General features: G+C 47.0%; 1 protein-coding gene and 1 long non-coding RNA gene across 2 annotated transcripts; both read left to right on the top strand.

Annotated features, from left to right (window-relative positions):
- The first annotated feature begins 1,759 nt into the window (after positions 1-1,759).
- Positions 1,760-35,195, top strand: LOC144169748 (putative sodium-dependent multivitamin transporter). Its single transcript, XM_077699075.1, has 12 exons — positions 1,760-1,903; positions 3,878-4,303; positions 7,159-7,224; positions 10,200-10,319; positions 17,265-17,419; positions 18,452-18,592; positions 19,099-19,228; positions 22,823-23,030; positions 29,090-29,244; positions 31,616-31,872; positions 32,754-32,970; positions 34,640-35,195. Exons 2-12 carry the CDS (start codon positions 3,953-3,955, stop codon positions 34,664-34,666), a joined length of 1,827 nt encoding a protein of 608 aa, XP_077555201.1. The 5' UTR covers positions 1,760-1,903; positions 3,878-3,952; the 3' UTR covers positions 34,667-35,195.
- A 14,363-nt stretch (positions 35,196-49,558) lies between these two features.
- LOC144169750 (uncharacterized) lies at positions 49,559-51,013 on the top strand. Its single transcript, XR_013322512.1, has 2 exons — positions 49,559-49,579; positions 50,630-51,013. It is a non-coding gene; the product is annotated as an uncharacterized LOC144169750 (long non-coding RNA).
- Positions 51,014-57,101: the final 6,088 nt, after the last annotated feature.

Below are 57,101 nucleotides of genomic sequence, written 5' to 3' on the forward strand. Positions count from 1 at the left end.
TACAATCGTGGGGTGCTTTATAAACAGATGGAACGCAAATGGTAACCTGGGCTAACAGGGTTTAAAGGTAGCACAGAGACAGTGAGCTATTAGTCTGCAGAAGTGACAATTAGAAGATTAGAATGCTGGAGGAGGAAGATCAGCGAAAGGAATACAGCTTATAGGACAGCTGCCACCTGAAACGGGCAAAATTTAATTTGGCCCAGCCACCAATAGCAGCGTTAGAACTAAACCGGAAGTACAACATAGTAGCATAGTTATATGAGATTCTTTGGTGAAATGACACACGTCACCACCTTGTTACAAAAAAGGTAGCATTAACAATCAATAACTCAAACAAGGCGAACGAAACATGCCACTACGTCATCCCCAAAACAAGATGGCGGCGCACACAACACCGTCGTACAATTCAACACCAATGCTTTCGCATATCACTACATCATAGGGAGTGCTTATGTGTGTTGGAATTTTCCCTACTAAATTTAGCTCTCTTTTGGCTCTGCCGCCTATTACATTAAGATGTGCCGCAACGAACAATTCATAAAAATTCACCAATTACATATCATAGTAAGAACGAACTCCAAAAGTAAGAGCGAACTATGGTGAGCAATCTTTCCTGTACCAGTCAACTGAAATATTAAATAAATTGGGAGAAAAATTAAGCTTCGACGCCAGTGAACCCACGTTTAAAAAACAGGTTAAAGAAATGTTACACAAGCAAAACCCTTGCAATACTGATATATAATTAAGTGTTTGAAGTATATGTCTATATGTTCCCCAAAAGGTAGAAATTTTTAAAAACAATTACAAACTAAAATACATTATTCCGTAATTGTGACGTAGTAGTGTAATTGATGAAATCTGATGCGTACGAATTACTGAGCTTGTGTGTACACTGTGATCCTTATGTGAATTTTAGACCTACGCTTGTATAATACATAGGAAACGTAGTAATCGCTTTGCTTTGTGCTATTTTTCTATTACGATTGTGCTATTATGCTTAAGTTTGTGAACAGCCCTGTTATTACGTACACTGTAAATCGGGTGGCTGAGGCCTCTGGCAGGCCACGTCCGCCTTTAGTCTCAGCCTCCCCTTGGTTTTGCCAAGAAATAAAAATAAAAAAATCAAATCAAAAAGAATTTGTTTTAGCTAGTTGAAGCGGAAACAGCTAGTGCAGCATGTTCGAGTACCCCACTGAAGTGTTGCAGAACATGTCAATCATGTATGGAGCCAGATGCGTTGTAGTGAGAATGAATGAATGAATATGCTTTATTATGAAGGAGTCCTGAAGCCCTTTGGGGGGAAGGAAAGAAGTAGGGAGGGGATGAAGGGGATACCACTAAAGTTCATTGTGGGATCATAGGTCCTTTCGTGGGCGCCCGCAAACAAAAACGTTGTAGTGAGATAAAAAAAAAATCCCTTCCTGTTAGGCTATGTGTCTGAGTTGTGCGCCCGCCTTAACTCGTTTTCAACAAAGTATGATTGAAATTTCAGGAATGTCTTTAAAATGTCGTCTCTGATTTACATTAGCAATACGTAGCAAACAGGAAAAAGACCTTTATTATAGTTCCCATATTAATACAAACGTCGAGAATACACGAGGAGATGTACTCCAGAGGGCAATCCGCATTCCACTGAGACAAGATAATAGTGCCGTAGACCTACAGTTTTATCAGCATTCCAAAGCGCCTCATGGAGTATCGCAACAATAGAGTGACTCGTTCTCCCGAAACTGGCGGCTGATTTTGAAGATATAGATTGTTTATTCGGGTTCACGCTATCTCCACTGAACAATGCGTCCCTTCTACATTCACGGACCGCGTGCATAGCTTCTAGCAATAAGTATCATAGCCAGCCGGCTACTTCAAGCTGCCCGCTCGTGTTTTATGCGGCTACACGGGGGTAAGGTCTTTTCTCCATTCCTGTTTGCGCATGTATTGTGTAATTGTCGCCCCCTGAAAATACCGCGTAGCCCTGCCGATCTAAACCAAAGCGCAGCCTGACCTGCTTCCCGAATTACATAGCTTCAGTCAGGCTGCTTCACGTCGTCCTGCGACCGCCTTTAAGCATTCCGTCATCCTAACGCTTGATGCTCAAAAATATACGCTTGAAATGTATATTGATAAAGTTGGAACACGAATTGCACCACCGTTTCCCCTATTTCGTTTGCTGTTTGCATTTCATACTATCAGGTGAAACGGCCTAGGCATGACTGAGTTTCATTAATCACATTTTTTGTAACGCCGGGTAATTAAAGATCGTAGCTGGTCAGTACAAAATGGTCAGCTGCAAGACGTTTTTGAACGCATCTATGGAAGAGCCGAAAGCAGTGCGAAGTGGGATCCTTCGCAAAGCTTTGTGGTAGAAAAATTTCCTAAACTATTTTCTGCATTTGTTTTACTTGGCGAGTGTATGATAATGTGCATTGCTTTCCTACTATCTGAAAATCGCGCTTAAAGCCTCGTGAACGCATGCACCGTAGAGCACCATGATTGCTATTGGGAAGAGGACAGCACGCAATACTTTAGACCGTCGTGCACTTCAAAATTCTGGTCGTAACAAAGCGTAATTTCCGCGTACAGATAACGTAGTGTGGCCTGGGGGACAGAGAAAGAGAAACCTTTATTTCAAAAGTCTTGTTAGGTGCGTTGGGTGGCCCGGTTACCATGACAGCTCGGTCCGCGAGAATTTAAGAACTTATCTTACCGTGCCACCAAAACAAGCTTCATGATTGAAATGAAGAACAGTTATCGCATTTAAAAACGTACATATATGACTTATTTGATCTCATAGCGGCATGATCTTCATTGTAACTGCGGCCGTAACTCTCATCAGTGTTGTAACATGCGCGAGAACGTAGTTGTGTTCAAGCAAAGATGAGGCAAAGGTGAGCATAAATTAGTGATGGCATATTCTGACAGTGCCCTCATGACTTGTCGGCACGTACGTATTTACCGAGCTGCATTTACACTGTACCCAAGGCAGTTGCACCGATACATTTAATTCTGGACGTAACGAACCTCTATGAAACGAATTCCTGGATTTAACGAACCTTTTAAAATGCCCATTGCCAGCCCCATTGAAGCCCAGTTGTTTGGGACCTCTATGCAACGAAGGCGTTGCGACGGTTAACCTTGATGTCACACTCTTCCTACACTGATCAGTCACTGCTTTTTTTTTCACTTTTTCTGAAACATTGGCCGGACAAATGCACTAATTTAAATATTTCACCGCACCACAAATTACCGTGGGTAGGTGCTAGGCCTGCCTGTTAGGATGTAGTCGGGCATTTCCACTGCTATCTGTGGTGTCGGTTCGTCGGTAATGAGTCCTGCTGCCAGAAAACGAAAAGTTCTGCCTTTTCAAGACAAGCTCGCAATTTTAAATGCCGTCTCCGCCGGCGAGAAATTAGAACGTCGCCGCCCGATGCAGTATCCCAGCTATCACCGCCTCACCGATTTTGAGTGCGGAAAAGAGCCTCAAGCTAATCAAATTCACGAGAAGGCACTCTTTCAGCATAATTTTGGTTCTTTAATACGTTAAGTCACAGAAAAGTGTCAAAAGGGAAAAGTGATACTTAAGTTATGTTTGTGAACCCCGGGGTTAACTGACCTTGCTTTTTTGGAGTGCCGTGTAGTGATTAAGCTTGTGTGAAAGCAGCTGGCGCAAATCACGCAGTTTTATTATGGAATAAAGCCTTGAAGGGTGAGTTCACCGTCACTGACGTCTATCATTTTAGTTTCGTTTCTGCTTCACTCACGCGATCCTTAACTCTAAACCTGCATGCAACGAAAAATTGGGAATTTTTGCCAACTTCGTTATATCCAGATTTAACATGTAGCTAAGAAAAGTTTTTACTTTCTCCCATTCACACAGGAATATTGGCTGCTTCAACTTACTAGGGCTGACGGTGCATGGTAGCAGTACCCGCCAGCGGCCGCCATTGACGAAATGGCGGATGAAAACAGCCACGCCAGGCTTGGCGCGGCAGACTATGCGGTGTTCGGTGTGACGCTGGTGGTGTCGGCACTCATCGGCATCTACTACCGCTTCACGGGTGACAGGCAAAGGACTTCCCGAGAATACCTGGTGGCCAACAAGAGCATGTCGCTGGTGCCCGTGGCGTTTTCGCTCATGGCCAGCTTCATGTCCGCGGTCACTCTCCTGGGCGTGCCGTCCGAGAACTACTACTATGGCACGCAGTTTGTGGTCATCAACATCTCGTATATCTTTGCCACACCCATCGCGGCTTACCTGTTCTTGCCGGTGTTCTACAATCTCGAGATCGTCAGCGTGTACGAGGTGGGTGCGGTTTCAGTTGGGACGTGTGGAGGCTTCTTTTAAAGCAACCACTGGCCGACTTTTTATCAACGGAGAAATGGCGAAGTACCAGATTATGTAGACGTTCAATAATTTTGAAGCCTAACATGAAGCGTACAATGAACGGTAAGGCGGAAAACCCAATTTTGTTTTTCAACCTAGCCCTCTGAATATCGGTACAGTTCGAAAGTTTCTTTCCATGCTCGCGGAACGTAGAATTCGTGTACAAGTTCTACGCTCTCAACTCGCTCTTTGTGTTCATCGCCGCCAAGAAACGTCGTCTTCGAGATTCGCCCTCATGAAATTCGTGAGAAAAAGATCGAAGAACCTGGAGGGGGGAGAGAGTGAGAGAGAGGGAGACAGAGTGTGTGTGAAAAAGAGAGAAAGAGGAAACTTTCTTATTAAACCGCCAACTGCGCAAGGGTTCCTGCGTTAGTGTTCACAGGTGGCGAGCATCAGTGTCCTTCGCTAGGTGGCACAGTTCTTGTAGGGGCGGGTCTGGCTCAGTTTTGGGAAGAGTTCTGGAGGGGAAATGACGACGTCGTGGTGGTCCACTTTGCACCTAGACTTTTTTGTACCCAGCACACAGCACCTTTTTCAACGTCGTATTCGTAGCCCGGTACGTTGTAATGAAACGGCAAAAATGGTTTTGGTCATTTTTATGCAGAAATGCATTATAGTCGGTGGTTGTCGTGCGTCCCTTGGCCGGCGTGCGCAGCGCGTCTGATGATGATTGTGGCATGATGCCCCTAGGGATTGGCCAACCAAACAATCCATCACGAGATAGCTTCGCGTTCAACCACCATCGTCATCTTCCGGTAGGGGAACCGCTGAAGAAGAAGAAGGAGAAGAAGACAAAGCTGCGAAGAGGAGGGCTGCGTGAGTTTGGCTACCGTTATCCTCCTCGGCCGGCGCATCTTCCCGATCTGAACCCGGTCGAAGAGCGGCGCAGCGCGTCTGATGATGATTGTGGCATGATGCCCCTAGGGATTGGCCAACCAAACAATCCATCACGAGATAGCTTCGCGTTCAACCACCATCGTCATCTTCCCGTAGGGGAACTGCTGAAGAAGAAGAAGTAGAAGAAGACAAAGCTGCGAAGAGGAGGGCTGCGTGAGTTTTGGCTACCGTTATCCTCCTCGGCCGGCGCATCTTCCCGATCTGAACCCGGTCGAAGAGCGGCTCATCGCGCCTCGACTCCCCTTCATGAGCATCAGGCGGCTGACTCGAGGCAACGGGCAGTTTGGAATCAAGGGACAGGCGGTGAACGTGCCCATCGACGTATCGAAGGTTGTGCGGTGCCTTCCTCGCATGGTACCCGAGGACTTTGCGTTCGACGTTCGCATTTCTGCATCCTCACAATCCCCCTCGGGGAGGTGCGGGGGAATTTTTTTTTTACTCTGATTTTGTTGGACGGCATCACGCAACTTAACCATCAGGGTGTAGAATAAGCTCGGGAGATCTTAGTTTGGGGTTGTAGGAGTTTATTGGACTGAACCTCTTCCTCGTTAGAAAAATTCTGCGTGGGATGCTCCCCAAGTGGGCCATCTGAAACTGCACCTGAATTATTGTACTTCCACACCATGCTTTCTTGCTGTCAAGGTCCTATCGGTAGATTAAGGTACCATTCCTAGTCCTCAGCTTTCCGTAATAACGAATCTCAGAATGTTTTTATTAGCAACACCTGTTAATAAAATTCTACCCTATTTATATTCATTCCACATGTCGAAACCTTAGCAACAAACGTGAACCAACTTAGACATACCAAACTGTTTCTGCAACATTTTTTTTGTAGGGACCCAGTACTAACGACCAGCTTTAAACCAACCTGAATTGAACAGTCCTCACATCTGTTGCACATAACCATGTCCTAAATGTTGCGGCAAATTCTTTTTCTGGGTTCACCTGAACTGGTCCACGACGAGGAAGTTGTCCTGGAATGACACCTGGCCTTAAAAAACCTGGCCACCGTTGGACAGTATGGTGTGACAGTATATTTACCTGTGAACCAGCATCGCCTTCCAACCTCGCGTCGAACGTTTGACAGAAGAGGGAATCTTGACGGCGCCCGTCACTCCAGCCATTTGCAGAGCGGCGCGAACAGATATCAGATAAGACAGCGACGTGACTCGTACATAGAGAAAGAATGAAATACTCAAGTACTACTGCAACAGCATTGATTCAGTATTACACTCACGCTTAGAAATTATTGAACGCCCTTCATGTACCCGTGTGAGAACACCGGTTTTTCCGAATTCGGGCTATGAAGACCAGTGGTATAGACTTTTAACAGGAGCATTCATATTTGCACATACGTAGTACACACTCTCTGTGCATTCACTGCCCATCATCACTTTGAGGGGACGCGCTATTCCTAAAGACAGCGTCTCTGGCAGCCGCAGTGCATAGCCAAAAGCATTGAAACAACTTTGCTTGAATTTAAGCCATTATTTTTTTTAATTCGCTCAAAACTCGTTACAAAGTAGCTGCAGTTTTTCGCAGCAAACGCATATGACATGTATTTTACCAAATTTTAAGTGAGGGGATAGCGGAGGAAAACTTGGACCCACAGTTGTCACGGAAGCATGCATAAATCTATGGAAGTATGGCATAAGCATTCGTTCCTTAAACTGAAAAAATTTGATACAGTAATGAAACTTATATGGCGACTATTGTATAACAAAGTAACTATGCTTTGATAGATAATTTGTTGCGCCAGATTTTGTAATGACATCCATTCAATAATAAGTTTCGGGAAAGTTGTTTTTGATCCGCCTGATATTTTATTTGTTGTATTCCTGCAGAAATTATTCTTTTATTCTTCCCCTGTTTTCCAGTACCTGGAAGGAAGATTCGGAAAAGCAACTCGCTTGGCGGTGTCAGCCACATTCATTATACAAATGGTAAGCTGATCTGATCATCAAACCTTGTTCCGTCTTATCGGTTAAAAAAGGGCGAGGACGCAGGAGCGCATCCATGACCGACTGGCTGATAATTCTTGCCTTTTGTTGCAACAGACACAGAAACTCACAGTCACGGGAACCTCCGGGTTGAAATCCAGCATCCCTATCGCAGAATGACTTTCAGAGCAGTTTTGCTGTTATGAAATTAACCTTGCTTTATCTCGGATCGTGTGACCATTAAATTAGGTATCCTGCACTTTTTCTATGCTTTTATGGTTAACTTTACGATTATATTACGGTACAGAAGCAAGATTACGGACTATATTTACAGTAATGGTGAATAAAGCAAGCAATATACACCATCTTTGTCATGTCTGTCACATATCGAATCCATCTGCGCAACGCTTCGCGCACCTGTGGCTTCCTTCGTCGCAACCTCAAATCCACATCTGGTGATATTCAACAAAACTAGCATATATAACGTTCGTTCCACCGAGGCTAGAATATGCCTTATCAGTTTGTAACCCCTCACAATCATATCTAACCCCGCAATTTAGAATTCATTCAGAACCTTGCCCCCCGTATTATACCATCACATTACTAACCCACAGGCAGTGTTACATTACTCAGTCCATCAACATCCCCACCATCGATACTCGCCGCATTATCGCTCGTTTGTGACTTCTGCACCCTTTTTACTACCTGACTTCTGCACATTCTGCACAAATATGACTTCTGCACATTTTTACTTCAAGACATGCTTTATTAACGCTATTACCAAGAGTTTCTGCCCATCTGATTTGCAGTGAAGAAATCGCTAGAATCAAGTGGCGCACATTACCAACGAACCCTTCTTTCTTTCTTCATGCAATAGCCATACAGAATACATTACGCAATGACGCAGCCTTGTGCACTAACCGCAAAATATTTCGAAGAAAACTAAATACTCAATTATCAGCCTTCACGTAATACTCCCTCCGAATTTATTTTGCCAATTACCCCCTGTTATATTATTTTCGGTACATCATGTTTGCAAGTTTTGCTATTCCTAGCTGATGTTGGTGTCCGTTGTGCACACTTTTATTTTTTGTCCTATGGTGTTGAAATTCCCACTGTGTGTATTTTTGTACCTTGGAGCATACCCCGCTTCATGTAATGCCCACGGGACTTTAAGAAGCGAATAAATAAAATGAAATGAGGACACATGTGGTTGCGGAAACGTTCGTTGTCATACTCAAAACCAGTCCCGGCGAAACCATAACCGTCTTTCCTGTCTTCAATTTCATTTACCGTTTGTTGATATCACCCCTTATTAGGAAAGATTGGTGCAGTAAGGCTTAACCCCGGCACGTCACCAATGTGCTTATTGTACTGTATTGTAAAAGACTGGTGAGGCGTTGTCTCAACGGTTACGTCTTACAGTTGGCGCAGCACAAACAACAGAGTATCCGGACGGAAGTCTGATAGAGAGTACCACATGACGCGCGGGTGACAAAAACATTAAAAACATTGTTACGGGGCGGCTGGACAAAAGAGACGAGCGAAAGTTGATGGTGAAGCGTGCCACAGGACGATGTGATATATTTACAAGCTGCCGCTACAAGTCGACCGATATCGTTTAATTTATGTCTAAACGCAATATTTGCGAGTTCGATATGGTGTCTCAATCTAATCCTTATCTGGGGGGGGGAGGCCAGAGTTCACTAATATTATTTGAGAAGGGGGATAGCTTTGCCAGGATACAGCATTTCAATTTTGTGCCCAGCTTCGAGTCACCACACTACGAGCGAAATTGTGATCGAAGCAAGATGCACCTGACAGAAAATCCCTTCTCTCGGGACTAGTAGTCGGTGTTGGATTTTGGTCTGTTGCTAGAAATAGAGGGCACTAATGGTGCACAAAGCCTTTGATGTGTAGGTCGGATTCCATGTTTGAATCTAGGCCTTGTTTTTTAATCCAGAGCGATGGATTTCCCAAATGTGTGTGAAAGAGGAACGCTTTCACTTGGATTCTTGAAAAGACGAGACTACGGCACACTAATAATTTTTTTTAACTCGCAATGGCGGCATAGAAGCTGCTGGCAAGCGGGGATAATAACCGAAGCTGTGCGTGAGCTAGACGGTGCGATGGTAACTTTTGCGAGATTGTGCTTACGGATATGTGTCTGGACCAGGTCCACCTGCGTGCGGTTACTTAAATTTGTCGGGGTTTCTAGTAAGCATTGAAGTGTTTGTTGCAGCAGAGCAATTTGAGAAATGAAGTGTTAACTTTGTTGTTTACTTTCGCATCCTTCAATTTTATATGTGACAACCCTGTGCAATTTTGTCACTAAATCTCTATTTTGTACATGCGCGCCCAGTACATAATTAAGAGTTCAACATACACTGGCAGCTGAGAGCATCTAAACAACTCTAAACAACCACTACCAGTCAGACGTTTGTTGGTATAAAACAAAATTATTTGGTTTTTAAGTGTTTGCTTAAGTCAAGCAGGGATTTCTGAGTGTGTATATGTAGTGGGGAAGGAGTTTTAGGCCACAATTCATTAGGCCACAAACTAAACCTTTGCTGTCAACGTCCCTCCGGGCGTTGGCAAACATTTGGCGCACCTTTCGCTACTTATCTTCCATATTCCTATCCAGCTCGAGGCTAAAGAATGCATTTTCCAAACTTGTTGTGTAGTGCTGGCCCATCGCTGGTTTTCAAAAGCATGGCAGATGGTATTTAAATGATGTTGCAGCTTCTCTACCAGCGGAAAATTTGATTAGCAAGAGTTATTTGTGCCCTATTCCAGAGCTAAATTTTATTTAAGTACCAGATTTAAAAAAAAAATGCGTGCTTTACGAAAATTGTAAATTGCTCAAGTAGACATTTTCTCAAATCGCGGCAGTGCAAATGAGGTGCATCAGCGCCACGAGAGGCACCTTCAGTGTCTGACGCATGCTTTCACGGAACTTCTCTGCTGCCCGTGCGTAGGTGCTGTACATGGCAGTTGTGCTGTATGCCCCAGCCGTGGCTTTAAGTGCCGTGACGGGCATATCGAAGTGGCTCTCCATCCTCTCCGTGGGACTGGTCTGCACATTTTACTGCACCATTGTGAGTACCTTCATAGTTAAGCCATCACCAGGAAAGAAAGACAAGACCAACAAGCAAACACACGTTAAATGAGCTTGTGAAGTGGTGTTTTAGTTGTGGTTTTCTACAATGTGGATTAGAGGCTCCGGGAATCAATAACAGAGAAGAACTTTTGCAAACAACTAATTGACCGCATTCTCAGAAACATTTCAAAATTCGGTGGTTTCAAATCGAAAGCCATAACTTAAGAGATGACGTCCCAAGGGAAATAATATTGACAATAATAATAATCAATCAATCAATCAATCAACCTTTATTTTTGGTGCCCAGGAACAACCCTAGGGTCTTGGTACTGGTACACCATATACAAGCATTCATAAAAACAAACTAAAATCAAGACAACACAACACAGAAAACCATATATATGAAAGAAACAATAAGGTAAAAATAGTTACAGAGATCCCAGAAAGCAAAACAGCAAAAAAAAAGGAAGTCTAGTGTAGAAGCCATGACACCCGGCCAGCAAAACGTTGAAGGCACGTGAAAAATTGAAAATACACAAGCAAATACTCAATGCACATGACGGAGATAGATTACACACATAAAACAAAGGTTTTGTAACAAAATGTTAGGAAGTTTCAAAATGGAAAAACGAAGTTCAGCGTTACAAGCACTGACACTTAAACCGACAGAAATTCAAGCAACACAAAATCAGGAAAAGTGAAAAACAAACAAGCAATAATAATAATAATAATAATAATAATAATAATAATAATAATAATAATAATAATCAATCAATCAATCAATCATTTATTTAACGTGCCCAGGAACAACCGAGAGGTCTTGATGCTGGCGCACAAAAAAAAAAGAAACAAAAAAACTAAGAATAACACAATAGAACAAGATGACTGTTCAGAAGAAAGCTATCAGAGATACAATGCGCACAGAAATATTAGGATGACAGGACAAAAGTAGATTAACACAGTATGAGAAATAGCTAATGATAATGACGAAAAATCAGATAATATACATACATACATACATAGATACATACAACAATGCGCCAGATAAACTAAAAGAGAAGGATAGAGCAAATTGCACATGTGCTGTTATCTTATAACGGTAGAAACCTTGGAGGAAAACGATGACTGTGACCCATCAAAAACATCAAGGTCAAGAAAATAAAAATTATAAAGACTTTGTATCCTGTTGACGGTTGAGTGCTGAGAGAGGCGGGTAGTTACAAGAAACGGCCTGCTCTCTCTTGTTTGCTTCCGCGGAATCCGAAAATTAATACTATTGAGCAGTATAAGACAGGATATAGTACCGTGAACGAGCTTGAAAAGAAAGAAGAGATCGGCGCGATTTCGCCGGCAGCGAAGTGAAGGCAGTGACAATAGTTGAACGGTGTTAGAACACGAGCCAGAGTCATTTTTAGCGAAGCGATGGTTGTAAACGCTTAGAAATTTTTTCTGGACACGCTCAACTACGTTACTTAAGGAATTAGAGATGCCATTCCAGATCACAGATGCATACTCAAGTTGAGGAAGACATATTGCGGTGTACAATTTGCGGAGTGGCATAGGAGAATTGAATTCTCTCGATATTCTACAAACACAGCCGAGAGAACGAAGACCCCGCATAGCAACACGCTTAGTATGAGCTGAAAAATGCAAGGTGCTATCAAAGAGAACGCCGAGATCATTGATCTCACAAACCCTACATAAAGACACAGAATTGACAGAGTATAAAAAAGATACGCTAGATGATTTGCGAGTGAAACTCATAACTTTTGTCTTTGAAATATTGAGAGAAAGGTTATTGTTTTTACACCATTCTGAAAAAGAACACAAATCAGACTGCAACAAGCGACAGTCGTTGAATGAATGAATTTCCCTAAATATCTTTATATCATCTGCATACAAAAGGAAAGAAGAATTGCGGATGGCAGAAGAAACGTCGTTAACATACATTAAAAAGAGGAGTGGGCCTAATACCGAACCCTGAGGTACACCATTGGTCACTTTGTAAAAGGAGGACGTTTGGCCATTGACGGCAACATAACATGATCTGTCACGAAGGTAGCTATGCAATAGGTTCACAACAGCGGTGTCAACATCAAAATGAGCAAGTTTAACCATAAGCATTGAGTGACTGACTACATCGAACGCTTTGCTGAGGTCACAGTAAATTGTGTCGACCTGTCCTCTCTGGAATACAGGTGTAGATATTTGCGTCATGAAACTGGCAAGATTAGTGACGGTTGAGCGGCCAGGGACAAATCCATGTTGATTATTATTCAATGCGTTTTTCACATTAAAAGACAGTATGTGGTGAAGGGCCAGCTCAAAAATCTTTGACATGGCACAGAGAAGAGAAATCGGTCGATAATTCGAGACATCAGTTTTAGAGCCAGACTTAAATACTGGAAAAACACGAGCAATTTTCCACATGCTAGGAAATGTGGAAGTAATCAGACAGTTATTAAATATGCTAGTCAGTACTGGGACCAATATACTGCTATAAGCTTTTAGTATGGCTGAGGGGATACCATCTGGACCACATGATAAGGATGGTTTCAAGCGCTTAATGCATTCGCTGATGAGATTTTCATCTAGCGACAGAGCATTGGGTGTGTTGATTTCCAAGTGTTGTTCGATAGTAGTGCTAGAGTCAGAGGCTTTATAAACGGAAGAGAACTGCGTGGCAAAACAGTCAGCGACGGCTTGTAGTTCTGTTCCATTGGAGTCCAGTAGTATTAAAGGCTCTTCACTTTTGTTAGACCGTTTGCGTACATACTTCCAGAACTCAGCCGGCCTGTCAGAGGCGCTTTTTTCTAAGTGTGCAATATATGAACTGTGATCCCGTTTATATAGGCGTTTACAAAGAGTTCGAAAGCATCGGAAATCTTCCTTGCGCTCGAGAGATGGAGTGCTTTTAAGCTTTCTGTGTGCGCGATCTTTATGCTTTAGAGCACTTATAAGTTCAGACGAGAACCAGGGGGGATATTTATGGAGTTTAGGAGTATATTGTGGAATATATTTGCGCGTACTGCTTAAGATAAGTTCCGTAAGCTGATCTACTTGGTCATCAACATTGGTTTTTTCAGTTACCATAGACCAGTCAATGGAGGATAAGTCATGGTGTAAGCCAACGTAGTCACCTTTTTTGAAAGCAAATCTGGGCGATTTGTTGATGTTATTTTGAAAGCTCTGTTTTTCCCCTGACAGAGAGAGTGTTAGTTTAAGTGGTGGGTGAAATTTATCGGGACGAACAAGAAAAACGTCAGAGAGTGACACTTCAATAGGCTGATTGTTCGAAATACACAGATCTAATATGTTACCGCAAGGATTGGCAATAGAATTATGTTGTTGAAGGGAATTAAAAGCAAGAAAATCTAATAGCAGGCCGCACTTATTATCTATGTATTGATGGTAATGAGAATATTTAAGTGTTCTCCAGTCGATACCAGGGGTATTAAAATCACCAATAACAACAATCCTGTGCTTCCTATGTGAAGCTATGACACTTTCAATGGAAGAGATGATGTCATTAAAAGAGATTGGGGTAATGCTAGGCGGCACATAGAAGGACCCAATCAACAATTTTTCGCAGCGATCAAGGCTAATTTCGACCCATATTGATTCAGGAACAGTTTCAATGTCTCTTCGGCGAACAGATCTCAGAGAATTATCTACAGCCATAAGTACGCCACCACCTTTTTGTTTGGTTGCACTGAAGTCACGATCACTGCGGAAAGTGTTGTAACTTGGTGGAAAATAGTCTGATGAGGGAATCTCATTGCACAGCCAAGTTTCGGTAATCACAATGACAGGAAACGAAGACGAAATAACATTAGCGAAAAATTCAGTTGGCTTAGTTCGTAGACCACGAGCGTTTTGGTAAAAGATGTCCAAATTACACACCTTCACTGTCAATTACAGACTCTGAAGGATGGAGCATATCATCATGTAGAATCCCACGGAATGGCTTGAAAATGCAGCCACGCGGCCACATTGAGGGGTCGTTCAGACGCTTCATGTTTTCTTCGTCAACCATGACGTAGAATGAGGAGTACGACAAATATTTTGTTTTCAGCCGCCGGCAGGAAAGGGGACAAATATTTTGAGATTCGATGTGCTTCTTGAGGTCAGCAGTGGCAGTGTCAGGGCTCAACTTTGAAACAAATAGTGCCCTTTGACGCTGCGGCCGCTCAACCACCGACAATGCACACGACTCCATGGCTCCAAGGAATGCAGGCCTGTTTCCCTTCTTTGTATTCTTTTCACCCTTTGTGGCAATTGTTGTCAAAGGGGGTCGGGCAGGATCGTCAACGCGTTGCTCCGAAGGGGATTGACGAGCTGGCGAGGGCAAACAGGGCTGGTCTCGGTGTCTCGAGGCGTGTCGGAGGGCGAGGGGTTGTCGGAGGTTGAGGGGATCACGGAAGCTTGAAATGGAACAACCGTCGGGGACTTCGCAGGCGCGGGGGTCACACGGCGGGCCAGCTCCTCACGTAAAAAACGAACCTCGGAGCGGAGGGAGGCGACGATTCGAGCCTGCTGTTCGGCTCCGCGGGAATGGTCCTTTCGGAGGCGCTCATTTTCTTCGCGCATTTGCGACACTTCGTCGCTCAAAAAAGAAATTCCCTCCAGCGCGTCGAGGAGAAGACGGCGGAGACCGGCAATCTCACCACAAAGGTTACCCGGAGGGGAGAGAGAGGAACCGGTCGGGGGAGCGGTGGGCTGCGGAGAACACGTTTCCGTCGGGGATGCCTCCATCTCGTCTCTAGGCTTAGCTCCCGACTTGGTCGAATCGCACAAATTGCAGCAAAATGGGCGCGATCCAGCCCTCAAAAGTTCCAGTTGGTCGTCCGGCCAGGTCACACACTTTGCGTGCACACGTTTTACACACCTTCCGCAGCGATAGAACTGTTGTTTTCCGAAAAAAGGGCACGAGCAGAGCAAGCATGCATCCCGGCTGGGCGCCATGCTGCGGGACTAATAATAATAATAATAATAATAATAATAATAATAATAATAATAATAATAGCAATTGTTATTAATATTCTCAATCGGTCCTTCGCTTTTATTCTTGCCTCTAAACACATGAAGTACACACACGCCAATATAAAGACAGGAAGCATACGGTGTATAAGGAGAAGCTCTTCGAACTTCTTGTTTAGGAGGTTTGTAAATTTACCAAGATGTCTATACTGACCATCGGGATTGTTCTTCATTGATTGCGTGTATATTGCTTTACCTCATTCACATGACTCTGTGGTATTGGGATGCCACAAAATTTGATTTGTGTGCTTGACATGTACAGTATGAATTCGAAGTGAGTATGCGGCTTTCGCTGGCAGGTTTAGCGACATGGTCCTATGTGCTGCCTTACAAACACGCGTTGAAGGGCAAAGCGTTACGTCCTTTCTTCCCTTACGAACAGTGGCGTACGGAGGGAAGGCCAAAAAGGACGGCAGCCCCGCTTCCTGAAACTTTTGAGCTCGGATATAGAGAATGGCGATGGGTCGTTGGGTCACTCAATCTACCTATAGTGTAATTACAATTAGTGATAACAATTTTAAAGCAAAGCTTTCTACCTCTACCTGCCAATGATTCTTTCTTGGCGTGCGGGACAAGAAACTCCCAACGTGGCTGGGTATGGAGAGGGCGCTTTTCACCCACGAAGCACAGTGTAAATGGCGTGGCGAAAGGGCTCTATTACCCAGCATTCCCCGCACTCATGTGACTGCTCGCACCGGCGGGCGCTTCGGTGGGACGGCTTTGCCGTCTGCTTTAGCGACGGTTGTTTTGGGCCTGTTTTGGCGCAGCGTCGCGTCTATTGCGCGCTTTCTTCGCACGGCTTGAATTTTTTGACAGCACCTGCTGGGTAGCCCAGACTTGACGGAAATAAGTGAGCGTGCGGCAAAGATACGTTAAAGATTGGTTTGCAGTGCGGGAAAGCAAAATGTAGAGACCACTTACAGGCATCTTGCCGCTAGAGAAACGCTACCTTTTGCGCACTCCTTGCCATGAATGGGACTCCGTTTTCTAAATTGGTGAATACCAGTTCGGTTGTGCGTTAAGAGGTATTACAAAATGCGAAACGAACAAATGGATCTGAAAAATAGTGATTGTAAAAGTTCCCTCATCTTTCTCGAAGTTCCCAAACTTACAAAACTAACTAGTTTAAATCGGTATAAATGGGAATCACTAAGCTCACATGCCGAATTGTTTCGATGTCTGCGCTTGTGTCGCGCGGTGGTGTAGCCCTGAGCACATCAGGATATCTAGGTTCCGCTGTCTCACCCTTCGAAAGACGCTCCTCTCGGTTTTCTTTCCGCCGACGCACGGCCGGGCTACAGCGGCGGCATCTGCCGCTTTAGCTTGGCCGTGGCCGACGTTACTGCGTTCGGGTGCCGCCCCCGCGAACTCCAAGTAACGGCTGGCAGAATCTCTGGTTTGACTCATTGTAGAGCCACGTGTGTGAATTGAAGTGACGTAGCATGGGCAATTGTTGTGGCTGCCCTTTAAAGCTTTGCTTTCCAACCACCCTCACAGCGTGAATTGGAGCCAATTTTTTTCTGTCGCAAACTGCACACCAACATTACACGGCTTCGGTGTATGCTGTCACCGGAGAAATCGGCCATTTCGCTATGTCGCGGGAAGGAGGTGTAGTAAACTTTATTAGGAGCATACTGTAAAAAATTAAGAATAAAAATTAAAGGTCATGTGGAGTACCCGCAGGGGATACGGAATATTTTTATTACTCATTTTGAATTAGTTCTTTTTTTACGCAAGTATTTTTTTCCGTTTGTTTGTCTTCACGCTATCGTTTCACCCTTTTACATCCTCTCTTCCTTCTTTTTCCGTAGTGTGCCCTTCCATGATGAAATCCTCAGGACGCCGCTGTTCGCTCTCGTTCGTCTAATTCTGCTTTGTGCTTCTTTTTTTGTCTCATCTTCAGGGAGGCATGAAGGCTGTTCTGTGGACAGACTTATTCCAGTCGATACTTATGTTTGCAGCAATGTTTGCTGTGGTCGCGGTAGGCACATATCGCATGGGTGGCGTCTACAACGTCTGGAGCGAGGCCCAGGCTGGAGGACGGATAGAATTTTGGAAGTGAGCACTTTTTCAGCATTGTGTTTCTTCTCTTGGGTGTCTGTCATATACGCATGGTTATAACATGCTGCTAAAATATACAAAAAACAGCACTGTAGAAAAACTCATTTGGTGTAATCAAATGGCATGGTCAACTAAAGTGTATATGTATAAGCTCCCCTGAAACGTTGGACTTGTGTATAAAAGGCGCTAAGGCTTTATAATAATAATATCGGAATTTCATACCCTTCCTTTACCACAGTTACTAAATTGACACCTTGAGAAGTTTGGAAAGAAAGGGCGTGGGTATGATGGTTTTCATACGAAATATTTTTCCGGAAGCGTGAATGCTTCAGAGATTTTGTATGTACTGTGCCTGTTGATGGAGGCGGAAAGCAAGAAGGCCCGTGTGTACGAGATTTCGGCGCACGTTAAAGATCCCCAGGTGGTTAAAAGTAATCCGGAGCCCTCCACAACGGCGCGCCTCATCGCCTGCGTTGCGTCGGCGCAGGCGATGCTTCGGCGAGTAACCCTACAACCAATGAGTCAACTGTGCCTGTGTGTGGAAAAAACAAAACAATGGTAATGTTGCCGAAAAAAACGATAAAACTGCCCGTAAACTTAAAAGGATAAATCATACAAGTGGCACAACGAAAATGATGAGTAACTTTGTGTTGTATACAGCTGGGAGTTACGAACGGGGGAATTTACTTTCATTAGCATACTAGAAGCTACGTGTTATCCGCGCAGCGTGTCAGCATGTTAGAAAATGAAGTGGCGTAATCAAGTTTGTCAAGAGCACTGAATGGCCTTACGTTATGATTGCGTAATGAACGATTACCTATCAAGAGAACAATAATCCAGCTAGTCTCAGGTACGGACGGCGTCCATTTGTTGAAAATTCATACGATCCCATTTGGAAGCTGAACGTACGTTTTTCTCATTCGAATTTTTCCGCTGTTAGAATTTTAGCATAGATTTCACCCCGTTAGGTTCCATACAGTGCTGAACTTTTCAAACATTCTAAGAAGTTCTTGCGTGTTTCACTTCCAGTTTTGATCCGGACCCCACAGTTCGCCACAGCGTATGGTCACTTGCGGTCGGTGTAATCTTTGTGTACGTCTCCCTGTACGGCGTCAACCAGGCTCAGGTTCAAAGACTCATGACCGTAAGCACCTTGAAGAAAGCACAGGGGTACGTTCGAGGCAATACTTCTTTGAAAAGTTACTTTTCATTGAGCTTGTTTCTCAACGACTTGTTCTGATAAGCAATAAAGAGAAACGAAGAACTCCTCGCTTTACCCATTGCATGCAATGTTTCAAGGGTGTGGAAAGTAATTGTTGTTTGTTTATACCCAATTTTAATGATGCCGTTTCGCATGCTCAATTGTATCGCTGAAGTGTCAAAATAGACAAGAGTACACTTCCGGGTTTCTTCTAACTATAAAAGAACGAGTCCTCAGAGAATACCCCGTCACCTACTTAGGTTACCCAGCATTCCACAGAGACTCCTTTGTGGGCTCGCTGGATCTCATAACTTGAATTGTGTCTGCAGCATAGCTGCGTACTTTATAACACAAAACAATGTCCTCCAAGATTAATCAACTTGCCCAAACAGCATTCCTAATCTATGTCGTTTGGCGAAACAAGTAGAAGATTTTTTCCAATAATGACTGTTGCTTTTGTTTGTCCATGCTTCAGTGCTTTGTTTCTCAACTGGCCCATACTGTCAGCTCTCAGCCTCACGGCCAGCTTTGCGGGCATTGTGATGTATGCAAACTTCAGGCAGTGTGAGCCCCTTCTGTCCGGCAAGATAACCAGCACAGACCAGGTACGCCGGCATGTATTGCACTTTACTATTCTAAGCATGGCATGCAAGCCATGCACTTCCGCCTTATCTTGTCGCTACCGCGCATACCATGATGCAACTTCCTGAATTTGGGATGCTCGCTGGCGGCCTGTGAAAAGAGAATTGGTAAATTCCGTATCATAATAAATTATCAGCAAACCACGTTCCCACCAATTTTATCTTCTAGTTTTTCTAAGGCAGCATTTTTTATATCTCACTATTGCGAGAGAGAGAGAGAGAGAGAGAGAGAGAGAGAGAGAGAGAGAGAGAATAAATCTTTATTCGTCGAGCAGAGGCCGGTGTTATGGGCCTCGCGCCGTGACAGGCATCCCTAATCAGGGGTTTATTGGTTTCGACTGGCTGTCATCGCTCGGTTCACCAGGTTCAGCTGGGTATCCGGGTCTTGGCTGACTAGGGAATCTTTCCACTGCTTGAAAGTGGGGTTGGGAAGTGGGAAAATCTGGAGTGCGTCAGCGCGCCCACACTAAATGGCATAGGGTGCCAGGCTGGGGACACTAAGCACAGAGGGAAGGTTGTTGGGTGGGGAAGATGAGGTGGAAACAGGCGGGATGGAGATAGGTATTTGCCTGAAGTCGCCGTCATGCTGTACCTTAGTCTCGGGAGAGGCGCCAGTGGGGTGGCTGTGGGCTGCGGCGAGTTAGCCTGTAGTGGGCGAGAATCTCTGTGTAACCACTCAGTGGGTGGTGTTGATCTTGAGGGACGGGAGGGAGGGTGTTAGGGTCGTATAGATTGGCCACCGTCGGCAGGGGCTCGGTGTATCATATCGCGAGCCGTGGCGCGAACCGCTTCATTGCCTCGGATGGCGGTGTATCCCGGAACCTAGACGATGCGGATGTCAGGAGTCGTCGAAGAGTTTTTGAGGATAAGTAGGTCTGACGAAGAGATGCGGCCAATCTGCATGGTAGCTTAGGCAGGCTGTCTGCGAACAACAAGTGATAAAGGAGACCGGTAAAGTGATAAAGGAGACCGCAGAAGAGTAAATTTTTCTATACGAAGCATATTTCCGTACACCCCAGCACATTTTCGACGCATATTTTTGGCTTCCCGTTGTTACTTTGCATTTGGCTAATACCGCCAAGAAAACGTTTACATACATGAAGCAGGAGATTAACAAGCCAAGTGATAGCATACATTGGCTGCATAGATACTTGCCGCTAAAAAATGAGAGACAATGAGAAGAAGGTGACTGTAAATGAATACAGGTAAAACAAATGAATTGCAGGGGTACAGGTACTTGTGGCAGTAACTCAATGACAGCGGTTTGCCTCCCCCTTGCAACCTATCCAATTCTACAGCATCGTGTTTCCTTGACACGTTTTGCCCGCGCCTGTGCTTTCCGGCAGCGTAAAGGTTCAAGATCCATGAATTTAGGGTAGTGGAAAGCGTTTCCCCTTCACTGCAGGCCACGCTAGAGCACACAGAGTTAGGTCGCTTCATTGTGCTGGGAAAGTGTCATGGTAAAGGAAGAAGCAAGCCGGCACCCTTCGGGCTCACTTGGATTCGCCATACCGCCAGTAAGATCAAACGGTGAATGACGCTATGCGGGCCTTCTTCAGAAAACGTCAGTAGTCCACTGTATTCAGTGGAATTACCCCTCTCTTGTGATGTCTAGGGTGGCGCATGCGCTAGTGAGGCGAGCTATACAAAACGGTGCATGTGGCTCACGCTGTCTAACCACACGGTCAGAAAAAATAACTCCATGTTAAAATATTCCCAGCTGTCGCTCTAAAAGAATCAGTGTTTCAGACACATAACTACGGAGATAACGCAACAAAATGATCGACAAGCGGCCGACGTACTGCATTCATTTTTTTCTTTTAACAGCGGAAATGCAAAGCTGAGGTTATAGTCGACTCACGAAACTGTTCCATATATGACGCTAATTAATTAATCGCTCACGTCACAAACACCCGTTAGCACTACAGACGGGCTATTAGACATCAACCCAGAGCCACCTATATTTCGAAAAGGGATGTGTGAGGGAACCCAAAGATTTCAGCACGAGGACACGAGCTCCAACGATAAAGCCCAACTGCTGGCGACAGCGAGGGAAACCTCAGCAGCCGCCGAAAACTGCCTTTGAAAAATCTTCGCAGGACTGCATCAACATGTTTCAGCCATTTATGCATAGTGACAAATGTGATGTAGCCCCTATTGGAACCTTCTGGATGCCTTTGGCGCATTTTCTCGCCGACCTTTCCGCAATCGGCCGCTCTAGCAGTCACAAGCCCGCTCGGCGCTCATGTCAGCATGGTGTCGTCGTAAAGTGGTCATGCAGTTTCAAGAATTCTGCAGGTTTTAAAGCAAAGCTTTACTATTTTCGTCCGGCGTATTCGTGGATGATGCGCAAACGACCTTTTGACCGGAGACACACCTGCGGGACCGGGCCCGCCGTTGGCGCCTGCGGGCACTGACAGTGGTCGCCACCGTCGCTGCGGCCAAGGCAGCTAACCACCCCCGCAGCCTCCCATGCATGCGGCGCTGGGTCGTTTCGGGTGACGTTACTCGCCTCGCGCCCGGCGAAGAGGAACGGTGCGTTCGCCATGAATGAACGCCGCGTTCGCCCGGCCTCCTTTTGTGAACGGTGTGCGGAACCGAACGGCTCTGAGACGTGGTCGGCAACACAGCTAAATCAAAGGTTTAACCAAGCGAAACCAAGACTCACCAAGACTAAGCCAAGCTTTCGCTTTGCATATCCAAGGTTAGCTGAGCTAAGCCGCACCCACTTTTGTGTCACCGGGCTAGTCATAACCTTGTGCATCGAAATAATGTGGAAATGCACTGTTTAAGCCTCGCGGTGATGAGCCACTTCTTATAGGCGCGGCTTCACAGTGTGGCCGCACAGGCGTGTTCGCACCGGCGTGTTCCCATAGCTGGGTCCGCTCAGGCACGTCCATTAGATCTCCCCCCTGGGAGATCGAGCGGCCATGGCACAGATGTGCCTGAGTGGGCGTAAGTCCACGAGTATGCCCATTCTGCAGAAGATTTGAAGAGAGTGTTCAAGGCGGCGCAACACGTCAAAGTGCGTGAAGTACCGCTGTAGTTTGCTGTAGTTCTGTACAGATTTGTCCGGTTTCAACGTTTTTATGTGAAGGTGCTTGCACCAGGGCAGTCGCTTACCGACCTTTCTGTTACGCGATGGCGAGAGTTCAGTTGAGAACAAATGAGGAGCAGAAATATTAAAATCGCCACGTGTACAAGATTACGGAAGTCATGAAAAGTCCCCAGGTTGCTTAATTAGGGTGAAGCCCGTCCCTCCTTGGTTTCTATATACCGACCGCAGCTTCAGCGCGCTTCGAGCTAATTTGAAGGCACGAGAACTTCGCAAAAGGATTTCATATGTTCAAGGAAGCTGTTAAAAAGATTAACTGAAAGCTGGAGTAAGCAATGTGGCAGCAGCAGCTAACCATTATTGCCTTAAGACGTAATTATTCATCACGATTACAAACTCTGCACTACCAATTACACAGGTACACGCCCGTTGTAATTTTCGTATATCATGGCGAAAAAGTGTACATATGCGTTCGGTGTTGAGTATGTCCCTTGCAATTATAGGTGCTGCCCTACTTTGTGATGGTCTTCCTTGGCGGCGTCCAAGGCCTTCCAGGGCTGGTCGTCGCCGGCATTTTTAGCGGTGCTTTGAGTACCGTCTCATCGGCTGTAAACTCTTTGGCTGCCGTCTTGTTGGAGGATTTTCTGCGGCCATTTTGCATCCCACAGAAGACTTACGAGAAGCACGCATCGCTTATTCTTAAGGTTCTAGGTAAGCCCCTCCGAGCAGAAGCTTTACCCTCTATTCCTTATCTAAAAGTATTGAAGTGGTTCTTCTATTGTTTATATTTCGAACTCCAAGATAGTGGGGTTGTGTGGCAACAAATACATAACAATCAACACGACCGGCGCATGCAGGTTCGCGGTGCGACTTCCTCTTGACCCTAAACTAGGTTTTTTTTTTTTTTTTTTTTTGTAGCAGTGTCTAGATATAGTCGCGGTTTTTCACCTATGCACAATGCGTCATTCCTAGAGATAACGCACTCTGCCTCGATAAAAACATCAAATCATCTAAAGCGGCACCTAAAACCGCACCAACGAAGGCACCGATCATCTAAAGCGGCACCTAAAACCGCACCAACGAAGGCACCGAAATTGTCGTTTGGTGGGAGCAGACGTCCGAAAAGCAGACGTCCGAAAAGATCAAAGGCTTTAGCCATCAAACCTTAGGTTCTGGAAGGCAATAGATTTAGCACAAGAGAGCTGTTTGAGACGGGCAATCAAATTTCTGCCGTGCTCCTGCACTGTTCAGATACTCCACTATGAATAAAGCAATGTCCAGAAATTTAGCATTGCGTAAACATCGCGTAGCATTTTTATGTCGCATGTCTGGAGTGTGAGTTCTTTGCAGCCAGATTTGTCTATGACTAGCCAAAGACGTTTGGTTGCTTATTGTTTTTAAGTTTTCTGTTGTTTCTTTTTGCCAACTTTGTAAATGTGTAGCGCGGTAGAGAATAAGTGCCATTACTTCGACAATTGTGTATTCTGCCGCTGATGCCAGGCGTTGCGCAGGGTTGACCAGTTTTTGTTATTTTTTATCCGTATTTCCAAAGTTCGGAAGTACGCGTCCCCATAGACGGTACCACGTACCCTGCTGCGTTTGTCCTACTTCCTAATCGCTCCCGCGACGTGATTCTCAGAAGGGACTTTTTAATGCGAAGCATTCTTTGCTGGGTACCCTCCACCCAGGACCATGTAACGCCCTGCATTTCCACAAAAATGCATATTTGGTGGAAGTAAAACCAGTAAAACAAAAAAAAATAGAAAAAAATAATTTTCCCAAATATTATCTGACAAAAACATATTATCACGGATGGCACTAGGATCTTGACAGAAGAGAGGAAAAACCTGGTGTTTAATTGCCGGGAACCGCTTGAGCTAAAGCTAGAAAAACGGCTGCCAAATTCACCGAACACACTCCGTTAGCGTTCTCATCTTCTATCTCGTCGGTAACAGCTCCATGTGAGAGAGAGAGAGAGAGAGCGAGCGAGAGAGAGAGAGAGAGAGAGAGAGAGAGAGAGAGAGAGAGAGAGAGAGAGAGAGAGAGAGGTTGTTCGTGAAGCAGCTGGCGTGTTACGGTTCACAATACCACTTAAGCCGCAAAACATGCACATGCACGTTTTCTAGCTTCGGTGTTCGAGAAGATGAGCGCACTCCGTCAGGGATTGTTTTATATTTGAGGTCTCCGATGCGACTTAGCACTTTGTACGGACCGAAGCACCGCTTCAAAAGGTTTTTGATGAGACCCCGTGGATGAACTGGAGTCCACAGCCAAGCCCTATCACCGGGTGTGAAGGACACGCTCCGTCGACGAAAACTGTAACGGTGAGCGTCGAGACGTTGTTGGTCTTGAATCCGGACCCTGGCGAGTTGTCGCGCTCTTTCCGCTCTCTGAGAGATGAGTTCGCATCCTCGTGGGTGCTAACTCTGTGTATGGGAGGTAGCATCGCATCCAGCATCGTGGTAACCGGTCGGCCGTGCACCAGGTCGAAGGGAGAGAACCTCGTTGTCTAAGTTATGGCCGTTGCAACGGTCATAACTGTCAGTTGTCGCAATGTGCATCTTAGACATCTTCCCAAAGAAACCGAGGACTAAACTAAAAAGGTTCGCAAAAGACCGTTGAAAATGTGTATGCAGAAACAACGTAAACGGACAAACTCTGCAGTACACCTTGCATCTTCATAAAAAAACAGCGAATTAAAGGCCATTCATCGCTATTGTGGTATAAATTTCCATGCAACTTACCGTTGCAAGCCCTTCCTTTGGACCCAGACATTCCTTCAGAAACAGTCGACACGCGTTTGCAACATCTATGGGAGGCTTACACAAGCCTCCAAACGCGATGGCGCCGACAATCGCCGTCTACGACTAAAACTAGCCCGCCTCGATAAAACGATTGAGACCTACACAGCCGAATTAGCCCGGGCTCAGTGGGGGCAATTTTGCGACAGCATGAGAGGTAACCTCGGCATGCGTCGTACATGGGCTATTTTAAGGAACATGCTCGACCCAACCCACTCTAAAACGACTAGCCGAAATCGTCTAACTACAATCATACACAAATTTGACGGAACTAACGAGCAACTTCTATCAAGACTCCGGGACCTATACCTAGCACAGGGTACTCAGGAGCCCCTCCCTGTTTACGGGGGCTCTGAAAACTCAGACATGGACCGCGCAATCACGGTTTCGGAGGTTCGCGCCGCATTAATAAAAATTCGCCCGGGCTCCGCACCTGGGGAAGACGGCGTTACCAACAAGCTCCTTCGCAACCTGGATGATCCATCCATCGAGATCTTAACGCGCTATTACAACCATCACTGGGAAGCCGGTGCCATCCCCCCCGAATGGAAGCATGCAAAGGTCTCGCTCATTCCTAAACCCGGCAAGCCTCTCGACCTCGCGCATCTCCGGCCCATCTCCCTCACCTCTTGTGTAGGAAAAGTCCTTGAACATGTCATTCACGCACGCTTGGTTCAGCATCTCACCCACACAGGACAATTCCCCCACACCATGTTCGGCTTTCGGGCCGGACTCTCCACTCAGGACGTTCACCTCCAACTAAAGCACGACATTATAACTCCCCAGTCTCGTGTAGACTCTGCAGCGATACTCGCCCTCGATTTGCGAAAGGCTTTCGACCGAGTCTCCCACAAAGCCATTCTGCAAAACCTGACAGCCCTAGCCCCGGGGGCTCGTGCTTACAATTACATTCGCGATTTCCTTACCGATCGCACTGCAGTCCTTCAGATCAACGACCTGCGCTCTGACATAATACACCTACCCTCAATAGGTACCCCGCAGGGCGCTGTCCTGTCACCACTGTTATTCAATATAGCGATGATTAATCTCCCCCAGCAGTTGAATAACATACCATCCCTTCATCACAGTCTTTATGCCGACGACATCACCTTGTGGACGACCGGGGGCAGTGATGGGCACATTGAGGATACCCTTCAACAGGGAGCAGATGTCGTCGCTGCCTACGCTCGTGGCATTGGACTTGAATGCTCACCGGAGAAAACGGAGCTACTAATCCTTCCTGCTAAACGTGCCAGCACAGGCACTTCTCCTCCGGACATTACAATCCGAGTTCACGAACAGCCCGTTCCCCAGGTGCAATGCCTGAAAATCTTAGGCCTATACATACAGAGCAACCGTGCTAACACCACGTTCATAGCACACCTCACTTCTCAGGTGAATCAAACTATCAATCTCATACGTCGTATAGCTACCCGAAATCAGGGGCTCAAAGAGGCAGAGCGCCTTCGGCTGATACAGGCTTTCATTATTAGTCGCATCACTTACTCTCTTCCCTACTTGCTACCTTCGCCCACCGAATTAGCTAAACTTAATTGTCTAATTAGGAAAATTTATAAAACAGCGCTGCAGGTACCTCAGAGCACATCCACTGCCCGCCTTGAATCACTTGGGGTCTTTAACACCGCCGAAGAGTTGATTGAGGCGCATCTCTTGAGTCAGCTCACTCGTCTCACAGCCACGCTCTCAGGCAGAATGCTTCTCCGACGGCTGCGCCTTGACAGCCCATTCTTTATCGACGCGCTCATTCCCCTTCCCAGCCACATTCATGAGCTAATAACGGTGAGACCCATACCGCGCAATATGCACCCGACGTTTCATCGAGCGCGCAGGGAGCACAGGGCGAGGACGTTAACCAAGCGGTACCCAATCACCCCCTCCACCGTCTACGTCGACGCTGCGAGATACAGGAGCCGTGAAGCTTATGCGGTAGCGGTCATTAATGGCCCTGACGCCCCTCCGCTTGCTTCCCTTAATCTGTACACTAACTCCCCGGCGACCGCGGAAGAGGCGGCAGTAGCCCTAGCCTTTACCCTCAGGCCGCCCCCCTCCATCGTAATCTCCGATTCCAAAACGGCCGTTCAAAATTTCGCCAAAGGAATGATCTCGCCTTTGGCCCTCAAAATCCTTCTTCAAAATTCTCCCACCACCCCAGTAGAGCTGGTATGGACTCCGGCCCATGCGGGTGTGCGGGGGAACGAGGCAGCACACAGGGCCGCTCGAGAGCTCACCGTCCGAGCTGGTCCTGGCCTTGAGCCCTTCCACGGAGCCCTATCAGCCCGCGACAGACTTGTTACCTTCAACGACATAACCTCGCACTACCGCCTCTCCCGCCGCCAACTACCCCCAGCCGCTCCGACCTTCTCCAACGAAGAGGAACGCCTATGGCGACTCACCCAGACACACGTACTCCCCTGCCGATATCGACTTCACCTTATCTACCCTTCTTTGTACCCCACCCCTTTGTGCCCTGACTGCGGGTCCCTCGATACCCAAGACCACTGCATGTGGCAGTGCCCCCAAAACCCATTCCCCCCCTTCACAGACGGAGAGCACTGGGCGAAGGCGTTGTGCAGCTCGGACCGTGAGGTCCAGGCTAAGGTCATTCAGCGAGCTGCAATGGTCACCGGCCGGTTACCACCGCCGGTCACCCGCCACCCAGACTAGCCCCATGGGGCTCAAATAAAGTTTCTCTCTCTCTCTCTCCATCATTGGCGAAAATAAACAAAAAAAAATTAAAACGAATGAAATATTCTAATGTCTTTCGCTACTTACAACCATATCTGGCTGTTAAAAACTCACACTCTAGACAAAGCGGTATAAGAATTCTACGAATTAGTAGACATTTTTTATCGTTTAGTTATCGACTCGTCAGTGTGCACCTTTTTTGTTTCCTGAGTTTTTCTCCCTTTTCCTAAATATCACAATTGCTTACCCATCGTACACAACTCTGTTGGGCAATGCCTTTGTGGCAGTGTATGAGAAAGAAGTAAACAAAATAAATAAACCCGCCCAAGGTAAAAAAAACCTGGCGCAAGGGAAAAATACATGGAGTGTCACCCGGTTTCATTTTCCTAATTAGGTGTCCTTCCTCGTGATTATTAGAAGTGGAGAGAGAGAAGGTGCAAGGGAAAAAGAGGCGGAAAGAGTAAAACGATTTATTGCCGTTGCGGTTTTCTTCTTCAAGGAGGTGGAGCCCTCAGCAGTGGCTCCCTGTCTCCAGGCTCCCTCGTGTGCCCAGATTCAGCATCCGCTGATCAGCCTATTCGAAGCTGGCCAGTGCTGCCTCCCAGAGAGTTTAGGACCGTATTCTGAATTCTTACTCCACCTCCTTTGCACCCTCCACTTGGTCGATGGGAGGATTCCGCAATGCTTATGCATGGGGAAATCAACTTCAAGGGCCTCCTCCACTCTAGGTTCGAGTGGAGGAAGGATTCAGAATACCAGGGTATGTCTTGTGTTTTTTGAGGTGGAGGAAGGGCATATGGAGGGGCACTTCTATCTTGCGTGGTAGTTGTGCCTAATTTGCGTTTGCTTTTTCCGGCCTCCGTCAATCGCAGAGCTGGCTGGTATGACATCATTGGTTCTGTTGCGGGAAATGAGCTAGTGGGTCACACGGCCATTCCCTTTTTTCCTAATTATATAGCTTGTTTGAGCGAAGTGTATGTTAAAAGTGGTGTCAGTATGATTCTAACGAGGCAATCTTTTGAATGAACCAAACTTGTGTTTTGTCTTCATGGCCCCTTTAAGGATCATAGCTCGAAGTTTTCAGTGTAGCCAATTTGTGCAGCGACAGAAACCATGTTCTGCCTCGCAACTGCCTTCGTCACTGTAGTGCCGAAGAAATGGAAGGAACTGCTTTTTTTTTCATTATGCGCATCCCATTGGAGCATACGGGGATTTCACTTGAGGGCTGCTTATGACATTCTCTTTTTCGCTTTGCTGGCGCAGCCTTCTCGTTCGGCATACTGTGCGTTCTGCTGACGGCAGTGGTGGAGCAGCTGGGCGGAGTGCTGCAGGCGTCGTTCATGATTTTCGGCGTGGTGGGCGGACCGTTGCTCGGAGTCTTCACCCTGGGCCTCTTCTGCCGCAAAGCCAACCAGCCGGTGGGTTCCTTCTGCGAGGAGGACAAGCTTCTTTGTGCGGAAAGTGTGCGTCCGCGTGCACTAAAGACAAACATTATGGGAGCCAGAAAATTAAGGAAAAAACACGCTTAGAGCCTCGCAGTGATACATTGGTCTCGGCGTGACACACACTAATAGATGCAGGGACGTTATTTATGCATACGAGGCGGAGTGAAAGCCTTGGAAAAGTCACAGAAAAATCGCAAGAGGTCGCAGGAGCCTGTCTGTAAGTTGGCAGACATGTTCCCCAGGTGTCCACTTGACTTGACGGCATCATTGTGCAGAGGCAGAGACATCGGCACAGGAACAGTATAAAAATGGCCGTGAGGTTTGCGAATTGCCCAGCGGTAGGAACATAGGGATAATATACTGACTCTAGAGGGAAAGCGCGCCGCTCAACCAATGCATCGGAACCGTGTGACACACAGTGGCTGACATGATACAACGATTTGATGGTTGCCAGCTGAGTTTTGGCTTTTTAAAAACAGCCAAAATGAAAGAGGCGGCGAAAAGAACAACGTTCTGTTATTTGGTTTCTGCATAGTGAATATGCAGGACACAACGGCGTATCCATGGGGGTGGGGGTATTTCCGTGTCAGAAGAAACCCAAAATTTTGTGAGCACCGCATCCCTCCCTGACATTTTTATTTTTCAGTATAGTGTATCGATGAGGTGAGTAAATGGTATTTACACACCTAATCGATACACTATGCTCAAAAACAAGAATAATAAGGTTGCTGGTTTGTTACAGCCAAACAAAAGTTAAAATGTTTGGGGGCCCCACGATTCCTTTTTTAAAAAAACTGGCGGCGTATAAGATCCCGAAAAATAATTCTGGCAACCGCAGTGGTAGGACATACGAAATTATTCACAGAATGGAGGTTCAGCATGATTATTCTTGGTCCACAGCATCAAGTCTCAAAATGGCAGCGTTTGCTGCTTTCAGATGGAGGCGAAAAGCGAAAACATCCATGTGTCGAGATTTCGGCGCGCCTTAAAGATTCCCAGGTAGTCGAAATTATTCCGCAGCCCTCTACTGCGGTTGTTTCTTTATTCTTTCTCATAAAATATTTATATCTTAGACAAACTATCGTTAGTATATATGCCTCCTGTTTGCGTGTCCTTATAATCCTTCGGTGAGTGTGACCCTTTTTAACTCTACCCCCTTAACTTTATAATTTCTTCCTTTAGTAGCTTTTCTTCGTTCGAGATATGACTGCCTACTCTCTAGCAACATTTTGTCTTATCTTTAAATGAATGACAAATACATTGCCAAGGTTTTCATTTGTGACTACAATTAAGAATTACCTCAGCTGACACTGTAAAGTTTGAACTTCAGTTCCCGGCCTAGCGCGCATTGAATAGCCTTTTATTTCTCTTCATGACTATGTTCTGACCTTAGTGCATTGCCATGACAGAATGCTCACCTTCTATTAGCGTGCATATAGGTATTTCGGAATGTAGTAACGAAATGACGTCGATAAATTATACATTACTGGTCATACCCGGATCCACAGCTTTCCGATAGCCCTTTCGATGCTTTACCCTTTTTGCTACCGACCGGCTGCATTTCCCCTGCCTTTTATCATGTACTAATGTGTAAATTTATCCCAAGTTAAGGAAGGGGTCGTAGCCAGCGCCCCTCTGACAACTCAAGCTGAAATTCAACTTTTCAGCCCCCGATGGTAACTCCAGCGTCCACATCCTGTTAGGAGCTGTGGACGGGCGAGGAATTCTCTCATGCTACCTGCAGCAATAGGTACCAGGGTACACAGACCCTGTTTCGGTGGGGTATAGTGCTGTTTCTGGCCCTGGTAGCCTTCCTAGTACGGTTTCGTTGTGTATTTATGTATGTGCTTGTGCGTGTGCGCGCGCGCGCGCGTGTGTGTGTGTGTGTGTGTGTGTGTGTGTGTGTGTGTGTGTGTGTGTGTGTGTGTGTGTGTGTGTGTGTGTGTGTGTGAGAGAGAGAGAGAGAGAGTGTGAGTGAGTGAGTGAGTGAGTGAGTGAGTGAGTGAGTGAGTGAGTGAGTGAGTGAGTGAGTGAGTGAGTGAGTGAGTGAGTGAGTGAGTGAGTGAGTGAGTGCGCGTGTGTGCGCGTTTGTGTGTGTGCGCGTTTGTGTGTGTGCGCGTGTGTGCGCGCGCTTGCGTGCGTGTTCATTCGCATACACATTTGCGCCGCCGGTCGCCGTATTCTGTGCTCTTCCTTTGAAATAGGAATTTGAAATGCTTACGAAATAGTATTTACTCTGAAGTTTGCATGCATGCATGGACGCCCTAAAACTCGAAAGTTGGGCGAAAATACAAAATATGCTCGAAAAAGCATTTCACTTTTAATGTGTACTTTCATTTTGCAGGCTGCCCTTTGTGGTCTTATTGCAGGCCTGGCAATGGGATTCTGGATTGGAATCGGGGCCGCTGTGTACGGGGTTAAGCCAAAGCTTTTGCCTCTGCGTGACGACGGCTGCCCGATGACGTCAGCTGCTTCAAGTTTCTTGACCCCGACAGTCGTACCGTATATCTTGCAAAACGTAACCACGACGACGTCTGCGGTCCCTGAGGAAAGTACCTTAGCCTACAATATGACGTCTGCTACAGTCACCGCTGGAGAGAGGTCAGTAGACTCTGGGATTTTGTTCCTGGAGGAAAATAAGAAATACAGAAGTTTTGCGTAGATCCCGATGGCAACTAGGGACAACATCTGCGGGCGAGTTTATGAATATACCTAGAGTTGAGAGAGAGTTCAAGCACGTATAATTATCAGGCGAGGGATGCATGATGCCCACTTCGCGGTGTCTACAGTGATCCTTGGTGATTGAACTCAGCCATTCTAAGGGTGAACCTTCAAGCGTCCCGAAGGACCTTCCGGTGATGCTACAGGGCGCGGAGGGTCCCGAACAGCCAGTGCTTTAAACCGGGATCGGTAGGCAACGAATTTTTCACATTAGTATTACAATTTATGAGCGCAAGCTTTATTATACTATCTGCAACAATTCAACCCATACTGTCAGCTGACTAGCTTACGGACTGCGTATCCCCGTCGCGCAATGTCACAATGTGTCATCGTGTCGGTTCGTCAATTGATGGCACCGACAATGGTTCGGCACTCTTTATGGGGGCAATCTTTAACCTAACCATGACTAGCGCGTTGGAAATGACCAAAGGGCTTGCACATGAACACTACTCAATTGCTCTTTCGGCTTTTTTTCTATGCACATTTTCGCGCATGCCTGGAGCTTGTGTGCTTCAGAACAACCCTCACCCTAGATATGGCAGTTGCTGGGGCACATGTTTATAAGAAAAAGCCAGGCCGCTTACTCTGTGATTGAGTTGTGCGTACGAATTCTCTTTGAAAACCAACCATCCAAGCTCAGTTCATGATATTTCAATTCTTTGTGCGGATATGCACGTCGATACATCATCATCAGTGGTTCCCACGCAGAAACCACAACACCGATTTTCTTTGAGTCGGTTTTTTTGCTCTTGGCTTCACAGTTATGTACTGCCTTTGTACCGGCTGTCATACCAATGGTACTGCGGGTTCGGCTGGCTGGTGGTCATCGTGGTTGGCTTGCTGGTTATGCTGATCACGGGTGGTGCAAAGGATGTCGATCCCCGCTACCTCAGTCCCTTGGTTCGGAACATCCGGGGTGGACGCTGGAAGCCTTGGTCCCTGGGAAAGTCGTGGAACCCATCGCTCACTAGTTCACAGGTGCGGAGCGGTTTTTTTTTTTTTTTTGCATTTTCTGTCCTCTTTTTGCTGGCTTCTCCGTTGTTTGAACAATGCATCCACAAACAGCGGACTGCTTCGGCGTTTTCGCAGTAAACATCCAGTAAACAAGGAGCGCAAAATAAAATGCGGAGGGTTGATAGATGGTGCTGCAATGAAAGAGTGGCCTACGTTGTAATAAAATGGCGCAAACTTCGCGTTTGTCACATAGCCTACATTATGACGCGGTAAAGGAATCACATTTCATCTGTCTTTCTCATCCCATGTAACTTTGTAATGGTCTTTATATGCGGGTAACTCGATGCCACCTTGTTTTTAACTGGTCACGAGATATTTCGGTCTCCTTTTGTGGCATATTGTTCAGGATGTAACAACCAAGAACTGTCTATTATTGTAATTCTTTTTTTCGCATTGTTACGAAATATCAGCATTGGTTTTTTTTATAACTTTGTGGCCTTTACTTGCCTTTCCGAACTGCGTTGACTTGCATTTTTTTGTGCCCATTTTATGCAGTTTAGTACATTCTATAAAATGGGTGCTGCTTTTGTCGCAGGAGGATCCAAATAAGCGTCCCCAAGAATTAGGCCCCGAGTGCAAGTAGAAATAGAATGGTCTAAAATGTGGCCATGCGAAGACACACCCGATTTTTCTTGGAAAATAATAATCGCTTTCCTTCCCTTCAGTAACATGGGCATAACGGGATCATAATCACGGAGGCACACTGCCACATATTCGGCAGCCACCCAAGTAAGGGCACAAAGAGATGTGCGATCGGCGAGTTCTCCGTACCAGCGCCATAGCTGCAACCTATTCTTCTAACTACTGACCATTCATGCGGTAGCAATGACTGCGTGAGTGCCAGAACGTCCATGCCTGGTAAGAAAGAGCTGGCCTACTGGAAAAATAAATTAACGGGTAGTTAGTAACCCGCCGTACCAAGAAAGGCAGTCCCGGCCCCCTTTTTAAATGCGACTGTATAGGCCCCCGTAATCTCAGCTTCGTGAAGCTCGGTTTTCAAAAACACGTGGCAAGGCCACTCCGTGAGCACTGAAGGCCCTTGCAAGGCCGCTTCAACGTTGCCGTTTCGACATGTTTGTTATGGACGAGGAGACTGAGTATTTGGAGCCAAACAGCACTACAGGATGGGGAGCCAGATCGGAAGCAATGTCATGACCCGTAGTGTGCCACTTCCAGTGACAGATGATGCCAGTGTTTTGAACTGCATGGCTAATCTTGCCGTGAATAACAGCTGCAACGTGCTGACTGGTTACCTGCAGTGCCAATACCTTCGATGCCCTTCTTGCGCAGAAAATAGAATTGCCTCATACTTCCATGTCAGCAAACGTGGGAACAAATTGCACCCAAGAAAACCCTTATCTGAATCCCAAACATGGACTAAATTATGGTGCTTCGTTATACTGTTTTGTCCAGATTTTTTCCGTATTGCAGGTACTTTTTTTATTGAGTTCTTGATGCACATAACTACATCGGCAAAATGCAGGATGGCGGTATGTTAAAATTAAAGCAGGAAACACAGGGCAGGAGCACCGAGTGTCGTAAACCTTTATTTTTTGTTTGGGTGAAGCGAGTAACTGAAATCGCTTTATTTATGCCAAGCCTAACAGCACAATTCCGCACCTTTCTTTTGCAGATGCCCATGACTGAAATAAAAGAATAGCGGTGTCCAGCGGTGTCACGCACACAAACTGGAAAAAATCAGCATTCTTGTGCCAGCGAGGCATCAACCACATTTCGCTTTTTTTTTTCCAGCGGTAGAGTTTCGCCTGTGTATTGAGAACTACCCTAGGCAGTTTTTCCCTACAGGGAGGCTCGTTTACGTTCACACACGCCTTAACACCTAATTTTTGTCCTGCTTCGGTGGGGCACTTGTCGGCCATTCATTCTGCTTTTCTCGCATGAGAGCAACTCGTTAGAAGTGTTTAGTTGAGCTCGGTTTTTTTTATTTGTCTATCTATCATAGCTACGCTTGTTGTCTCTAAGTATTAGTGTCATATTTAATCCTTATTAATAAATAAATAATGAATGTACTTCGAATTAGCGTCTCGAGAGACACCAGGGCCTGTATCAAGCACACAGAACCCTTTAACTTTATGAATACGCGTGAACCCACAATTTGGTAGCTTAAATTATTTCTTTTCATGTGCTTTGGACTCATTCAATAAACCTACTCCCGGTTTGAACGATAAGATTTTGCCATTGATTTTTTCACTGTATGACATATCTGTAGTACAAGAAGGTTTCCTTACGTCTGTGTCGTTACTGCATTATCATGTGTTGCTTTCTTTTATGTTGGACGTCTTTAACCGCTCTCGACAGCACGGTAAAAGAACGTTCGTGCAAGAATGGAAAGTACTTAGATTCCAGTTTCCCTTTTCTTCCTGCTCTAAAAATAATGCAAAAACGAAAAAATATGAGGGCAGCGTGGAGGCTGTTATTATCAACCGTCCTTCAAATTACGTGCGGTGGCAGATCGGACGTCCTATACATCGACGCCGCCGAGCACCAAAGAAGGAAGGCCCACACCGCCGTAGAATCCTTGAAAACGGAATCCCGTACTTATGCTTCCCAATCAAGGGCTCTGACATACAGGAAGCTGCGGAAGTAGCCATCACCCAGGCAATGGCAAAACGGGGACGAGGGTGATAGTGAGCGACTCCACATCAGCTACGACAGAGGCAGAATATCCTCTGGTGCCTGTAAAATCCTCGAAAACGTAAGAGTGCCAGTTGAGCAAATGAGGCTCATCTGCTCCCCCAGCTCATCCGGGCCTTATCGGGAACGAAAGGGGTCGCTTTCCGGACGATCGCCGTCAGTGCCCCTACACCTCCCGCAGATCCATCCCCACTGGAAGACAAACCAAGGACTTTTAACGAGATCACCAAACGTTATAGACTATCGCGAAAAATATATCCCGTGGCTAGTAGACTTTCTCTATATAGCTCCCGCAGGGAGCCACATAAAGGAATTCTAGTGGCTAGCAAGCAGCTCAGCAGAGAGGAGGAGATCACATGGAGAAAGCTACAAACCTGGGGTCTTTCCGAACCCACTAATGCACAGTACATGGCAACCCGAAATTTTCATCCCCCGTTGTAAGCACTGTAATGGCATCGAAGACCTCGTCCACATGGTATGGACATGTCCCTCTTCCAACAAGCCGTAAACCTAATATCTTGGGAGGCCGTACAACTCAACCGGGCCACCAGGGTTCAACGTAAAGTCATCGGTCTCGCAGTGGCCGCCTCTGAGTCTCAAGGGATTCCGGCCGACGGATAGGTGGCTGCGGAACCATTGGGGAGCCCTACTCCTCACCTCATAGCGCTCTTGAAAAGTGCGAATAAATGGTCTCTCTTTTTTTTTATTCTTTTGGCTGCTCGGAGCAGTTATGAGCCCCTCCAAGCCGCCCGTATTTTATTTGCTCACAGAACGTCTACTGCGGGAGCAACTCTGGGCTGCTTGGAGCCGCTCAGAACTGCCCTGAGCAGGCAAAAAAAGAAACCTAAAGTTACTTCTCTCTCTCTCTCTCTCTCTCTCTCTCTCTCTCTCTCTCTCTCTCTCTCTCTCTCTCTCTCTCTCTCTCTCTCTCTCTCTCTCTCTCTCTCTCTCTCTCTCTCTCTCTCTCCGCTGAAGGTAATGACAGTGTCCACAATACTGTTATAGCAAATCTGTGCAACGTCATCCCCAGTTCTCGGGCACTCGGATTAATTCGCATCTTCAATAGAGCTTGTGATTGGATGTCATGTTCTGACAAAAAGGCTTTTTTGCCATGTTTCCAATTGTAGAATTAAAATTTATGGATGAGATGGGAAATTGCCCCACAGCCCGTAAAAAGCGTTTTCGGGGTGAGTTGGGCTTAAGCCTCCCCGTATGAATCTAGTTTTGTGTTTTGTTGCGGCTTCGCTCACCCCTTAAAGTAGAGTGAGAATATGATGACACCCTATACAGAGAAGTGTGGATCTGAAGAGTAAGCAGCAATGGCGCAAAAAAAAAAGTGGCTGTAAAACAGCTTCCAGGATATTCCAGCTTGCTATAGGCAGTTGGAACGAAAAAAGACTGCCGATGGCGTCACTAAATAATTGAAACTGTGGCAACCCCGTAAGTATAGAGGACGTGTTTTTAATTACACCCTCGCACGTCTACTTCCTGCCGATGGGCACCTCGACGCGGATGCCGACTTGACCCTGCGGCTTGGCGTTCCAGCCGTGTCCGTCCACGCTGCCGAAGCTCTTGTGCACTTCGCCACCGACGATGACTTTGGCACCGCTATTCGGGAACTTGTGGATAACGCCCTCAGCGCGAACCCCGACGCTGGCGCCGAAGTTCCCATGGCTGTTGCCGGACGCCGAAACGACGGGCCTCACTTGCTGCTCGGTCACGGTGGCGAAAAAATAGAAACGCAAAATGAATGACCTGTGACATTGTGCTTTAATCACTGTCATATTGATATTATTGAGAGAAAATTACTGAAAGCTTAGACGACAACGCGTTGCTATTGGATCGCGTTAGAAAAGTTACTTGTGTAAGCACATATTGCGACTGGTTGAAACACGTCTGACGTTGAGACCACTACTTCATTGTTTTCTTTTTACAGCAAAGCTGTCTATGGCTAGGGAACACCGTCTGCGTATGAGCGAGCAAAAAACCCTCCAAAGTATGCAGTGCGCACGCGCGACAGCTAGGGTCGCCATGCCACAAAGGAAAAAGGAACATCGGAATCTCTCCTGGAGGAACACGCTGTTTAAAGCACGTGTGTGTGACGCAGTTGGCGAGCCACAAAGGGAAAAAACCTCTCTCGTAGCGCATCGAGTGCTGGTACGAAAAAAGACGGCGCGGGCAGCCCCATGAACGCGACCCTTGACGCGGCCGCCTCGTCGCCGACGCGGTGGTGAGAAAACGAGAGCGCGCCCGTGCCACCCAATCTAACCGTCGCCGTTGGACCCATCCGGCAGCCCTGAGAGCAGAACGGGGCCGCGACGCCGTACGGAACCGTTAAAGTCGCGCCGATCCGACGGCGCGGAAGGAAGAGCGGGCACGAGACGCCGACCACAAGAAACGGGATGGAGACAGTGACGACGATGCGGCCGCGAATAAATCCATATAAATGTGATGTAAATGTGATCGTACTGTCGTACAGTATATAGTGTCACCTGTACGGCTTCGCGGCTCAACCACTTGCAAAACTTGAAAAGGGCAATGAGTTTTACCCCTTCGATTTGCGCTTCCTATGCATCTGCGCGGGTGAAACTTTCAGTATGCAGCTCCGATAAGCGAATATCTTACTGTGTGTACCAAAAATTCAATGTGGTGCAGATGAAGACCCCAGTATTCATAAACTGCGAGATACATTGAATACTTAAGAAAAGAGTGAACAGCACTCACCCACTGAGCAGCTACCAAGGAGAGGGCTGGGGGAAGACAAGTATACGTAGATTAGGAAATATTTACGCCATTTTGCTATCAAAAATGGTAACACTTGCTCGACTGCTTCTGAGCTTTTGGGTAAGTTTCTCGCATAATTATTAGGCAACGTTGCGTTCAGCGCGCCATTTGTGCTTGCGGTTACGAGATAGTTACGAGACAATCTCGCACGCAATATTATAGGGTCCGAAGTTTTACAAATAATAAAGATTATTTCTTCAAAGTTCTTTGATTAGTTCGTATCATACGGGCAATACAATGCTTTTGTGAAACGGTTCTCCAACAGGTTCCTGAAACGAACACTTGATGTCAGCAGAGTAGAAGTTTCAAGCCGCCCACATCTGAACAGAGCGTATTAGAGCTTCGTAATGCAAAAAAGCTCACCTGCAAACACGACTACAATACGCACGACTTCACGGGCCATCATAATAAGTACGAGTTTCCAAGCCAACAGGTCACGGGAGGATTTCACTGGCGACTTCGGCACCACCGACGCTGAATTGAGCGGACAAGCTGCAGCTATATATGGTATCTTTTGTGTAAGATAAAGACAGCTATGAGCATTGTCATTTCGTGTATCCCAGCCAGCTCATCAGGTGAAAATCCTCCCGTGTTTCGTGACGGTTTCCCCTCCAGATAGGACGGTTGTGTTGACAACGTAGACCGTATTTGTCAGTCTACAAACCCTTAAACCTCCTCCCAGATATCTCCGGGGGTCACTTGATACGGAGATCAATGCGTGTGGGTACGCCAAGGTTGTCTATAATGCGTAGCATTGTTATGCTGCTTGTGTGGAGTGTTAATTCTATACTGCCATTTTTTTGTTTTTATAAATTCTCTCCGACCAATTATCTCAATTTACGCTATTATAACGATTACAGGTGGTAGTTCCAAAAAATCTGCATTTTTGTGGAAATGAAAGGCGTTACACGGTTCGCTATTTTTGTCATTTTTGTTATTTTTTTATTTTCTGGTCTTTCAAAATTCTATTCGACCAATTCACTATATTAACGCAATTGTAACGATTACAGGTTACCGCCAGCCAAGTCTGCCTTTTTGGGGAAACGCAGGGCGTTACACGGTCCCTGCTGTAGGAGTACTCGGCAAAGAATGCATCGCATAAAACAAACCCAAAATAGCAAAAGCTGTTTGGCTACGCAAGCAAGAAGCTGCTTTCATTGGTCTGAAACAGGTGGTTTGCGAAAGCCCCCAAGTTCCGAAACAGCATTTTGCCACCGCACGCGAACCTTGCTGGTCATGGCTCAAAGAAGCACCAAATGTGTTGTGGGATGGTTCACTTTGGCAGCACCGATTAACCGGTATACAGCGTAACCAAAAGACACAAGTGTCCTAGGTAATGTCCAAGGCCACTGAATTTTCCCTCCACAGCCGACTACGAGGATATTAATTTTTAATTTTCTGCGTTGAACAGCCGAAAAAAGTGGCGATATTTCCCCACCCAATTGAGAAATTAGATCCAGGAGGCGCAAATAAATATTATATATATATATATATATATATATATATATATAGGTAGGTGATTCGACCCTTCGTTGTTGATATTGCAAAAGTCAATGCAATTCAGGCCTTTTTTTCTTTCACGTACCATCAACTTCGTAACCGCTCGCGCACTTTCCTCTCCAGACAATTCAACACTATCACGCTTTATGTAACAACAGGGGAAATGAATGAGCACCAATGTAGCAATGGTCTGTTGCTGCTGGAAGCGCGAGCGTAGTGCAAGCTGACCAAACGAAATGTAATTCTCGGCCGGCAGCTTACAGGCGATATAAAACATTGCCTGTCCCTAGCTGCGACTTTATTGGAGCAATCAGGCTGCAGGAGTGCTCCACTGATCAACAGCGAAAGCCCACACCTGATGTGTGCAAGCATTTTCCATTTCATAATTTGTTTCAAAGGTCGGACACCTGCAAATTGTTAATACTTGACAAGTGTGACCGCAGGAGCTGCTGAGTGGCTAAGCCGTACGCTGCTGACCACAAGTGGCCTCGATCACCCTTCCCCTAAACCATTTTTCTGAAGTAGATGGAAATCGAGAACGTCCGTGTATCGAGATTTTGATCCACGTTTACTATCACAAGCCGGTTAAAATAAGTCTGCCAGCCTGCAACATAAGCTGCGCCTCGGAGCAGAGATATAGCACGGGGCATCAAATGCGCCAGTTTTTTTTTTTTTTTTAATGCGTTTACACGGAAAACAACAAAAAAGAAAAGGCGAATCACGTTGTTTTAAAATATTACGCAAAAAGTAAGTAAAACCAAATAAATAATAAAAAAGCGCTAAAACGTGGATATTGCTCTATACTTTTCTTTGCCCTCCCTTTCACAACCAAACGTGTCATCAATGCGAAGGAAGTGAGTTCCGTGGTCAGTTTTTGAGGACAGTACAGTGGACAAGTTCCGTTTTTTATAGATACAAATAAAAACAGATATGTCAGTGAAAACTGTTAAGGTGCGCACTTAATCCCTTGGCAAGAAACTGCAGCCGTCGACCTTGGAAGCAGAAACACTAATAAAGCAGATGACCGGTGCAGAAAGGCAGGCTGGTACCTCACACTGCCCCATTCGCCCAGCGATCATCTTTTCTGCTTGTTCTGCAGTTTTGCCTCTGAGATCTGCTTTTTTTTCGAAGGAGCACTTGTACTGACTGCCCAACTCGCTACATTACTTCTGCTGCTACTCGTTCCAAAGGGGAGTACTGCTGTGGACGAATTAAAGAGCGTCTACCCCAAAAAGTCCCATCTCATGCGCCGCGCGTCAAATTTCCCTTTCATTCTGGTAACAACATAATGTGTTATAACATTCCGCAATGTAGCACACGGAACGATGGCCGGGGGTCAGGCGGTACGATGACATACTGATTGTAATGCACACATCCGTTATAGCTATAGTAAAAGGAATTGCAGTGGTCAGAGCAATATACAGTGACTGAGCGTTAACTAAAGCCTACTTTTAACAAAAGTGTGGCTAATACATTCGATAAGGTGACAGCTAACAAATTACTCAGGGTGAGCAAATATTGACTGATTTTAGGGTAAACCCTAAAATGAATCAATATTGCATCGCCTGCGTTCGACGCAACGCAGGCGATGAGGCGCGCCGTAGTGGAGGGCTCCGGATTAATTTCTACCACCTGGGGATCTTTAACGTGCGCGGAAATATTGTACACAAGGCCTTTTTTGCTTTTCGCCTCCATCAGAAAAGCGGCCGCCGCGGCCGGGAATCGAACCTGCGACCTCGTGCTCAGCAGCACAACGTTTTAGCCACTGAGCCACCGCGGCGGGTAGGGTGACCAAATAATTTAATTCATTGCTAGTATGTATGTGCCTATTGTAGGATTTTTCTGTTTTGTTGCAAATATAAAAAATGTGCGCCGTTGGTATTAAGCGCTCGTATTTGAACGCGCCAGTACGCAGGCCTACATTTAATGCTTCAAGGTTAGCGTGATGGGCGATTCCATAGCGACGATTGTGATTTCAACAAAAAAGGAAAGAGCAGAAAATATATCCCACCGTCATATCTCTTGGCGGTGGCTTTATGAATAGTCGCAAGGACAACATAAAGTCTGGGCGAAAAAGTAGGTGGTAAATCGTCGCCACTTCATCTGTTTTTCTAATATCTCGTAATTGTTTGAAGTTTGCTTTGCAATTGCGCCACTGCCATTGGGGAAAAGCAACATTATGAATTGTTGTTTGTATTTTGATTTGACTGTCGTTTTACACTACTAAATGTTTTTTCTAATTTCAGTGATACTTCTACTCACCGAACCGGTTCACGCACCGAACCGGTTTGCGAACCGGTTCGGTGCGTGATTTTGTCGAACCGGAACTGAACCGGAACGAAATGATTTCGCCTGAACCAGAACCGTAACCGAACCGGTATTTTTTGCGGTTCGACACACTGATACCGGTTTATTAAAAAAATACCGGTTTATTAAAAACACATTTTATTAGAATGTGCGGCCTACATGGAACCGAGATCCCACTTCCTTGAAAACATTGCACGGCTAGAACAGGACCAATTACTCTCAGAATTATTTTAGGACCATGGATTGGTCCGTCGCAGCAGCGCCACGCTCTACGGAGTTTGTTTTCTTATTTGGATGAAATTGACCTAATTTCAAAATTGTAAATTATCTGGCCCAAGCTCAGAACAAAAATATGCATGTAAGTCCGTTACCGCGCTAAGTCCACGACAGTTTTTCTTCTTTTTCTTTCCTGCCCAGCTCTTTCTTGGGCCTTTTCTTGCCCCCTCCCCAACTAACAGCAGAGAAGCATGTAGGTGACTGTAAATGCCGGCAACCCTTTCCCTTTCTGCTTTTCCAATAAAGAGCCTCTCTCTCTCTCTCTCTCTCTCTCTCTCTCTCTCTCTCTCTCTCTCTCTCTCTCTCTCTCTCTGTCGTCTTGTCGTATTTTTGTGCAGCTCGCCGGGACTGTGCAGCGCGCCAGGATTTTCGCGAAGCGCTATTATGTCGGCGTCATCTTGCTGGGCGGCTGATGCGAGTGCGGTGAAGTCGATCTCGGCCGAGTTGTGGGAACTAGACATTGAAGCGGCGACACGTGAGAGCGCATCTTGCGGGAGCGTTATCCTGCTCTTGCACGTTCCGTATGTCCGTTGTGAATTCCGCGACGAAAGACAGATGCCGGGTTTCACGAGGTGAAAATTTTATGGAGTTCAACCGGATGGCGAAGGTGAGTGGCTTGTGACCCGTCTGGAATGGAACTCTCGACCCTCCAAGAAGTGCCGGAAGTGACGTACAGCCATGTACATTGCAAGGCGTTCTCTTCCGAAAGTGCTGTAGCGTGACTCCGCGGGTGACAACGCGGGAAAAGAAAGCAGAAAGCAAGGGGTTGCCAGGCATTGTCCACAAACTGTTGGAGGACAGCTCCGACTGCAGCGTCAGATGCATCAGTCATTAGCCAAAGCGTAACTCCCAGTCTCGGATGGAGGAGAACGGTTGCCTGGGACAGCTTGGTCTTGACATTCTCGAAAGCGGTTAGTGCTTCTGGAGACCAAGTCAGTGAAGATGCTTTCGGTTTGTTTCCCTTTAGCATGTCTGTCAGCGGCCGGAGGAGGGCGGCGCACTGCGGGATGAAACGGCGGTAAAAATTTAGGAGGCCAAGAAACTCACGGAGCTTGCGTATGGAAGATGGCTGCGGAAAGTATTGAATAGCCTGTACTTTTGAAGGCAAGGGGATATATGGTGGCCGATGAAGCCCAGCTCGTGAGCACCGAACTCACACTTGCCTCTATTGACGATAAGGCCGTATTCGGCAAGGCGAGTGAACAGTTGGAGAAGATGCTGAATGTGTTGTTATGGGTCGCTACTGGACACAAGCAAGTCATCGATGTAAGCGAAACAGAAAGGTAATCCTCATGTCACGGTGTCAATGAAGTCAATAACCCTTGGAAAGTTTGTACAGCGTTGCTAAGGCAGAAAGCCATGCGCGCGTACTCAAAAAGTGCGCATGACGTGATTATTGCCGTCTTCGAAATATCCGCCGGCTCCACAGGAATCTATGGTAGGCCTTCACAGGAAAGATCTTAGAGAAAACCGTCGCCCCATGCAGTGGTGCTGAGAAGTCTGCGATGTGCGGAAGGGGGTAACGATCCGTAACAATGGCGTTGTTAAGCAACCGGTAGTCTTCGCAGGGATGCCTTTCTCCAGGTGACGGCATTGGCACCATGTGCAGCGGGGATGCGTAAGGGCTTGACGACGGTCTAACGACTCCGAGCTCAATCATGTGTTCGAACTCGCCACGTGCGATCTTGTAGCGACCAGGCGGTAAGAGACGGGCTCGAGCGTGAATGGGTGGATCAGTTGTGACAATGTGGTGGTGACGTCATGCCAGACCGGTAGGAGGGAGTTTGCAGGTCACAAAAAGGACGGGAAGTCCTCAAGAAGCGTGTCATAGACCGACTTCGACGAGGTGCTTGCGACCGCCAAGAGCGCTTCCTTCGATGCTATACCAAGCACAGAGAGGGGCGTAGTAGCATCAATGGTAGCATCAGTAGCATCAGCGCCCAGTCTCGTGCCGCCTTCTCTGTGTCCTGTCCTAGCGCTGTTATCAAACTAAGTATGTACCAACAAGCCCGTATTAACACAGTTTTTCGCATCAATGAGGCGCTTGCAGTGCATGTCAACTAACAAGTTGTAGTGACGCAGAAAGCCTGCGCCCAGAATGGGGTCGGCCACATCAGCGATAAGAAAAATCCATCGAAATGTTCTTCGGAGGCCGATGTTGAGGGACAGCGATTGCTCTGCGTAGGTGGCGATGGGAGTCTTGTTGGCGGCTTGTAAGCTGCTTGTGCCTCGCATGCTCTTGCGGAACACGGCTGAGGACGGTATGACGCTGACCTCCGCGCCGGTGTCGACGAGAAAACGCAGTCCGGCGATTTTGTCCGTCACAAAAACCAGCGGCTTACTTTGCAACTAACACCACTCGCCGCATTTAGTGGTGCTCCGGGGAGTTTCCCTGAAAAGTGCACGGTGCCGTACACTTTCGCGCTGCTTGTCCAAAGTTGCGATGATATCAGCATACGCCTTGCCTTCAAGGCGACGGCGAACGGCGGCGCGAGGAGCGGCCGCGCGAGGGAGAGGACAGGCGCCGGGCTGAGAGAGCGGCGATTTGATTTGATAGCTTGGTGATGTTACCATGAAAATCCACGCGCAGGCTCTGCAGCGCAGGTGGAGACGGCGTTGTTGGCGCTGCTTTAGTGGGCCCGGAACGTTCGGAGAGTGATAAGTTGAACACGGGACGTTCGACAGCAGTTGATACGTCTATGACGAAGTCGGCAAGTTTGGCCAGCTGGGAAATGGATAAACTGCTCGCGGTCTCCAGCACCATGCGGGCGGAGGTGGGCAGGCGTTGAAGAAAAAGCTATCGAAGCAAAGCTTGATCGAACGTGGCTTCCTTTTCTCCAAGGAGCTGTTGAAGGCGACGCAGTAGCTGTGAGGGCTTGCGATTACCGAGTTCTTCAGATTGTAGATGCTGCAACCATCGCTGTTCCGACATCGTCGTCCGCATGATGAGTTCGCTCGTAAGGGCGTCAAACGGGGCGGTCGCCGGTGGTGAAACAATCAGGTCGCGGAGCTCGATGAGGTAGCAAAGCTCAATTGCGATCTCGGGAGGCAGCGCAGACACGAGGTGATTGGATTTTTAGCCCTGCTACGTGATGCGCGCTATGGCTAACCGGCTGTTTACCTGGGCGAGCGAGAGCTGTGGGTCCTAAGGCCAGTACTGGAGAAGCTGCAGCGAAAGTGCAGCCACGTCACCCTACGCGCCAAAGCGGTGTGACTGTCGTCACCCATGTCCGATGTCCGTGGTCACAAATTCTGTGGCAGCACGAGGCAATGAAAACGCCGAACCACACAATAACACATATATTTAGAAGTCAGCTGCTGACGGGCCAGCGGCAGCTACGCCTGCCGGAACGCTCGGAGTTTCTAGGCCCACTGACCGCTCGCGCAGTGAGCCTCAGAGTGGAGCTCCGTCGTCTCCGGCAATGCTGCTACAACTCCACATCGTCCTCCTCAGCCGTAGGTGCGAGTGCGCAGGCTTGTTGTTGGGCAAAACTCGTTGACCTCCATGGAGGCGTGAGAGGGCATCCACATTAATGTGATTTTTCGATCTGACGTGTTTTGATTTGTAGCAATCTAAGGGTTGATGGGGACACCCAACCCCATTGGTGGTTTCGATGTGCTTGCTGCGAGTAAGTGACGACAATGTGTACCGGCGTCTGTCATCAGCAATTGCTATCTCCTCCGATTCTGTGCTGTCCGGGGTCTTGACTGTTGCGCACACAGGGAGGCTGTTCCTGGTTGATACCACCAACGTTGCGTATGGCTTCCCTTGTGCCAGGAGGCGTCGGTGTATACGACTTCGGGGTCGTTTCCAAAGTTCGCGTCGAGCGCTCAGGCTCTCGCTGCTCTTCTGACCTCGTGACGGGAGTGGTGCATATGTCTGGGCAGGTTGTGAGTAATTATGGCCTGGTGCCAGAGGTCTGGTATTTGCACTTGCGGGATCGCGTCGAGGGCCGTCCAACCTTAATTCAGGAGAACTTTTCGTCCATCTTTAGTTCGGCCGAGTATGTCATTTTGGATCGATAGATGGCCTTAGACTAATTCTTCTGCTGCATTTTGTAGGCCCAACAAGAGTAGCTTATCTGTGGACGCACTCATTTGTAGTCCTATTTCCTTATGCGTATATTAAAGAGCAGGCTGCACTGGCGCTGCCTTCGTTTAGAGTATGATCGAATTGCCCGGACAGAAGAAACAGCGCGTGCAATCGCCGCCTGACTGGCCACAGCCTGGTGTCCCGGTGTATAATGGAGTGTGAAACGAGTGTAGCGCCGAGTAAGTGCAAAAAAAGATGGAATAGTAATGCCGGCGACAAGACACTGATACTGGTTTACAACGAAAGAATCGGGAGTAAGCCAAACCCGCTCCTAAAGAGAGCAAATGTGACCACCGAGATTGTTCGACCGCAAAGCTCTGTTGGCACAGTGTGCAAGGGGAATGCGAGGAACGCCGGAGAAGTTTGCGTTTCTCGCAGTATCATGCTGCATGACCAGGCAAAAGTGAGACGTGGGCGTTGGGTCGAGCCTGAAGTTTGCAAAGGAATAGGTATGAGATGCTCACGAATTCACAAATACCCTCGAGTGAGTCTTCCAGTTTTCTCATTAGCTGGGGAGCTGTTCTAGTGCTGGCCTTGACAGCAGTATCTTCTGGTTATATAGCGCCACGCTCTCTGTAGCAGGTTTCTTTGCCGCGCCAAAACCGGTTCCCACTACTGTCGAACGTCGTTTTTACGAAGTGCTATTCGGACAGCAAATTAGTTCGTTATATCCGTTATTCGTTGTACAAGTAGAGGTAAAAATCGCCTCTAACAAATTGAAAATCTGGTTCCACGCAAAAATACTCGATAAAACATGCATTTTTTTAGGCATCGAAACTACTATAAACAAGGTAACCCTTACCTTTCTCCTAGTTGCATTTCAGTCTCAATGAACCGGAAAATGAGGACGTGAAATTACCGCAGAACAAAGTTTAGTTGACAAAACAGGCCTGCGTCCCTATTTATTTGATGAAGGATGTGATTTTCGTCTGGTGGCTACTCACACCACCGAGCAGGAAGAAGTTTTCAACAGTGTCCACGAACAAAAAAGCCTTTATAGTTCTGCAGTTTCGGAGGTTTTTTTCATGTAGCTTCTCATACTGGTCAAATATTTCTTCGTTATATCCGATATCGTGCACGGCTCTCGCGGTTTTAGTTTCGTTACATAAAATAAGATCATTGAAATAAAGCGTGACCAACCAAAGTTCATATTTAGTTTGTTATAACCGATAATTCGCTATATCAGTGTTCGTTATAACGAGTTTTAACTGTATAAAAATTCATAAAAAAAAAAAGGCCATAGCGGCCTTCTTATTTTGTTGGAAATAATAAAAGGGGCGCTAAGCAGACGAAGACGAAGCAGAAACATACACCACATACAGGCGCCTGTACGTGGTGTACGTTTCTACTTCGTCTTCGTCTGCTTAGCGCCCCGTTTATTATTTCCAATAAGCATGAACCAACTAGCTCAACAAGTTTTGTTAAGTGCTTATTTTGAAACATGTTGCCCCTAAAAATGTCTTCTCACCAGCGCATTTGTTCTTGGAGGCGAAGCCGACTTTATAAAAACCGGTGTAAACTTGGTTTTTAAAAGCTGGCTTTTCCACATTGCCTGTTGCGCGGTGAAGCATAGCAATCGGCGGAGGTGGTATAATTTCAGAAAACGGCTCTAACTCTTGCGTTATAAAACGTATACCGAAATAAATTATATCATATTCAGCCGCTAAGACGACTCTAACATTACGCACAAGAAAGAAGCTTAAGCTAAACGAGATCTTTGTAAAGACTAGCCCCACCTCTGCTGTTTCAGCAGCATCTCCACTGCAGGTGGAACTGGGTTTACTGTTCTTTTTCTGCCACGGATTATCTGTTAATAACTGCCCGCTAAAGTTCTCCGCACAGAAACACATTTTAAATTGATCCTTGCCATGTCCTGCGAGTTAAATAGCGTGCAATGGCCCAGTGTTTTGGAATTTTCTCGTTATCGCCAATAACCTGTTTCAGACCATCAAAAGCAGCTCTTTGCTCGCGTAGCCAAACCGCTGTCGCTATTTTAGGTCAGTTTCCACTCAGTTTTCTTCGCCCAATATTCTGTTGCATTGACGTTGACATGCCACGTCCCACGGAAGCGTTTGCTGCGTGATTCGCACATATAAAAACATCGACAGGGGTTCTCCTTAGCGTACATTTATCTCCTTATCATGTGAGGTACGCAGATATGTGGAGGGAGAGTTACTAGCGTTTGTGCACAGGCAAAGGGGCTACGTTGTCAAAACACCCGACCTATCTGGTGGGAAAACCAGCTTACAAAACGGGAAGGTTTTCACCTGACGAGCTGGCTGGGGTATACCAAACGACAGCGCTCATACTAGACTTTATCTTACACGAGAGATACCATATATAGCTGGAGCTTCTCCACTCAGTACAGAATCGGTGCAGCCGCAGTTGCCAGTGAAATCCTGCTGTGACATATTGGTTTCGAAACATCCTACTTGTTGTGATGGCCCGCAAAGCCATGCGCATTCTCGTCATGCTTGCTGGCAAGCTTTTTCGCACTGCAAACCTCAAAACGGCTTGTTTTGATGTGTCTGGGTAGAAGCTGCTGCTCAGCTTTTTCTTACGATGTGACTTTCAGGAACGCATAGAACCATCTTTAAAGAGCGAAATATTCCCTGCAGTAAGCCCACATCTAAAAGGATAGCTTAACAGCGAAGCTTCATTGAAATATATGCTGTCTTTTCCGTCTGTATTCGTCAAACATTCCACCCTTTGAACTTAGCCCTGGTGGCTCGACAGCTGCGTATAGCTGGCTAAAGTTAAGCCGCAAACTGGGCCCTGAGCGCAGCGCAATATTTTACATTCACTTATAACAGTGCGAAAGTACTTCACCGAACATTCAACAGCACAGCAAGGGTACCGTTTTCGCAGCAAATGTGCAAAAGTACCGTATTTATAGCAAATATCCCTGATATTTGTATTGCTCTTTTACCAGCCCTCTCCATGGTTGCCGCTCAGTGGGTAAGTGCACTGTACTATATTCTTTAACATTCGAAATTCCGCGTACCCCAGGAATACCGATGTTCTGTTCCGCACTTATTTAGATTTTTTGCGGTAATAGAGATATTTGCATATTGGATTCCGCCTTCTGGAAGTAACACACGTTCAGATTGATGTTAAATGAAAATGGAAGGAAAAAACAAATGAAAAAGAAGGCAGTGAATTAGGGTCCTGAACGTCATAACGCGTTTCAAGCAGTTGCAAAATAAATTTACGGTAGTACCTTTTTTTAGCACGATCCATCAGCAACGCATTGACACCTAAGCTTCCAGTCATTTTTAGAAATAATTGCTTTTCTATCATTACGCGGAAAATCTCGTATCTGTTTTTCACCCGATTCAACCTCCCCGCCAAATAATCCTTGAAAAGATAGTTTATACACACGAGACAGTTCGAAATAAAACTCCTAACATGGGTCGCACATGTCCAAATCATTTGGCGCAAATGAAATATCAGGTGTACGGGTCAATCAAATATCAAGTGTAAGTACATAATCGACAGTACCAGCGTTCTTCTAATTAATAGCACATGAAGGGTTTGTTCTTACGATATCACATCAAGAAACAACGCATTCAAAACAGTATAGGGCAGAGCTTAGATAAAAGTAGACCAAAAGAAAATTTTGAGCTCGTTCTGTTCCGAGAACAACAACAGCGATAGAGAAACAACGAGAAGGTCCCTGTCCCAAGGCATGGCATGGGAGCACTCCGAACGCGGGAAAATTGAATGGCATTGAACTTACCTTGATTGTATCCATCCTGGGAGTACCGAGGAGTGAGGCTAATGGTTCGAGGGGTTAAGAGGAAGAGAGAAGAGGGGGTCACGTGGCAGAGGAGGAAGAAGCTCGCAATTGTCTTTCGATAGGACTTGCAGCAGAACAAGCCCATACGCGGCAAATTTCTTTCTCAAAAATAAAGCCATTAGGCATCATGTCACTGCTGCCATTACGCCCTACGATGCCGTATTTTATTCTTCTTTCGTTTCCCTTCGTCCGCCGCCGTGACCGAGCAGCAAGTGAGGCCCATCGTTTCGGCGTCCGGCAACAGCCACCGGAACTTCGGCGCCAGCGTCGGGGTTCGCGCTGAGGGCGTCATCCACAAGTTCCCCAACAGTGGTGCCAAGGTCATCGTCGGTGGCGAAGTGCACAAGAGCTTCGGCCGCGTCGACGGACACGGCTGGAACGCCAAGCCGCAGGGCAAAGTCGGCGTCCGCGTCGAGGTGCCCATCGGCGGGAAGTAGACGTGCGCAGGGTGCAATAAAAAACACGACTTTTGTACTTACGGCATCACTGCAGTTTCAATTACTTTACTGACGCCATCGGCAGTCCTTCTTTCGCTCCAACGGCCTATAGCAAGCTGGAATATGCTGAATAGGGATTTCAAGCCACTATTTTGAACAAGCCTTGATGCAGCGAGCCGTGAACTCGGCTCAAATTCGCGGCCCGCTGTACACGGGAGGCGGGCTACATTCCCGTTCCAATACCCTTTTGTTGAAATAAATGTTCTTTCCTCCTCTTGTTTTCGCTCTATTGCTCCTCAGTCGTTAGATAGTGCATTTATAGGTAGACATCCTTTTCTCACGGAAGTTGGAGCGGCAATACAAAAAGAAAAAACTGCTTCTGTTGGAGGTCCACATTACGCGAGAAAAACATTGAAAAGTTTTCAGATATCTGGGGAGCTTTTTTCAGTTAAACGGTTGTATTTCGCAATTGGAAAAAAACCAGTCCTTTTGGCTTGGTGCGAAAATGACAGCCAATGAAAAACTCAATTTAAAATAGGAAGAATTATTCAGTGCTCCTCCGACTTGAGGGCAAGCGTACCCATTCTGAACTCATGTTTTTTTCTGGCTTTTATTTAGATTTTTAAGAATCCGAAGAAAAAGGAAATCAAACACTTTGTATGCTTGCAAGAGCTTGCTTCTGTCGGACTGTTGAGGGTAGAAAACATGTCTGCAAACACGAGTATTCAACGCAGAAATCTGGGCTAGTTGGTGATACGACTTCGACCTTTAAAAAAAAAAGCGCACTAGACGGGACCAGAAGAAGAGACAGTCACACGGGACTAGCGCTGTTCCCGTGTCACTGTCTCTTCTTCTGTCCCCGTCTAGTGAGTTTTTTACCATGACGATGCGAACGCGAGAAAACAATGTGCGATAATTAATGGAATAACAAGTTCACCGTGTAAACCCTCTTTTATCTCAACGCAGTCTTACAGATCTCTCATCATGAAGAAATTTCCCCAGCGAAACGGAATCTTTCAAATTTAGTAAATTCACTTACTTTCACTTCAGTAAATGAACTCTATGCAAAAATAGAATATTCTACGCAATTGCAAACTTATCCGCCATCGGAAAGGCGAAGAGTTTTTGAACGCTCAGTTGACGCCGTTGTGTTTCTTAACAGCTAATCCCATCGACAAAAAGTGGGTATCCACCTTGGTTATTTCTTCCTTCTAATAAATCAGAGAGATCCACTGGTTTCTTCTATAATGCTAGAAGTTTGAAAGAAAAAGGGTGATAGAGGCGGATAAACAAAAACCACTCAAAGGTCACACAAGCACTTATTGTGCGCGGTGCGAGCATTGCACAACTCACAATGTCCAGTTGAGTGCTCTGGGGATAAATTGGCTCTGAGGGAGCTGAGAGCGCAGCCATGCACTGCGGCGCCCAGATGAACACAAGCAGCCGCAGCGCTAACACTGAGGTGGTGCACCACGCACAGAACCCTGACTGGCTGCTGACTGATGCGGCGCTGGGTGAGGCCACCGCTAACCGGGTAGTGCGATTCGTCAGGCTCCTTAGCACCTAATGATGGCGTTGCTATGGGGCCACATGGCGCGTCGCAGGAAATTAAACTTCAGTCCAGCAGGTACCTAAATTACATCGACTGCCGTATTCCCTCCTGGCTGGATCCAACTCCCCCACCCCACCACACACTACACACACACCCGGCGCATTTGTTTAATTTAGGTGCCGTTTCGCTGCTTGAGCCAATGCTGGCGCCGGCTGTCTCCCTTGATGGACGATTTCATGCTTGCGCAATAAAATTTCAGCGTACACACTCCTTCTAGAAGGCGCCGGTATTAGCCGGCGAATGGGCAGCGAGGCACTATCACGCGGACCACAGGAGTACGCCACATGGCTTCCCGTCACGTAAGCTGAAGACTGGTATTGCGGGGAAAGACAGGCTCGGCTAATGCTGCTAGCAGAGAGCGACAAAGAAGCCCCTATCGGCCGACTATAAAAGCGCGTGGTGCTATTACGGGGAAGCGATAGGGTAGGCGTTTAGCTCCGGAAGAAGGTGGCGATGCGATCGCCGAAGTGCGCGGACGTGTCTCACATCAGCTCCGCAATTAATGGTTCATTATGCCATGGTTACTAGCCACAAAGGCCATCCACCTATATCAGCATGTTTGTGAAGTTAAGCGGCATCAGTGGATACCAAAATCCCAACAGGCAAGTGAAATTGTGCGGACTTATTAGACATTTTCTGTCAGTGCTGGACGACGCAGCGCTTAGCCTAACCAGCGACGGCAAGACAGAGGCCGCCATGCTGCTGGCAAGTGTGGGCACGCCCGAGCGAGCGATATTACAGCAAGAGATGAAAACGTGCACTCAAGATCCGGGCCATGAAAAATATGCGCTAGCGGAGGGAGAGGAAATCCCACCGGAACACTTCACCGAAGAAGCATGATAGAGAACAGCAGACGAACGACACGCGAAGTGTCGGCAGAAGAAGACGGCAGCCGCCAACGAAAGGGACGCCAAACGGAAAAACAGGCAAGGAATACGATGATCTCGGCAATCGAAGCAGCGAGGATGCCGGCGATGCCAAAGGAGGACACCAAGATTGTAGTCTGACCTTAAGGTGGAATACACATGGCGAAGACGCGACTAGTTGGCGTAATGGCCGCCATACACGTCGCAGTCGGGGTCATTGAGGAGGCCAGAAAGGAAGAAACGATGTGCATAAATGCACAACAAAGCATCGTAGTCATCAGCACGCCGAAAAAAAGATAACGCAAGACGCTATGAAAATATTCAACGCATCGTCGGCAGGCGCCACCCACACGAGGTGAGTGCATATCGCACGTCCTCGCATGACAGTCAAAGGAGTGATCAGAGGCATCTCGCTCAGCGAAACGCCGAGAGACATCGACGCAGGAGTCTTCGACGAACGGAACCCGCTAGCCTTGGGCGCCAAACGCATCGGAACGGCAACAACAGTCATCAGAGCCTGCTGCGGAGGCAAGCTTCCCAACTATGTCAGGTATGGAAACGCCCTCGTGGAGTGTCAGCTTTTCGCAAGCGCGTAGACGTGTGGCACCAATGCGGCCTAGTAGGACAGCGGTAAGATGTAGGCCCAACACCAAACTAGCGGGCATGCAGAGGCTGCCGTGAGAAATCCCCCAAAGAGGATCATAAGTGCACACCGAAGTGCAAGCTTTGTGGGGATAAGCACCTCATAGGAGATAGACAGTGTAGAGCAAGAGACAAGACCCCGTACATGACACGTAAGCGGCAATGGGAAAGGCGCAAAGGTGAAGAGCAGCTGACGCAAGCGTGGAATTTTCCACCGCTCGGCACGCCAGCTGCTCACAAGCCAAGGACGCCTTCTCGGAACCACTCGAAATCACGGCACAATAGCGAGCAAAGAAGGAGACGAAGCCGCTACAACAGCACGCGACGCGGAATATCACCATCCAGAAAAGAGGAGAGCTGGACAGACACGGTGCGTGCCACAGGGGGCAAGACGGAGAACCCAGAAACGAGCACGGGAAACAAGAAACAGCAAAATAACAGCAAGGAAGAGGAGAGGATAGATGTGCTCCGCAAAGAAAACGAGGACATGCGAAAAAAAAATGCCGAGCTTAGAGCGATGATTCAACAACTCACCCAAAGCACGAACATAATCAGCAGAGAGTGGACTGGCAGACAGCCACCGACAGACCAACCAAGCCCCAACAAGGTCATGACGAAGAGCAAAACAGGCGAGCGAGGGGCCAGCGGCAAAGAAAAGGCTTATTGAGGAACAAGAAGGAAAAGTAACAATACACGACATCCGGGAACAACTCAACAAGACAATCCAGAGGATCATAGAAACCCTCTAGAAAAGATTCAACATCAAGACAACATACTGGCAGATATGAGAGCAAGCATAGACCAAATGATGACACCGGCGATGCAGCAGATCAACCAAGCACTCGGCAACAACTACCAATCAGAACAACCATGGCCCCGGCCCATCAAGCATAACTGTATGGCAATGTAACTGCTGCGGCTTCCAACCAAACTGGGCAGTACGACAGCAACACATCGAACATGCCAAGAAAAATTCACGCATCTCCACAAAGTGAATCATGACGAGTGGGCGAAGCACTAGGGATCGTTTTTACCGTAAATCACCCTTGGCCTTGCCCACGCGCGCATGTAAATGAGTGACAACGCGTGTGTACACTTTATACAATTCCAATGCAATCCAATCCGATACAATTCAATTTAATCAAATCCAAATCCAATCCAATCTATTCCAGTCCAATGCAATCCGTTTCAATTTAATGAAATCCAATCCAATGCTCCTCGCGCATGCGCAACACTGTGTACACGGACGCCAAGCACCGGACAGAGCGAGGTCCTAAGGTGCTTCGCCCCTAAATGCCGGACTCGATCCTACTACAAGTAACGCTCACCGCTACGCCAACCCTTACCGAACACAGAGTGCAAGTGAGCCCGGCGGACGCGAGAGGCCTATAGGGCTTGGTCAGGAAAGGACTGACGTTCATGGAAAACGAAATGAAACACAAAACCCAACCCGTCTACACGGAAATTATACCAACAGAGAACAACAAAGAGAGAATATTCATCCTGAACGCATACAGCACCCCGTCACATAAGCCCAAACGATGCAAGTCACTGCTGCATAAGGCCGGAAACATAGCTAAACACTCCAAACTTCACGTGCGGAGACTTTAATACCAAAGGGCGGAATCTAGCACAAGACGCAACCGAACTCGACTACACCCTACTCACGGACCCGGAGTACCCGTCGAGGGTCGGAAACTCGGTAACGAGGGGCACCCCGCCAGACCTTACGCTTGTGAAGAACGACGCGGACGCCGTCATCAAGTGGAGAAACATTGTAGACGACCTGGGCAGGGATCATGAAACAGTGGAAATCACGGTGACAGTCCCGGCCGACCAGAAGAACAACGTAAAGAAATACACGTGGAGCGACTGATCGGAGTTCAGGAAGATCAGGGACCGAGAAGAAGCAGACGTCGAAAAAATCGACGAATGGACCGGTAAAACTGCACGCAACTTGTGGGTGGCAACAAAGGAGATCGAAACGAAAGTGGAAACGAAAGTGGAAACGCAAGAAACTTTGACAGCAGGCTGTCACAATTGATCCAGGCGAAAAAAACGGCATTTAAGACAGGTGGAAAAAGCAGACTGCGAAGGAAAGAGGCAGAGATCAACAAAGAAATCGAGAACCACTGCAGAGTACCGAGCAACAAAAATGGAACGAGATGTGCGGCGCGGTCGACGGCCAGCTACACAACGATAAGGCATGGAATTTCCTCGAACACCTTATGGATGAAATCAAGACCCAGTCACATCAACGAGACAGGCTGAACAAGCTCCTGCACCGGGAAGTCACCGAAAATGGAGCCGCAGCCGTCAAACACAAGCTCAAAGACAAGTACGTGCCAACGACGCCCAGAGTGGAGCACGGCCCGTACCGAGGCCGACGCAACAAGCGCCTCGATAGGAACATCGAAGTTCAAGAGGTACGTGCGGCGCTACCCTACTTGAACATCAGGTCGGCGCCCGGGCCGGATCACATCACCAACAAGATCCTCTGGAACCTCGACGACAAATCCGTCGACAACCTGACGGCGTACTACAACAAATGCTGGAGAAGCGGCAAGCTCCAAAAACAGTGGAAAAAATCCAAGACCATTCCCATCCCCAAGCCAAAGAAACTACTGAGCACGGACAACCTCCGCCCAACCTCACTAACATTGCGCGTGGGCAAAGCCATGTAGCATGTCCTGCACAATCGACGGCAAGAGTACCTGGAGAGAGAGAAGAGCTGCATCCGGAAACAATCATCAGCTTCCGACAGCCCCGCAGCACCCAAGACGCGATAATCCAAACCAGACGCCAAATCATTGACGACAATACAAGAAACAACAAGGTCCTACTGGGACTAGACCTGCAAAGAGCATTTGACAAGGTGATGCATGCGGGGGTCCTAAGACAAGTGTCGGCGTTCAACATTGCCGAATGATCATACCAATACATCAAGAACTTCCTGACGGGCCGTAAAGCGAAACTCAGGGTAGGAGAACTACAGGTAGACGAAAAGGAGCTGGGCCGCCAGGGAACCCCGAAAAGGGCAGTAATCTCGCCCCTCGTGATGATTTGAGGGGCCAAAGATTGATCCAGATGAAAGACCTCTGCCTCACAATCTACACGGACGACA

The sequence above is a fragment of the Haemaphysalis longicornis genome, unplaced genomic scaffold (genome assembly GCF_048455015.1).
Source record: "Haemaphysalis longicornis isolate Haplotype H1 unplaced genomic scaffold, Haemaphysalis longicornis Haplotype H1 scaffold_2, whole genome shotgun sequence".
NCBI lineage: Eukaryota > Metazoa > Arthropoda > Arachnida > Ixodida > Ixodidae > Haemaphysalis > Haemaphysalis longicornis.

Excerpts from the sequence above, each read along its gene's own strand:
- LOC144169748 (XM_077699075.1), top strand. The coding sequence starts at position 3,953 with ATGGCGGATGAAAACAGCCACGCCAGGCTTGGCGCGGCAGACTATGCG. Across the intron at positions 7,225-10,199 it reads CCACATTCATTATACAAATG|GTGCTGTACATGGCAGTTGT; the intron begins GTAAGCTGATCT and ends GCCCGTGCGTAG. Across the intron at positions 19,229-22,822 it reads AGATAACCAGCACAGACCAG|GTGCTGCCCTACTTTGTGAT; the intron begins GTACGCCGGCAT and ends TTGCAATTATAG.